At 40.6% G+C, this 59,432-nt stretch overlaps 2 protein-coding genes across 13 annotated transcripts; one reads left to right on the forward strand and one right to left on the reverse strand.

Annotated features, from left to right (window-relative positions):
* Positions 1–1,931: 1,931 nt before the first annotated feature.
* On the reverse strand, positions 1,932–35,603 carry LOC148852117 (Pyridoxal phosphate (PLP)-dependent transferases superfamily protein). 9 transcript variants are annotated; one of them, XM_088943931.1, is made up of 4 exons: positions 34,755–34,773; positions 29,118–29,345; positions 21,002–21,115; positions 1,932–3,263 (listed from the first exon to the last, which is right to left on the reverse strand). In XM_088943931.1, exons 2-4 carry the CDS (start codon positions 29,301–29,303, stop codon positions 2,112–2,114), a joined length of 1,452 nt encoding a protein of 483 aa, XP_088800057.1. In that variant the 5' UTR covers positions 29,304–29,345; positions 34,755–34,773; the 3' UTR covers positions 1,932–2,111. The 9 variants fall into 9 exon arrangements, with proteins under 9 accessions (XP_088800057.1, XP_088800056.1, XP_088800060.1 ...); XM_088943930.1 differs by lacking the exon at positions 34,755–34,773 and adding an exon at positions 29,456–29,590; XM_088943934.1 differs by lacking the exon at positions 21,002–21,115 and having other exon boundaries at positions 34,755–35,603.
* A 5,236-nt stretch (positions 35,604–40,839) lies between these two features.
* LOC148852118 (cytochrome P450 71A1-like) lies at positions 40,840–44,650 on the forward strand. 4 transcript variants are annotated; one of them, XM_088943423.1, is made up of 4 exons: positions 40,840–41,052; positions 41,162–41,250; positions 41,338–41,999; positions 43,773–44,650. In XM_088943423.1, exons 3-4 carry the CDS (start codon positions 41,358–41,360, stop codon positions 44,400–44,402), a joined length of 1,272 nt encoding a protein of 423 aa, XP_088799549.1. In that variant the 5' UTR covers positions 40,840–41,052; positions 41,162–41,250; positions 41,338–41,357; the 3' UTR covers positions 44,403–44,650. The 4 variants fall into 4 exon arrangements, with proteins under 4 accessions (XP_088799549.1, XP_088799548.1, XP_088799547.1 ...); XM_088943422.1 differs by having other exon boundaries at positions 40,846–41,052; positions 41,162–41,999; XM_088943421.1 differs by lacking the exon at positions 40,840–41,052 and having other exon boundaries at positions 41,059–41,250.
* The last annotated feature ends 14,782 nt before the right edge of the window (positions 44,651–59,432 follow it).

The following is a 59,432-nucleotide window of genomic DNA, read 5'->3' on the forward strand; positions in this document are numbered from 1 at the left end:
CTGAGGGGGGGAGGGGACCAAAACGGACAAAGAGTCATCTTGCATCTAGCAATGGAAACAATCTCTTTCCAGTTTCTTAGCAAGTCATCCATAGGAAAATCTGAAAACAACTCCAAAGATTTTAGCCAATGGACAACCCTTAAAAGGATTTGATCTAACAATTCTTCCAATGTTTTTTCCTTGTCGGAAAAAATGCGCGAATTTCTTTTTTCCCACAATGACTAGCATACTGTTGCCCTAATACACCTCCACATAGTCTTCCCTCGCTTCTTAGGCCAACTGAAAAAAGAAAAAAACAAACCTTGGACAATCTCCGAAGGATACTAAGAACACCCAAAACGGGAGAAAACCCACTCCCAAACAGTTTTAGCAACCTTACAAGAGACCATGAGGTGGTAGCCAGATTCCCCATCAGCTTTACAAATAGCACATCTATTAGAAAGTAGACAATAGTTGGGTCTCTTTCTCTGAAGTAAGTCTAAAGTGTTGATTCTTTTCAAGAAAATTTTCCAACAAAAAAAAAACAACCCGAGGAGGAATAGGCCTGCTCCAAATTTCCTGAACTGGAAAGAACAACCCAAAGGTGATAGGAGGCTGAGTTAAGGTTTCAAAGAATGAAGCACAAGAAAAGGTACCAGATCTAGAAGGGGTCCAAAATCTGGTGTCTTCCTTAGCAGGGTTTAGGAAGACAATCTCAAGGGAGGCTAGCAAAGTTACCAAGCTATCCATATCCGTATCCCTAATTGCCCTACGCAGGCCAAGGTTCCATCCAAAGCTAGAAGTGGAGGCTGAAGGGACCAAGAAAGAAGATATGGGTTCATTTTTCAAGTCTGATAGAGCATACAAGAAAGGAAATTGGTCTTTTGGAGGAGAATCCCTGACCCAAAGTTGTTTCCAGAATTTTATTCGGTTACCAGAGTTTAGACCATACCTGATCCAAGGGGAGAAAACTGGAAGCAAATTGTGAATGAATTCCGAGGACAAGCAGCTGAAACCCTTGCCAAGATTCCAAGATCCCAGCCATTGTCTTCCAGCCCATAAATGATAGCCACAATCTTAGTCCACAATTTATCCATTTCCAATGAAAACCTCCACAACCACTTCCCTAGTAGAGCCATATTCATTTTCTTGAAATTACCAATCCCAAGACCTAGTTTTTTACACCTAATGACCACCTCCCAATTTACCCTATGATCTCTCTTCTCCTCTCCAATCTCCCATAGAAAGTTCCTTATTAATTTTTCCAAAAGATTGAAAACCTTTGAGGGGATCTTAAACACTGACAGATAGTAGACAGGTAGGTTAGCTAAGGTAGACCTAATGAGAATGACTCTCCCACCTAAAGAAAGATAATTTCTCTTCAAGGCCGTCAGTCTCTTCTCAAACCTCTCCACTACCGGATCCCAAAAGCTAACACTCTTAGAATTATCTCTTAAAGGGAAGCCCAAGTATGTCAGAGGCCAGTCCGAAATAAAGAGAAGCCCTCTGTTGGGAATTCAAAATGAGTCTCCAACTTAAAATCCTCATCATTTAATGGAAAAAATAGCACACAACACTTTAACACCTTTGCAAAATATTCCTATATTTATAGGGCAAGTTTTATATGAAAAGAAATTAAAGTTTGAATGAAAGTCCAAACCATAAGAATAAGATGATTCAAATGGCAGATACTGAATATGGGGACCATACATTAAGAGAAAAACAATTCATCATCTAAGCTAAAAGGCAAATCTATGTCAAGCCATGGTGATTCATCAAGCAAGATTTCAGGGCTCATCTTCTCTTCACCGAGCATGTGCTTACGGTTCACCATGTTTAGGTGCCCATTTGCACCACCTGCAACAACTCAGATTCCAAGTTTCCAACATGCATGGTCAAAAAAAAAAAAACAATAAATAAATAAAATCATGTTTGCACGGAATTATGCGAAATTTGTCATCAACCCCACCTAACAAGTCTATATCATTCAAGATAGCTTATTAGAAATAGATGCCTCCAACCTGTTAATGATAACAAGGTTTCTTCAACCCAATAATCTAATAATGGAACATACTTACATTCCTTTGGTTTCAACGTAGCTGAACCTAAATAACTAAAATAGATTCACATGATCATCTTGCTCTCAGCTTCTCTTTCATTCTTTCAACTGCACCCTTCAGAGTGTCCTCATCTTTGCAGAATGTGAACCTTACCAGATTCTTTCCTTCTTCTGGGTTAAGATAGAAGACGCTAGTTGGGATTGCTACCACGCCCACCTCCTTAATCAGATACTCACAGAAAGCAATATCATTTTCCAATCCAAATGGAGTATGATCTACCACCACAAAGTAGGTACCACTTGATGGAAATACCTTAAAACCAACAGCCTTGAGTCCTTCCACCAAAATTGCCTTCTTTGCCATATAATCCCTTTTTAGTTCCTCATAGTATGAATCAGGAGCACGGAGAGCTGCAGCAGCTGCATACTGCATCGGAGTTGAGGTGGCAAAGGTGAGGAAAGAGTGGGCCTGCCTCACTCCCCATGTCAGATGTGGTGGAGCTATTGCCCATCCAATCTTCCACCCTGTTAATGAGAAAGTTTTTCCCAAAGAATTCATAGTGACAGTCCTCTCATACATGCCAGGAAGTGAAGCCATAGAAATATGATCAGCTTCAAATGCCAACTTGTCATAAACTTCATCAGTAAAGACTAACACATCATTCTCAATGCAGAGAGATGCAATCACATTGAGCTCCTCTCTAGTGAGCATCTTTCCTGTTGGATTATGGGGAGTATTTATCAGTATTGCACGAGTGTCCTTTGAGATAGCAGCCTTCAGCTCGTTAATTGGAACTGAGAAGTCTGGAGGTTGAAGAGTGATTGCTTTTATTTTAGCTCCAGCCATTGAGAGGGTGGCTTCATAAGAATCATAAAATGGAGCAAAGAGGATAACTTCATCACCAGGATTTATCAAACCTAACATGGTGGCAGCAATTGCTTCAGTACACCCAGAGGTAACAGTAACTTCCTTTTCTGGATCTACCACTAGTCCAGTGTCTTTCTGGAACCTGGCTGCTACAGCAGAGTTGAGGTCAGGAACACCATATCCTCGGGCATATTGGTTTTCTCCCTCTCTAATAGCCTGAATGGCTGCCTCTTTCACAAATTCAGGGCCATCAAAATTGGGGAAGCCTTGGCCAAGATTTATAGCTCCATGTTTGATGGCAAGCATGCTCATTTGTGTGAAGATTGTGGTCTTGAATTTCTCAAGGCGTTCTGCAACCTGAGAAAGAAAGCTAGATGAATCGACAAATATTTCCCTTTTAAACCATGAAAAGATCGCAGAAATTGATGCATTGTTTACGATTGGTTTAACCATATATCCTGCAGTATGAAATACCAGAAATGATTAAATGGCATCATATTTGAATATAGGGAAAAAGTTGAACTACTAAAGCCTCTAGCATTGTTTCCTTATATCATTCCTCATGATAATCGCAGGATTGTCTTCGTTTTTTTTGTTAATAACTTGGAAATAAAAGCTTCCAGTAAAATTTTCAGCGATTCAATCATCATCGTCATCATCCAAGCCTTACCCCAACTATATAGGGGCTTGGGCTAAGGCTTGGACGACAATGATAATGATGATGATTGAATCGGTAAAAACATGAAACATTGAGGTATGCCAGTATTAAAAGCTTTTGCTTTGAACAAACTCTCAGATTAATAATATAGTCATGGACTATAAAAGTGATCTCAAACCAACACAATAGCTTAAAAAGTTGAGTGTAACCAACTTCAACTGAATAACAAATGAAAAAGAGAATAGGAAAGAACAAACTGTACAAGGTTGGAGAATTAAACAAATTAAACAACAACAACTAAGAGTATGACTAAAATGACAACTTGTAGAGCAAGTAACGTTTTCATATGGCAGGGCAAGGTATTTCTTAGCCAAGTCTGTTTATTTTATCAATTTAGTTATTAGCTTACTGAAACCCTAAACCAATAAGTCTGTTATCAGGCCCATACAAAGTTACTGCCAAGGTGTTATCGGTAAGGTTGAAAGAGGTTCTTCATGTAGTTGTGGGTCCTACTCAGATGGCTTTTGTCCTGGGGGACAGATTTTGGACAGGATACTGATTGCTACTGAATGTGTAGATGTGAGGAATAAGAAGTGGGGAAGGTGGAGTAATATGCAAAATTGATTTGGAAAAGGCATATGATCATGTAGAATGGGGTTTCTTGGAAGAAGTGCCAAGTAGGATGGGTTTTGGAGAGAAGTTGGATGTTCATGTGCATTTCCTCTGTCTCCTTTTCAGTTTTGGTAAATGGGGTGTCAACAAAATTCTTTGAGGCATCGAGGGGCTTGAGACAAGGGAATCCCCTATCTCCTTTGTTTTTTGCCCTAGTAGTGGAGGTTTTAAGCAAGCTGGTGAATAGAGGAGTGGATATGGGTTTATTGGATGGTTTCAAGATTGGAACTGAGAGATTGACCATTTCTCATCTTCAATATGCTGATGGCACATTGATCTTCATGGATGCATCTGTAGTACAAGGTTACAACTTGAAAGGAATCCTCAAAAGTATTCAATTGCTCTTAGGTTTAAAAATCAACCTTAGCAAAGTGTGAAGATTGGGGTGGGAGAGATTCAATAGTCCTGTTTGGAGGAATGTGCTGGGGCCTTGGGTTGCCTCATAGGGAACTTCCCTTTCTCATATTCTTGGGCTCCCCAATGGGGCTAGGGCAGCTGCTCCATATACTTGGCAACCTATTATTGATCGTATTGAATAAAGATTGGCAGGTTGGAAAGATAATTATCTTTCCTTTGGGGGGAGAATCACACTTATAAAGAGTGTCCTCTCCAACTTGCCTATATACTATTTGTCTCTGCTTAAGGCTCCAGCTCTGGTTTTGGAAGAAATTGAAAGGTCACAAAGAGACTTTCTTTGGAATTTAAAGGTGGAGAAAAAGAAATAGTTTTGTGAGATGGGATTTGGTTTGTAGGGTCAAGAAGGATGGGGGACTAGGAGTGAGAAGAGTGGGAATATTTAACAAGGCCTTGTTGGGGAAATGGTTTTGGAGGTTTGGTAAAGAGAGGGAAGCTATCTGGAGAGGGGTGGTAGTCTGCAAATATCGAGTGGTGAACTTTCAGTGGGATGTGAGATATGTAAGATCCTCCTATGGGATGAATGTTTTGGAAAGGGATTAGAATTTAACTCCTTGATTCAACCGTTTCTTGATTGGAGAGTGGGGAGTGGTTCAAGTGTGAGATTTTGGGAAGATAATTGAATTGGAGCTGGAAAGTTGTGTGAGCTATGTCCTAGGCTTTACAGTCTAAGTAGGAAGGGTGAGACTATTTCTCAATATTACGAACTACGCAATGGTTCAGCGATGTGGTGTCGAAAGTTTAGAAGACCTTTGCTGCACTGGGAGATAGAGGAATGTCGGGGGCCGTTGGCAAAGCTTCAAGAGGTGGAAGTGAACCTGTTACTTCCAGATGCTAGATGGTGGAAATAATGTAAGAATGGAAGATTTACTGTCAAGTCTCTTTATAATGCTTTGTCCAGAAATCAAGTAGACTGATACAGTTAAAGGGGCTTGGGGGAAGCCTGTTCCCCCAAGAGTGGAGGCTTTTGCTTGACTGGTTTCGATGGGGAGCATCCTAACTCAAGACAATCTGAAGAAAAAGAGCCATTATTTTCCTAGTAGATGTCCATTATGCTTAACAGATGAGGAGTCTGTTCTTTACCTGCTGGTGCGCTGCAGCTATGTTAGAAGTATTTGGGCCTACTTTTTCAAGCTCTTCAACATGACTGGGTGGGATCCTAGAGATTATAATGAGATCTTTGGCTGTTGGCTGAGGATGCATGGGAGCATCAAGGTAAAAATTATATAGAGCTGTGTTCCTTTCGCTGTATGCTGGGAGGTTTGGAAGGAAAGAAATAAGAGAATATCCGAGGATAGAATGAGAAGCAACAGAGAGGTGGGGGCTATCATCAGTTCAAGGATTGTTGGTTGGGTTTTAGTTTTGCCAGAATTCAAAGGCTTAAGCATAGAAAATTTTGAAGCTCATTTTCGGAACACTTTGAATGTTTAAGTCTATCTTTGTTCTACAATGTAGTTCTTCTTTGGGTCTTTCTTGTAAGTGATGGGGTGATTCCTTGTCACCAAAACATTGTATCTTTCTGTTTTATGAATAAAATTTTTTCTTTATTGATCTTCAAAAAAAATAATAGGCTAAAATGTCCTAACAGAAATACGGAATTTCCATTTTTGATTGGCTGTTGATGAAGTTGCTCCCAATTTTCCTGTTTCTTCCAAGAGATCAAGAACATACTTCCTCTAGGAAATAAAAATGCCATGCTTGGACCTTGCCACTAAATCCCAAGGAAATACCTCAACTCACCCAGATCCTTTACTTCAAATTCTTGATTAAGTAGTTACTTAAGAGAATTAATTTCATCAATATCACTTCCTATCACAACAATGTCATCAACATACACAACTAGGAGAGTCAAAGCAGATCATTTCTTCTTAATGAAAAGAGTGTGATCAAGTTGGGCTTGAACATATCCAAATCTTTCCAAAGCAAGTCTGAATCTATCAAACCATGCCCTTGTAGATTGTTTTAGACCATACACAACTTTCTTCAACTTACAAACTTTCTTATTGATCTCTGCATCATAAAAACCAAGAGGCAACTCCATATACACCTCCTACAAGTCACCATTTAGAAATGCATTCTTAACATCCATCTGAAACAATGACCATGAGAAGTTAGCAGCAAGAGACAGCAAAACCCTGATGGTGTTCATTTTTCCAACTAGCGCAAAGATTTCCAAGTAATCAATACCATAATATCTTTCAACCATATCATCAGCATTACACTTCACTGTGAATATCCACCTACACCCAATAAGTTTCTCCCCTTTTGATTGATCTACAAGTTCTCAAGTATCATTTTTCACAAGGGCATCCATCTCAACCTTCATTGCTTCCTTCCACTCAAGGACAACTAGGGCTTCTTGCACTGTTCTAAGAATAGGAATGGCAACAATGGAGGCTAAAAAAGACATATGATGATGAAAGGTGGTCATAAGAAAGGAAATGGGAGATACAATGCATAGTGGATGAGGTAATACCGACACTTCCCCTTGTGTATTGCAATTGGGAGATCAAAGTCATCTAAGGATGGCTGAGGCTCAGTAGTGGAAGTAGGTATGTCACCACTAGTAGGAGTGGGTAAGGAGGAGACAATACCTGAATTTGGTGTCGTAGAAGAGACAGGAACTGGCCTGAACTGATCATTACTAGAACCAACTTGCCTCCACCAACTTTTGTGAAATACCCTTAATTCTTTATACTTTTGACAACTCCCCTCCACTTGCAGGAATAAGCAAAGGAACATCTTGAGCAAAAGTGCCTTGTGAAGGAATAGGATATCCATCACATGGACGCCCAAAGATTGCGGAACAAGGGGCGAATTTCAAAAATTTTTCTCTCCCTTCAACTGGGAATCACATTCCTTATTTAGAAAGTCATATTTTCAATGATCATTCTTGAACCCCAAACTGAACCAGATCTGAACCAAAAGGAGTAGGAGGGGATTTACCTGATACAGAGAAACAATATCTCTCAATGGAGGTATTTACGCCCAAAGAAGGATCCAAAATCTGCTCCAACTGAAGATGGCGCGGTGCAGGGTGGAGCAGAATCAGCAGTGTTCTTCCAAAAGAACTTGACCCTTCGCAAGAATCAATAGGATGGCTTGTGAATACAGCTCGAATCAATCTTTTCCCAAAAAATTGAGATCAAGATCAAATCTTGATTACTCCTGTAGAAAGCAGGAGATCGAACTACTGGAGGCGGCAAGAAAGGATTTGCGGGGTGCAGAATTCTCTCTTCTTGTGATCTCAGCTCTAAAGACAAGAATGTGTTGGTTGCATGTCAAAAGGCCGCCGCCCCCTCCTCCTTTAATAGTCTTAAAGGGATCATCTCCTAATCCCATTAGGAGTAGGTGATCCAAATCATATTTGAATTAGAAGTCCCTTTAAGTGATAAGGGATAACCCTTATCTTATCTGCAAATCAGATCAGCCATCTCCTAATCTAATTAGGAGGCTTCCAGATCTAAATCTTATTTAGATCTTGGACTCTCTAAGTGGATAGGGTCTGGGCCCAATCCTATCAGCTGATCCATCTCAGAAATCGCCCCTTTAAGTGACTAATCAAATTAACCCAGTTCAAAATGAGCCTAAGGCCCATTTAAGGTTATGTACTCATTTATCCTTCCAAACTGCTGCCCAGTTGGACTTCTTTGTATGGTGTGGGACCCAAACATTGATCTACACATCAGCCACATGGGTTTAGCCCAGTCTTTGTTATAAGGCCTGGCCAAATACACTGTTATGGACAATGCACCCCCTGAAACCCATCAGATGGGCTCTATAGGCCCAACACTTACCCTAAGTAGTCCCTGGGCCAACCCACCTTGTAACACCCAAGGACTGTGGGCAGATGCAAGATTAAACCATCAGGTATTATCCTCAATGGTCTTACACTTAACCTCTCAGCCCATAATGATCTTACACTGCCCGACAAGAGAGGACCTCTCCTCTCCCTCGGCTGCAAAGAACGGTGTTACACTCTCTGCTTCCATGGATCCCGGGAATTAAAACATTTTGCAAATCATTTCGAAACCATAATATATATACTTTTATATCTCATATAAAATATATTTTGCAAAACAAATCTCAACGATTGAAATCGGCTGCCGGCAGTCTTGGTTTCCAACAGTGAGAGTGCATCCCCAATCATTACCTTTGTCCGACAAAGGGGCTGATCCTGTCACTATGATCACCCACTCAGATGAATTCTCAGACTGTCCCAACATACCCAGGTTTTGACCCCCGCTAAGGATCTCACTGAATGGTATATCAAAGACAGCCCAATCCAACACCTAATGCAATATCATAATCGAGTCTAGGTGTCGGGTGTAACTTTCCATTTTTTCCCATCAATCTCCAAGGTCCAGGGCAATAATAGAAATCTGGTCCAGTTCAAAGATTCAATTAATCCTACACTGTATGTGCCTAGGGTCTCACCCTGGCAGCTGAGACAGGCCACCCCAACCGATTTGGTGGTACCACAGTGTCAGCCATGTCAGGATAGGTCTACCTAGACCGACCCACTGGCTGTGAACATTCTAAACTAACACGAGTCTCATTAAGTGTCCAGTTTAAGGGTATTACACAGAAACATACCAAGGGAACATGAATCAAATATGCACTTTTATTCATTTACAATAAACTCATAAAGTACATCATCTTGATTGAAACTAAGGGCATACAAAACTGTCTAACACCTTGCTCACCACTCTCCCCCTGAGGTGGAACTCTAGGGTAATAGGGGACATCTTTAGAGAATGTGACATCCATAGATACAAACCTAGTTCTTGAGACAAGGTTATAACAACAATACCCCTTTTGATTTTGTTCATACCCAAGGAAGATACATTTGGCAGCTTTAGGGTCAAATTTTGAATGGGTAGGCCCAAGGATTTGGAAAAAACAGGTGCAACCAAAAGTTTTGGGAAGAACGGAAAATTGCTCCTTATCAAGATACAAGTTAAAAGGAGCTTTCATGTCCAAGACTCGTGAAGGAATCTTGTTAATGAGATAAACAGCAATAAGAATGGCATCCCCATAGAAATGTATAAGAACATTAGAATTCAACATGATGCTTCTTGTAATTTCAATGATGTGCCTATTTTTCCTCTTAGCTACCCCATTCTACTGAGGTGTATGTGGACAAGTGCTCTGATGAATAACTCAATGTTCAAGGAGATAAGAAGTTAATGGTTTTGCAAAATATTCTTTGGCATTATCAGATATGAGATTTTTTATTTTAATTCCAAAATGAGTCAGGATCATTTGATGAAAAACACGAGTCAAAGTGGGAACCTCACCTCGAGTGCGCATGAGGTAAACCCATAAAACTGAGAGTAGTCATCAACGAACAATAGAAAGTGATGTAGCACGATCTGACTACTCCCTGCTAGAGGATGATCTAGCTTCCAGTCGGGCAACGAGCTAGGTGAATCTACAAGATAGCGAATCAGAGAATCCGGGGTGGCTAACCCGGTGAGGTCGCTCCGATGCTTAAGTCAGTAAACTGTGATGCGAGCTGAAAAGCTTTGAGAGCTAGAGAGTAGAAAATCACACGTACCTTGTGTCATTGGGGTTGGTGCCTTTATATAATTGAGCCCTCGTGTGTTTTGTGGATCGGTTCCGGGATCTTCATCCTAATGGGACCCGTTTCCGCTTTAATTGGGGAGTAACGTTATTAATTAATAGAGATTATCAATTCTGCCCGATCCAGGTGGGGAGAAGATTAGGCCTGTCGTTACGTGGCATGATCCCGTGGGGTTCAGAGTCTACTGGAGAAACTTCCAGGATCGTTACGTGGTGGTCCGGGTCGGTAGCCCCGAGCTGATACTTCAATCTTTTAGTTCCGAACGGGATTGAATGCCAAAGTGCCTCGATGCCGAGGTGACCCTTTGTCGAGGTGATTGAATACCCGAGCTCAACTGTTGCAAACTAGCCTTGCCGGGCTGAGTTGTCATCTCTTAGTCAAGTCGTGTCCACGTGACCCCTTCTCGCTAGGTCACGCCAAATCACCCTTCATTAATTGCCCCCCACTCCTCGTGCCAGAGGTCCCAACCCAATGCGAGGAGTTCATGGACGATCTAGGTGGATTTGGCGCAGGGTCCGACAATCTGAAGAGCGAACCGCTGATCGAGCCTGTTCAACCGTCTGGTTCAACCACGAAATGATCCAAATCGTGTCCCGGGTACGCGCGAACGTCACACTGTTTATAAACTCCACGAACGTCAAAGAGCGCGCTCAACCAATTTCATCATCGGGTGTCATGCAACCGGTTTTCATGAAAGTCGTAGGATCGAGCAGGTCTCAGTCGTTGATCGCCACGCGGTGAGCTATAAATAGGGGGTCGAGGGGCCCCTCTTCTTCACCAAAAATCTTGTCATTGAGCTCTCCCGAGGTCGCATCGGAGTCCTTCAACTCGCCACTTCTTCCCTTGTGTTTCGTGACCGTTTTCATCTTTTTTGGTGAGTTCGTCTTTTCTTCCTTAGTTTGTTCTCCTTTCCTGTTCTTGTTTCAATATGTCTAGTGCTAGCATAGATAGGCTTCTTAGCGACTCTAGTGGGCTTAAGGGTGCCGAGGTGCAGTCCTCGGCTCCCGCTAGCGAGGTCAACTCCTCTCTAGGTAGTTCCCCCCTTCGCCCCTTAGGAGAAACCTCTTTACCCTAAGTCGGGCCATCTCAGCCTGAGGAGCCTGTAGCTCGGGAGGGACCAACCTCCAGAGAGGGGTCCCATCTTCTTGGGGTCAAGATCCAAATGACTTCGGGCCTTCCACTATGACCTCAAATAGGCTACTGTCCTTAGTAGCTCATTAGCATCTTCCCGACAACCTAGTTTTCAGTATTCCTTTGGGTCGATACCCTTGGGTTCATGGTCACCATGAGCTCGCAGTTTTTGAAGGGCAACTCATAGCTGGGCTGCGCTTCCCACTCCACCCATTCATTATAGAAATAATTAAGTTCTTTGACATCATCATCGACCAATTACACCCAAACTCCATCTGAACTATAGTAGGTACAATCTCCTATTCTACGAGCACAACCGACCTCTGTCTTTAGACGTTTTTAGCTCGTCTGCTCAATCAAAAAGAACTCTGCTTGCCTGCGCGGGGGCGTCCGACAGAGTTACTACATCTCTCCTCACCCCGGGTTCAAAATCCTGTTCGGCAACACAAACAAAATACCGGCCTGGAAGAGGAGATACTTTCTTGTCCAAAACCCTAAGGGGTGGCCCTTCCCGACTCATTGGCGGGTGGCTATTAAAGACCCCGAGGTGAGGCTAGATGCGGAGACCAAGGCGGTCGTTAAATCCTAGAGGGACCTCGGCCTGGAGATGAGAGATTTCTTGGCCGAGGAGAAGCTTGTGCGAGCTGGGCTGAGCCCTCCTAGTAGGCCTCCACCTCGATGCTCATATTCTTTTTAACTTTGAATTTTCTTTAGTTCGCAACTAACCTTTTCTTTTTCTCTTGCAGTAGACATGCCGGAGGTCGATGTGGAGAACCTTTTGAAGAGCTTCCAGAGAGGAAAAAGTGGAAGGCCTCGAAGAAGTCTCACCAGGAGGCCGGTCCCTCTACCCCCGTCCCGCCCGAGGTCGCTATGCTAGAGCCGATCTCTATCAAGCTTCCGGAGGAGGTCCATCCCCAGCCTCCTATCGTGGACCTGAACGAAGACGAGGACAAAGGAGCTTCGCCTAGCGAACCGGAGAGCACTTCCACGCTCGAGCCTTAGCTCTCGAAGGAGAGCATAATGACCCCTCGGCTCGGGCTCCTCAAGAGTAAGGACGTCGTATTTTCTACCGAAGTCGTGAAGTGGGCTGACATGCCCACAAGCCAGCTCGGAGGCCGGGCTGCTAGCTACTGCATGGTGGTGAGTATTTTACCTTTATACTTCATTTCCTTGTTCGCTTTTCAAGGGTACTTACCTCTGCTTTCTTTTTGCCAGGTGAACACCATTCACCAGTCCGAGGTCCGCCTGAAGCAAGCTCGAGAGGCCGAGGAGAACGCTCAGAAACTTTACCGCAAGTTGGACTTAGCTTGGGGTGATGTTCTTCGGGCTAAGAAGGGAGCTCGGAGTCAACAGGAGTTGATCCTGGCACTGACTGAGAAGGAGAAGCTCCAACGTGAGAACGAGAACCTCGATGCGATGATCAAAGAGCGCACCGAGATCTTCGAGACCACCATTAAGGAGGTGGGAGATGAGGAGAGAGAGTGCCATCGAAAGCTTCAAGGAGTCTCCGGAGTTCCACAATCTCCAGGTCGAGTACGGATCGAGCTCTTATCGGTCTGGCTTCAAGCTATGCAAATGGTTGATGCAGCAGAAGCTTCCCGAACTGGACCTTGGAGTTGTTTCCATGTCTGACCTCACTCCCGAGATGGCGAAGGCGGCCAACGAAGAACCCGGCTCCTCTGAAGAGGAAAGCGACGATGAAGTCCCTGAGGCGGGCCTGTCAAGTCAAGAGGACGCGGAGGAGGATCGCATGGAGACTGACCTGCCCAGTAGTTCGGATGCATGATTCTTGCCTCTCTTTTCTTGGGCCTTTATGATGTACACCCCAAGCCTCCGAACTCGGTTCATAGTGAAAGTTTCTCTTTTTTCTTCTTTTTTTTGTACTCAAAACTTTACATCAATGAAATACAAGTATTTTGGCTATCTCTGTGCGAAAAATTTTCTTAGTGTAAATAACTCCCGAACTGGCGAACTAAACCAAATAGGAGTAAAAGTTTTTTTTTTAAGTGTTGGTTACCCCGAACTGTCGAGCTAACGAGCTGGACTACGAGTAGGGATAACCGGAGTAGATTTTTTTCTAAGTGTTGGTTACCCCGAACTGTCGAGCTAACGAGTTGGATTCCGAGTAGGGGTAACTTCACATCATTGTACGCCGAGGTGGGCGGACACTGTAGGATATATACCCGACCTGTCTGCACACGGGCTACTCGCTTAGGTGTCGGTTATCCCTTAGTGCCGAGCCATCGGGTCTAGCTCCAAATGGGATCAACCTGTTGTTATATGCCGAGATGGGCTAGACATAGTAGGGTTTGTACCCGAACTGTCTATGCCTTGGGCAAGAGAACTGATTTGCCTATGTCGAAGAGGCGACTAGGACTTGTCTGCCTATGCCGAAGAGGCAACTAGGACTTGTCCGCCCATGCCGAAGAGGCGACTGAGACTTATCCGCCCATGCCAAAGAGGCGACTGGGACTTACCGTAATGCCAAGGTCTTATGTCAGCTCAGCATCATTGCCCTTGGGCTTCTGGAAGTGACCCGCAGTCCTCTCTCCAGTTCGGTGATCACAAGTAATATCTTCTTAGGTTGCCGATGTTCCATGCTCGAGGCACTTGCTTCCCTTCCAGAGTCTCAAGCTCGTACGTACCTTCTCCGAATACCTGTCTTACTCAGTACGGACCTTCCCAATTTGGTCAGAGATTACCGACACCGGGCTCAGGTACCATAACCTTCCAAAGAACCAGGTCGCTGATGCGAAAGTATCGCTTTTGGACACAGACGTTATAGTACCGAGCCACTCTCTGTTGGTAAGCTGCAGTCCGGATGTATGCCAGGTCTCGTACTTCTTCCACCAGGTCTAGGTTGGTACGGAGTTCGTCATCATTCGTCTCTTTGTCATAGACCTCCAAGTGTAGTGTAGGCACCTCGATTTCTGCTGGGATCACCGCTTATGTGCCGTAAGTGAGCTTAAAAGGAGTCTCACCTGTGGCAATCTTGATGGTAGTCCGGTAGGCCCAGAGTACACTGGGCAATTCGTCTACCCACAATCCTCCTTTGGCTCGAGCTAAGAGAGCTTTCAGACCGCGAAGTATGGCTCTGTTGGTGACTTCCGCTTGCCCGTTCGCCTGGGGGTGTGCCACCAAAGTGAAATTTTGCTGAATTCCCATTTCGGCACACCAATTTTGAAACTTGAAATCCTCGAATTGCTTCCCGTTATCAAAGACGAGTACCCGAGGTAGCCCGAAGCGACATGGTATGTTCTTCCAAAAGAAATTTTGTATATTGCGGGTTGTGATTGTTGTTAGAGGCTCAGCTTCTACCCACTTCGTAAAATAGTCTACCGCTACGACCAGAAACTTCCTCTATCCCGTCGCTGGCGGGAATGGGCCAAGTATGTCAATTCTCCACTGTGCAAAGGCCCATGGGCTAGTGAGGTATTTCAGATCGGCAGCAGGTCGGTGGTGGATGTTGGCGTGCCTCTGACACTTGTCGCACTTCTTGACGAGCTCGAGTGCGTCTGCCTTCATCATGGGTCAGTATTAGCCATGCCGTAACGCCTTCTGTGCGAGCGCCATGCCCCCCGAGTGTCTGCCACACAAGCCTTCATGGATGTCGCAGAGTACATACTCGGCCTCTGAGGATCGCAAGCAACGCAAGTAGGGGAGAGTGAAGGACCTTCTGTACAACTGTCCGTCTATAATGACGTAATTAGCCGACTAGCGCTCTACCCTTCGGGCCACATTGCATTCTACAGGGAGGGTCCTGTGAAGCAGGTAACTCACGAGTGGGTCAATCCAGTTCGGTTCTGCTTATGCTATAGGAGCGACTTCTCCTGCCCCTTCGATAATGCTAGGCCGAGGTAAGTCCTCTATATACACAGTCCGCATGGTGTTGCTGCTTGTGCTGGCTAATTGGGAGAAGGCATCGGCCTTAGCGTTCTCGGACCTCGGGATCTGTCTGTTGAAGTAGGAAATGAAGTCACGCAAGATCTCCCTAACCTTGGCCAAGTAAGCAACCATGGTGGGGTCGCGAGCTTCATACTCACCGCTGACTTCGTTGACTACGAGCTGAGAGTCGCTACATATGATGAGGTGCTTTGCCTTCATTTCCCTTGCTAAGGTGAGCCCGGCGACCAATGCTTCATACTCTGCTTCGTTGTTTGATGCCACGAACCCAAACCAAAGTGCATATTCCAGCTTCACCCCGCTTGGGCCGTACAGAATTATTCCTACACCGCTTCCTTGTTGGTTGGACGAGCCGTCAACGTGGAGAACCCAGGGTTCCTCGTCCCAGGTTGGACCTGCTCTGACCGGTTCCAGTGCCACACTGGTCGATGCTTCCATCGTGTATTCAAGCTCAGTCAACTCGGGAGTTGCGGTACTAAATGTACATTCTGCTACAAAATCGGCCAAGGCTTGGGCTTTGATTGCCGTCTGAGGTTCATACCGGATGTCATACTCACTTAGTTCAATAGCCCACTTCGTCAATCTGCCAGACACCTCAAGCTTGAGCAGGATCTGCCTCAGAGGCTTGTTGGTGAGGACGACGATGGTGTGAGCTTGAAAGTATGGACAAATCTTGCGAGCTGCTATGATTAGCGCGTACGCTAGTTTCTCGATCTCCGGGTACCTGGTTTCTGCGTCCTACAAAACTTTGCTAACATAGTAGATGGGTCGTTGGACCCAATCTACCTCTTTGATTAGTATCGAGCTTACCACCTCTTCACTCGCGAAGAGGTACGACTTTAATACATCCCCTTCCTCGGGTCAGGTCAGAACCGGGGTGCTAGCTAAGTATTTTTTTAGCTCGTCGAAGGTGAGCTGACACTCTACAATCCACTCGAAGTCTTTATTCTTTTTTATGGCTTTAAAAAAGGGTAGGCAGTGATCTGTCGACTTGGACATAAAACGGCTCAGAGCGGCTATCTGGCCATTCAGCCTCTGAACCTCTTTTAGTTTGCGGGGTGGCCTCATATCTAAGATGGCCTTTATTTTTTTCGGGTTGGCTTCGATGCCACATCGGTTGACTATATAGCCCAAAAATTTACTCGAGGTGACTCCAAAGACACTTGTTGGAATTTAATTTCATATTATATTTTCGTAAAATTTGAAAAACACTTTGCAAATCATCTAGCAAAAATTTTGAATATTGGGTCTTCACGACCATGTCATCAACATAGCATTCGACTTTATTGCCGATTAACGGCTCAAAAAATTTGTTTACAAGTCTTTGAAAGGTTGCCCCGACATTTTTTAGTCTGAAGGGCATGACCTTGTAGCAATACAACTCGAGCTCAGTTATAAAGGTAGTCTTTTCTTCATCGGTGGGGTCCATCCTAATCTGGTTGTAACCGGAATAGGCGTCTAGGAAGCTCAGCAACTCATGCCCTGAGGTCGCGTCTACTAGGCGATCGATCTTGGGCAGCGGGAAGCAGTCTTTTGGGCAGGCTCTATTCAGGTCGGTGTAATCGATGCACATGCACCACTTGCCGTTGGCCTTTTTTACTAGAACTGGGTTAGCTACCCAGCTCGGGTAATGGACTTCCCCGATGAAGTCTGCCGCTAAGAGCTTCCCGACCTCTTCATCGACTATCCTCCAGCACTCTGGGGCGAGGTTGCACTTTTTCTGTCTAACTGGCCCAACTAAGGGATCGATATTTAACTTATGAGTTAGAATCTTAGAGTCTATTCCAGGCATCTCTGTTGTGAACCAAGCAAATATATCTAAATTTTGTAGTAAGAAGCTTACCAGCTGAGAGCGAAGTGGCTTCTCGATCGAAGCGCCAATATGAAGAGTCTTGGCTGGGTCATCGGTTGAGACCAGGATGTGGACCGTCTCCTCTGTTGGTGCAGCTCGCTCGTCGGCATACTCCGTTGGTCGCTCGAGCTCGATGTCAGCCGCTAGCTTTGCTTTCCCCTTGAGGGCGGCTACATAGCACTTGCGAGATTCGAGCCGGTCACCTCGCACAACCCCTACTCCATAATCCATTAGGAACTTCATTGCCAGGTAGTAGGTGGATACTACCGCACGTAGGGCGTGCGTAATGGGTCGACCTACTATGGCATTGTAAGGAGGAGTCGCGACCACCAGAAACGTGTGCTCGAACCTCACGATATTCGGCCACGTGTCGGCCTCTACGGGTATTGAGACTCGCCCGAGAGGTCTGACCTTGCTAAAGCCTACTAGGGGAGTGTCTGTCAGCTTTAAGTCACTTTTCTAGAGCTGCAGCTTGTCGAAGGTGTCCTTGAATAGTATGTCTGCCAAGCTACCCAAGTCCACCAGCATGCGCTTGACTTCGAAGTCATTGAGCCTCAATTTTATCACCAGAGTGCCGTTGTGAGGATATTGGATCCCACGCGCATCGTCCTCTATGATGTAAATTGGTTCTTCAAATAGAGGTCGTTTTGGCGGGTTCTCTTCGTTTTCTAGTTCACGGACTGAGGTTCGTTCGACTGCCGAAGTACACCCCACGATGATGGACCCGCCAGTAATCATATTGATTACCCCGCAGATCGGTCTCTCCTCAGGCAACTGCCGTGGCGGCTGCTCGTTCTACATGCCGCTGGTCTCGGGGGCATTCCTTCTCTGGTCCCCCTACCGGTCTGCTTGCCGATTTGCCTGGCTTCTTTCTTCTCGCTGTACAAAGTTTTTCAAGTACCCGCGACAGATGAGCTCCTCAATCTCATCGCAGAGGTTCCTACAGTTCTTCGTACTATGCCTGTGGTCTCTGTGGAAGTGACAGTAGACGTTCCGGTTTCTTGTTGCAGGATCTCCCCTCAACCTAGGAGGCAACTTGACAAAAGAGGAGTCCTTGATGGCCATTAGTATTTCTCCTCACTTAGCGTTGAGAGGTGTGTAGTTCGTCCTTTCAACAAGTGGGGTCCTGGAGCACCGACCTAACTCGCGAGATCGCGAAGGAGATTAGCTTCCAGATTTGTTTCCTCCCCTGCTCGGGGACTTGCTCTTTCTTCTTTTGTGCCCGTCACTACCTGTGTTGTCACTGTCTCTTTTTCTTTTTTCTGTCGGGTTGTCAGTCTTCTGGTTCATTTCTTCTTCGGTTCCAATGAACTGGTCAGCTAGCTTGAGGAATTATGTGATGTCTTTAGGTTTATTGGCCACCACATGCCATTTGAACTCTCTGTGAGTTATGCCTTTCTTGGCTACTGTGAGTCTTACCGCCAGGTCCAAGTCGGGGATCTGCAGGCAGGTGTCGTTGAAGCGCTTGATGTAGCTTCTAATCGACTCTCCTTCTCCCTGAACTACATTGAGGAGGCTCTCCTGCGACCGCGGGCACTTCTTGATGGTGATGAAGTGCGAGGTAAACAACTCTGTGAACTGCGCCCAGCTCTTGATCGATCCCGGCGCGAGGTTCTGATACCAGGTCCGAACTACCCCCTTGAAAGTGGTGGAGAAAGCCACGCACATGCAAGACTCGTCATACTTGTCCAGGGGAGGCATCTTGAAATCTTTGGGCATCGGGGTCGCCAAGAGTTCGGGAGACAAGGGAGACGACCCGGAAAGTAGGGGAGGAGCGGCCTTTGTAGATACCAAGCTCGCCTCCTCCTTACCTTTAGCATGTCCTTCTTGTTGGTTTGGTCTCGCTGGCTGGTTGTTCTAAGTTGAAGTACGGCGTGCCTTGCGACGCCTCCGTTGTTGCTTCTTTATCGGCTCGACATTGGTGCTGCTAATCTCGATATGCTCCGGTACTGTTCTGTCGCGAGGCAGCTCCTAGTTCCTCGTGGGATTCTGGGGCTAGCTATCATGGACGGAGAGGCCTTGCCTTGATTTCGCACCCAGAACCCCGAACCGATTATCTGCGAGCGACCCATCTTGCTGCGAACGCCGAGGAAGATTGGCCCTGTTAGGCTGAGTATCCCCAGACCTGTTTCCGAGGTTCCCTTTGAAGCAAATGGAATAACCTGACCGTCTCCCCTCCCGCAGGGTGAGACCTGAATCCTGGGAGGAACTGGGACTTGGGAAGTCTCTTCGCCTCGGTGGGGAGATCGAATGTTCAGGTTCACGCGAGGTCTGTTCTAATTCTGTTGGGTCCCTAGGTGTCGAGGTGGAATCGGTTGTTGGCTCTACGACAATGGAGGGAACTACTACTAGTAGAATAGGTACTGTTGGTACTGCTGAAATTGCTGAACCTGCTGCATTTGGACCTAGATGGCCTGCACACACTGCACCAGGTCATCAAACTGGGACTATTCTACCAGTACCTATTCTACCAGTAGGGTGAGACCAGAATCCTGGGAGGAACTAGGACTTGGGAAGTCTCTTCGCCTCGGTGGGGAGATCGAATGTTCTGGTTCACGCGAGGTCTGTTCTGATTCTGTTGGGCCCCTAGGTGTCGAGGTGGAATCGACTGTTGGCTCTACGACAGTGGGGGGAACTACTACTGGTAGAATAGGTACTGTTGGTACTGCTAAAATTGCTGAACCTGCTGCATTTGGACCTAGATGGCCCGCACACACTGCACCAGGTCGTCAAACTGGGACTATCCAGCTCCGGGAGGAACCACAAAAGCCTCGACAAAGGTTATGCCTACCACTGGGGGAAGTGGGGCATTCACCTGTGTGGTGCTTGGTGGCATGGTCAGCGTTGGAACCCCAGCCGCAATAAGCGGGATGGTGAATTGGCCGATGCACACTGAAGAGAGTTGGGGTTGTCCCCCGACGACGTTCATCTCGCTGCTTTCTCCGGCGTGACTAGAAGATGCCATTGATTCAGAGGAAAGTTGATTGTAAAGAAGGCTTTTCGATCGAGTTCCCACAGACGACACCAATTGATGTAGCGCGATCTGACTACTCCCTACTGGAGGATGATCTGGCTTCCAGTCGGGCAGCGAGCTAGGTGAATCTGCAAGACAGCGAATCAGAGAACCTGGGGTGGCTAACCCAACGAGGTCGCTCCAATGCTTAAGTCAGTAAACTGTGATGCGAGCTGAGAAGCTTTGAGAGCTAGAGAGTAGAGAAATCACACGTACCTTGTGTCATTGGGGTTGGTGCCTTTATATAGCTGAGCCCTCGCGGGTTTTGCGGATCGGTTTCAGGATCTTTGTCCTGATGGGATTTGTTTCCACTTTAACTAGGGAGTAACATTATCAATTAATAGAGATTATCAATTCCGCCCGATCCGGGCGAGGAGAAGGTTAGGTCTGCCGTTACGCAGCATGATCCCGTGGGGTTTGGAGTCTACTGGAGAAACCTCCAGGATCGTTATGTGGTGGTCCAAGTCGGTAGCCCCGAGCTGATACTTCAGTCTTTTAGTTCCGAACTGGATTGAATGTCGAGGTGCCTTGATGCCGAGGTGATTGAATACCCGAGCTCAACTGTTGCGAACTAGGCTTGTCGGGCTGAGCTGTCATCTCTTAGTCAGGTCATGTCCACGTGTCCCCTTCTTGCTAGGTCGCGCCAAATCACCCTTCATCAAAAAGTATTTGTACCCTCCCATAGAAAGGAAAAGAACTTCTTTTATTACTTTGTGAATAGGTTTATCTACAATGCTTTGCCAACTCAGCTCTCACACTTCAAAATGAACACTTGGATTGACTCAAACAAAGTACGAAAAAGACTCTTTAAAGACCTAAAAGAAAGATGACTCAATCGATTATGCCAACGCATAATCTTACTCACAGATTGTGACACAATAGACTTTCCAACTTCTTTACTCTTCCCAGGTGGATGTTCAAGCAAGTAGATCCCATTTGTCTCACGGCTAGTCTTAATCACCTTCTTCATTGCCAGACCCTGGAAAACACAATGATCAGGGAAAAATGTCACTAAATAGTTTTGGTGTTTAGTGATACTACTGAATGAAAGTAAATTAGTACTTGGTTTAGGAACATGCAGAACTGAGGATAAGGAAATAGCATCAGAGACTTTGATGTCTCCCTTGCTCAAAATATGGACAAGAGAGCCATCAACAATAGACACTTTGTCTCTGCTAGAGAACAAGCAATAAGTGTTAAATAAGGAAGACAAACTGATCATATGATCAGATGCTCTTGAATCTACAATCCAAAAATGGCTAGTGTTATCTGGGTTGAGGCATGATAAATAGTGGCCCTTGTACCTGATTGAGCAAAAGCAAAAGTGGGAGGAGGAGTTGAATGAAACTATCCAAGGATGCCAACTTCACTCTCCAGCTGAGATAAAGCAGCCCTATTTGTAGCCAAGGCATCAAGAGAACTGGATCTAGTGTTGGGTGTGGATGAAGCTCATGTGGTTACAGTTGCGTTTGCATTTCCTTTCTTATTCCCAAGTCTTTCTGGAATTAGTCGAGGATGAAGTTTCCAACAAGTGCCCTTAGTATGTTTTGGCTTCTTACAATAGTCACAAAACACATCCCTCTTTCCTTCCTTCTTTACTTCCTTTTCCTTATCACCTCCAATCTTCAGTTTTATAGCTGCTAAAGTTGATTCCATAGATGGAATTTGTAACATAACTTTTCTCCTACTTTCCTCACTATGTACTAGAGAGTAGGCTTGAGATAAAGAAACACTATATCTAGTGGGAAGTTGCTGTCTTATAATGTCATAATTAGAGTTTAGCCCAGCCAGGAGTTCAAACACTCTATTTTTCTCAACTAATTTCCTGTATGTGGCAGCATCTTTCTGGCTCTCCCACTCAATAGTCTCAAATTATCAATCTCATGCCACAACGATATCAAGGTGGAGAAATAAACTGACACAAGTTTCTCCCCCTGTTTAAGATTATTCACCTCAATTTTCGGTTCATAGGCTCTAGCAACATTAAGGGGTTGAGAATAGGTTTCTTTCATATTGTCCCAAATCTCCTTAGTTGTCTTTGCCCAAAGATAGTTTCTACTAATATGAGGCTGCATGGAATTACATAACCAAGTAATAGCCAGATAATTTTCTTGGACCCATTTAGCAAGAGAAGGGTCCTCCTGAGCTAGTTTCTTTGTGTCTCCCATCACATACCCCAACTTTCCCCTTCCTCCAATGGCCACCATGGCTGATTGGGCCTATTCCAAATAGTTTGTCCCATTAAGCTTGACTGTAGTGATCTGAAATGAACTGCTGCCAGTAGAATTTCCAGCTCCTACAAGTCCTCCATATGGTTTGTTCTCATTTCCAGTCATTTCCATGCTATAATGAACAATAGATATTCACCGAATGGAAGGTAAAGCACTGTCCAACTCCCTTTTCAACAAAAAAATTATTTCAAGTCCAACAACACCCAGAATAAAAAATTTAAAAAAAAAAATCAGAGTCTTTTTTACGAACACAAGGTGGGGTGGCTGAAGTGAACAAAACTGTCAACAACTTAGCCCAGAAGCACAGTCCGCAAAGAAACCCAAAAAAAAAGCAGTCCAAGAGAAAAGAAGTCAGACAACCAATCCTCCCAGAGGATTCCAAAAAACTTCAGACATCTATCAACCCAAAAGGAATGAAAAACAACCCACAAAGTACTGAGCGCCACTCCCAATCTTAGTTTTAAGCCCTAAATCAAAAGCCGACCTATTTTCTATGATTCTTCTAGATCGCCGGGCAGCTCTCCAAGTTTTCTGAACCTTGGGCACCTTCTTCAATCACCAATGACCTCCAAGAACTAGGCGAATTAAGCTGAAACTTCCAGCCCTAGAAATGCTCTCATGTAGTCAGCTGGACTACACCTACATGAGAGCCCTAATCAGTCTTAGGCCTGCTCTAGTACAAAGTTGTTTGAAACCAATGAGGTTCAGACCCATTTAGCAGTCAGAAATGAAGAAGAAAACAGAGATGAAGAGAAGAGAAGAGAAGAGAAGGGAAGAAGAGAGGAGAAAGAAAGAATAGAAGAAAAGGGTTCAGACTGTTTTAGTTTGCCACCCCAAGTGCTATTCATATTAGGCTTATAATAAAAGAAGTACAATGACAGGAATACCCTTGTCACTAGAAACAACAGAAAAGAACATTCTAACAGCAATACAATCAAAGGAAGCATATGAAGAGGTGGGACCACAAGCTCGTCAATCATTTTCTCTACATTTACCAAACTTCATTTTTTTCCTTTGAAAAGTTCTCAATTTTTTGTCAGCGACCATAGTCTGGGTATCCTTTTCAAATGGTAAAAGGAAACAGAAAGAGGAAAGCCCAAGCATGCTGTATTACTGGAATGGAAAGAGACCAATACAAAGCAGTCATAAGCCATAATTTTTATTTTTTTATAGTAAATAGAAAATTTTCATTAAGTGAAAAAGAAGAATAAAAAAAGACATGGCACCACCTTCAAATGCATTTAGAGTAATAGAATATTACAAGTCACACCCCCCCCTCAGGTGGACCCATGTGCTCCCCATTCCAAATTTGTCCATGTTACCCCTTCCCTTTCTAATACCTTCATTGGCAACCTTGGGATCCATCTGAACCAGCAATTTGTAATTTGTATTTGATGCCAAAGATCTTACTTCCCCAACTAAAATGCATTTAGAGCAATAGACTATTGCAAGTCCCCCTCCCCCTCTCATTCCAATTTTGTCCCTGTTACCCCTTCCCTTTCTAGGAACTTCATTGGCCAATCTTGGGATCCATCTGAACCAACAATTTCGTATTTGATGCCCAAGATCTTGCTTTGCCAACTAAAATGCATTTAGACCAATAGACTATTACAAGTCCCCACCCCTGAAAGCCATGTGCTCCCCATTCCAAATTTGTCCCTGTACCCCTTCCTTTTATAATAACTTCATTGGCCAACCTTCTGATCCATCTGAACCAGCAATTCATATTTGATGCCAAAGATTTTGCTTCCCCAACTAAATGTCTGAAGGTTCAAGAACCATCCAGGTTTGTTAAAACCCAGCCAATGATCACTTGATAGTCTTACCTATTTAGTACTCAGAATAAGGCAATGGTTTCTGCTCTTAGAGATGTTCCTTAACCTATCAGGCCTGAAAAACTCAATTTTATGCTCTTTGTGTAGTCTCTCACCAGACCTCCCACTCCTGACTTTTTTCTTTGACAAAGACCCAATACGCCTGATTTTTCTTTGATAAACTCAAATACTCTAGCTGCACGACCATTCAACACCAGTTAGTCTCTAAATACTGCATCCATAATTACCCCTTCGAACTAGTCAGCACCCAATCATTTAGGTAAAAGGGAAGAGAGGTCTGAAGTACAAGGAAGATGAAGACTACCATGTTTGGTGTATTACAAGATTCATTTACAGGGACAAGGAAGACAAGAAAAAAAGTTATTTAAATGGTCAGAAACTTCACAGACATGAAGGAGAGAGAGAGAGAGAGAGAGAGAGAAGTCGTAGAGTAAAGCTCCAGAAGATCTTTAGAACCCTTTAATCTAAAAGAGAAGTGGAGGAAGATGAGGAAGGAGAAAAAGAGGTGAGTGATGTTGAAAAACCTGAAAACATCAAGAGCTCTGTAAATCAACCAAAGGAAGGAAGGAAACTGAGTTTCACGATAGTTCCAGAGGTTGAAATCAAAGTTGAGGCTTTATCTGGGAAAAGTGGTCTTAAACCGAATGGGGTTGGAAAAGTAAATAGCAAACCCAGGCAGGAGATGGGTGAAGCTATAAACTTCAAAGGTGGAAAGGAGATATGTTTTTTTTGAGACCAGAATTCTCAGGAGACAGGTTTGAAAGAGAAGGAAAAGGAGAGTGGATTTGGGGAGGAGAGGGAGACTCCTGGTGTTGTTGATAAAGGGATACTGAATGATAAGTCAAATTTGAATTCTGACAAATCCATAGAAGAAGAGATGGCTGCACAAAGCCGAAGTGGGGAAAAGGAGTGGACGGGGGTTCAGTTGAGAGGATTGAAAGATTCAGAAGTGGCAAAAAGTTTATAGAGAATGAAGGGTGGGAAATAAAAAGAAATTTCAGATGGAAGTACATCGGGTACTTCATACTCAAGAGTAGTTAGTAGAAAAAGGAAATATCAAACTAGACCTTTGCAAGAAAATAACATTTCTGAAAAGAACAAAGAAAGAGATGATGAAGATAAGGGCATAAGTGATTTAAGTGATGGTGAGATTTGGGTGGATGAGACTCATGTTATTGAAAGAGAAATTGATTTAGAAAAGAGTGGTGAATACGGAGATGAAAGTGAGCAAGTCATTGGGATTAGGGGAGGAATTTGCTAGGAAAACCTTTAAGGAATTGGAAGAGAAATATAAGATGCTTGTGATTAAGAGTGATGTAGGAGTTGTTAATAAAATGGAGAATAAGGAGGAAAAAGATCAAAGTAGACAGAGATCTTGTGGAGTTGCAGAAACTGCTGACAATGGGACTGGTAAGCTGGTTTAAGATCAGCTTTTCCAGAAAAATGCAGTCCTAAAACCAGAAAGGATCATTGCTAGGTCAATTGATTTGCAGTTGCCTGAGAAGATTTCTAATGCTGTTAGGTGCTTTAGAAGTTAAAAGACCCATTGACCTGTTCAGATGTTGAAAGTGTTTGCAAGACTAAAGTTGATTTATTTAGTGTTGGACCTAGCAAGAAGGTGAACTCAAGAGCTTGAAGCAGTTGTGTAATCGAGCAAATTGTGAAAGTAGTTCGGGTGGAATCTTAGTGTTTTTTAATGTTAAATTGTTGGATTTTTCCCCAGTTGGTGTTGGTGGAGGTGTAGGGTCTCGTCTTTTAGCTTGGCAGTAGTGTCTGTGTTGTGTCTTGCTGAAATCTTTTTTGTGTGCTGTCTGGTTATCTCTTGTGTTTTGGGTTGGGGTGGTAGATGTCATTGGAGGTTTGTGTAGGGTGTGATCGTGTGAAAGTGTTTTAGGGGTCCAATTTGAGTTGGGGACTCGTTAAGGGCTGAAATCATAGCTGTTATGGAAGGGACTCAAAAGGCTAAAGAGCTGAATATCAGAAAGTTGTTAATTGAAGGTGATTTGAAGCTTGTAATTAGCTGGCTCTGAAAAGAGGAGGATGGATGGTGATGCTACATATATGAGAAATCATAGCTGTTATGGAAGGGATTCAAAAGGCTAAAGAGCTGAATATCAGAAAGCTGTTAATTGAAGGTGATTTGAAGCTTGTAATTAGCTGGCTCTGAAAAGAGGAGGATGGATGGTGATGCTACATATATGAGAAGAGGAAAGCTTTTAAATTGCTACAAGGGGTAGAGGTAACTTGTAATTGGGTCAGAAGAGACGCAAATGCCTTTTCTGATACACTTACTAAACAAGGGGTGGGAAGGAATAGCTTATTTTGGGCTGTTTTGTAATTTTATTTTCTGTTGGGGAGGGCTAAGAGTGTTTATCCCTCCCCTTTCTTATTGTACTAAAGTTCTTCCTTTTTAATGAATTTTCTTCTGTTATTGATTAAAAAAAAAAAAAGTGTTTTAGGGGTTTATCTTTCTCTCTTTTCTATAGGTGATGTCTTGTCACCTCCTTCTGTTCTTCTTCCTTTGCTTCTTGATAAATTCTTTTAAAACTAAGCATAGTACTTTACTACAAAGATATTTTAAAACTTTAGACATTTGCATTTATATCTAATTATTTTAAATAATGTAGTATATATATAGTTTTAATATACATGTTATTGCTTCACGTATATGTGATTGAACATGGTTGGTTAATGGTATATAAAACAAAAAAAAAGAGGCATAGAGATCAAAAGAGGAGGAGTTCTTACAAGTTTTCTTCCAATTAGTGGTCTGCTGGTACAGAGTTGCCACTAGTAAAGGTTATCAGATAGTCAAAAGTTCCACTCTTCCTTTGAAAAAAAAAGATACTGAAGGCCCTAACTCCCTGTTCAACCAAACCTTTTTACACTAATGCTTAATGTCATTCTTTTGTGGCTTATTTGCAATTTAATATTAACTTATTTATGGGATAGTATCAATATCTAAAATCTAGAAAATAATTTTTTTTTCTGGTCTACTACTAGAGAGGCCACAACAAATAATCATCACTTTACTACATTGAGGTGTTAACATCTTGCTCCTTATTGTAAAAGATTCTAGCATTTATTTTACACCAAACGCTCCAAAGGATTGCAACTCTTGTATAGATAAGGTTCATTTGAGAAGCAAAAAGGTCTAACATCTCTAAAGGTGTATCCAATATTCCAATTAGTAACAAATAAAGGTAAAAAAAAAACGGTTCTATACCTTTGACTAAGGGCATGAGAGGAAGACATACTTGATGTTCTCAACTCTAGGAAACGGTTACAGACATGGGGTTATATGCTCCAGGTCCTCCATCTTTGTTGGAGCACCTCAATAGTGTTTACAATATACAAAAAGGCTTTTGAACAATACACTTTGAAGTGATCTTTGGTTGAAAGGGACCATCATAATGGACTTTAGCCAGGAAAGAATTGGGAGGAGCGGGGAATCAAATCATCAAGAGCCTAGCAAAAAGAAACAGAAGAGGAGCCCAATTAGTCAACAGTCAATATCCTCTAATCCCAGACCCTCTTGAAGAAGGAAAACGCCATTAAGAGACTTAAGTCTACCCACTCCCTAGTCCCTAGTACTAATGATCCTTGGATCCACGAATAAATTACAAATCCCAAGAGGAGAACAGATGATAAGAAAAAATAGAAGACTGTCTCTATGGCCTTCCATTAGCAACACAAAATACCATCCTAGCAAATCCAGAATCCAGTTCATTCTTATGAAAGCCATATTTGCTCCTAATAACAAAATACAAGAAGACTGAATTTGTGATTTGATCAGAAATATCCATAACACTTAATCCACTTATTAAGTAAATTGATGTTTTTATTTCTTACTCTCCAACTTGACCCCCCCCCCCATCTTCCAGGTCCAATTGGAGAAGCCGGAAAGGGATTCAATCGTGACAAATTTTCTATCAATTTATGGGATATAGTTTGTTATCTTACTTTATCTTTCTAGACTGGGTGTGGAAGGTGACTCACAAGTTGTGATTGGATGAATGAATTTGGGTGGGATGGGGTGAGGAGGAGGCACCTCAGAATATAGGCATTACAATCAGATAAGCAAAATTTCTGGCCCAATCCATGAATACCTCATTGATATGATTTCAGTATATTCTCGCTTGGTTTCAGAGCCCACAGGAAATACCATGCATAAATAAGCATAAGAAAAACATATAAGAAATCGTAGTCCATAAAAAAAGGTCTTCATGCCAGTCCTTAAAAAACGGGTTTATTCATAACACATGATTTAGTCTATACAAATTCTTTAACTATCAAAAAAATTCTATACGAATTCTTTTCTTTTTTTCTTCGAAACTAGTCAATCTGTTTTAAACAAGGAGTTAGCAACAATTTTTTTTTAATTACATTGGAATTGATGTTATATGTAAGCTATAAGTACACTTAAATCCAACTAAAAGAACTAAGCAAGGAGTGTCAACTATTTCTAACAAACCACTGCATAATGGTGATTCGAATCGGAACAGAATAAGCAGAACTGCAGAAGAAAAGAAAAAGGAATTCCAATGAGAGAGGTACTACGGAATTGTAAATGAAAGAGAAAAAAAAAATAAAAAAGAAGCAGTGAACGATGGAAATGTGCAAATGGGGCAAGGATAGAAAATGAATACCAATCCAAATAAAATCCTTGGAAACAAATCAAAGATGACTAAAAACTATACATGAATGCCAACAGGGGTAGATTTCAAGGCTTAAAGAAACAAACTTGCAGAAGACCCACATATCCAATCAGAAAAGAACAAAAAGTCAATCAAAACTACGCATAGATAAAATCAAGTAAAAACAGATAGCCCATCTCCAAAAACAAGAAGATCCGTCAACCCAATCGCTGAGCTTTGAGCAGAAATGAAAACACCGCCAGGGTGTGGAGACATACCTGCACGGGTATTTGGGTCTTCCGGGATTGTGCGTCTGAGTTTATAACACCCTCCTTCTCCGTCGATACAGTAGAAATGGTGGCCATGAGAGTAGGGCAGCTGTTTCTTCCACTCTTGGTACTGCTCTTTACGCTTTTGGCAATGGAGAACAATGTTGCTGGTAGGAAGCCTACAGGCCTTCGCATTTCATGATATCTCCAATTGGCAGAAGGAATCGTACCTTGTAGCTGCATTACAATAGAATTCTCAAAAGTTTAGACAAGCCCTTAATTAAGCACAAACCACGCAAGAATCAGCTATCGAGATTCGAAGTCGAGAGGGAGAGAGAGTGAGAGACCGGTTGATTTCGAAGTTATAGGGAGAATTGGGAGATCGTCTTCAGGGCAAATCTGTGCCCATACTTTAATTTGGGGCTTTATAGTTCAGTGAACCCCGCACGTGGATTGATGCCAAATTTACGGGCTGGATGCGGTTTATAGGGAGGCGTTATGAGGAATTCGCATCTCCGCCCCACAACGCCCCACACCACATTTCCGCCGTGTTCCCACCGTGTATTGGGAACATCTCCCGTGTAAACTCCATCTTCTCCGATTCTCGAGTTTGGCTCCACTTAGGGCAAAATCCCATTCGGGCAGATTTTACTGTCTTACGTTAAGAATATCTCATGTGCTTTGTTTTATTGAAAGATATTCTCAATGCAAAATTACAAGGGATAAATGGACAGTAATTCACCTCACAAATCTGAATTACAACCCCCTCGTAGTCCTGTTCGCACTTCGCCCCACCACCTCCTGTCCCACACAACGTGCAATTGCCACATGTCCAATCACATACGGTGGTGCGTTCTCGCATGCGAGGTCCTGCCCCTCAACCTCAAATCGAAGTCTTTGACCCCATTCTAGCTCGAGCTCAGATCCAATACCATCTTTGGTACTAGCGAGCATTATGCATCTCGTATGGTAGAGCAACAATTAGCTTGGATGGTAGAGCGGCAGTTATCTCGTTATGTAATCATAGGCAAGCAACTGTGTTGCAGGTCATTCACCCTCCCTTGCCTGCGCTACTTGCACCCAACTAAGGCAAACTACGTGCTACACGAGACCCACGAGGATCTCTACGAATGACACTTGGAGGTAGGGCGCTCGCCTAAAAGGTATTATAACAAGGCTATTACTGGCCCACGATGAAGACAGACGTAGTAGAATTAGTTTGGAAGTGTGACAGGTGCTAGCAGCATGCCAACATACCACACCAACCCATTGTCAACCTAAGATACCTTACCAGCCTGTGGCCATTTGCATAGTGGGGGATAGATATCCTCGATTCTTTTCAACCTGTGACTGGGTAGAGGAGGTTCTTGATCATCGCGGTTGACTACTTTACAAAGTTGGTGGAAGCTAAGCCACTGGTATCCATCACAACTCAAAACGTGTAGAACTTTTTCTAGTAGAACATCATTTATAGATTCAAACTCCATAAGGTACTGATTTTGGACAATGGGAAACAGTTCAAAGACATCAAGTTCTAGAACTGGTGTAACAAGATGGGAATCTAACAAAACTTCACATCAGTGGCCCATCCCCAAGCAAATGATGAGGCCGAAGTGATTAACAGGGCGATACTCCACGGACTCAAAGCTCAGCTCTCTCAATCTAAGGGTTTGTAGGTGGACGAGCTACCCAGTGTTCTTTGGGATTATCGAACTACTATCAAGATAACAATCGAGGAGACTCCTTTCAACCTAACATATAGGATGGAGGTTGTCATTCCAACTAAGATTGAGGTGCCAACCTTGCAGTCTGAGATGTATGATGAGGAGGCTAACGAGGATGGGCTTCGGACTAACCTTGACCTGGTGGAAGAAGTCCGTGACTTAGCCTATATTCGAACTACAACATACCAGCAACGAGTAGCTCGGTATTATAAAGCTCGAGTTAAGAGATGCCAATTTTGAGTTGGTGACCTAGTACTTAGGAAGATTATGGTACCGGATCCCAGCATGGGAAAAATAGGTTCGAACTAAAAAGTTCCCTACAGAGTTCTCAAAGTGGTTGTTGAGGGTATGTTCGAGCTCGAAATGTTAGAGGGGCGGCGGGTACCCCGTGCGTGGAATGTCGACAACTTAAGGAGATATTATCTATGAAAAGTTTGGAAGTTTCAAGCTATGCTCGCAAAGATTACAAATTTCACTAAGTATAAGAATGAGACCGCTCACCTTGGTGACCTGGTCTAGCCGATCTACGCTATGAGCACTTTGGCTAAGTTATATATAAGGGGAAGAAGCTGCTTTTAGCTCTAAGGCCCCTAATGTCAAACTCGGAAAATGATAGTAGCTCGACAGCTTGACAATATTTCGATTTAGCCAAGAGAATAGATAGTTCGACAACTCAAGTTTATAGCTTGATAGCGTTTTGACTTAGCTGAAATTGCAAGTCTAGTCGTGTTTTCATACTTAATCTATTTTCTAGTAGTAAATAAAGGGCATGAAAGAAGGCACAAAGTGTATAGGAAAGATCGATTCATTTAGAAACAAATGGGGTAGAACATATAGTAAAAAAGTGAGAGCACACAAGCTCCAAAATAAAAAAATTCAAGATCACATGGGCTCTAAAAAGAAACAATTAAGAGTACGTGAGCTCTAAAGAAGCATTCAAGAGCATGTAGGCTCCAGGTACATCTTATCTTTGAAGAACATGACCAAAAACTCCCCATCAACAGATACTCCTCCTCGTCACCCAACTCATTGTCAACCTTGTCCGGAGTTAGAGGCTCTTGGTTGACCTACACGGTCAACTCGTTTGATACCGACCTAATAGACAAGTTACTGAAATCAAAGTTGAATGCAGGGACTTGAGGTAGCAGCGACATAGCTTGAATCCCCTCTTCATAGAAGGAAGGGCATTTTCAACCTTTTCCTGCTTATACTTTGGCGATGTTCAGAAACACTCGATAGTTGCTACCTCAGCATGGCGAATATCTTCAGTATATTTAGTTCGCCGCTCTTCCAGCTGATGGTCCTTATCTGCACTTCATCGGTCAGGGCGGCGATGGTTCCTTTGGCCTATTCCAACTCTCACTGCATGTCGATACTAAGATCGATGAAGCAATGGTGGTCCTCCTTTGCACTGCAGTGAGCCGCTTCAGTGCTCAGGAGAGCTCCTTCCTGCTAGGCCTATAGGTTCTCTATGTTTGCTTGCATTTCACACTTCTCCTACTGGGACAAGGCAACCTGATTTAGCAAGACCTGACCTATTTTCTCCGCTTGTAAGAAAGGAAAAATAAACAAGGCCCAAAAGGAAAGAAAGGCAAATATCAAAATAGAGATCGTACATGAAGGATGCACTGAGTCATCCTTGTGCCAACGTCAGAAGGATCCAACCCGCTATAGAACTATAAATCCTCAGGGAGAAGAATTTCTCTCCCCATTCACATTGCAACTAGAGGATCAGTGAGGCGATCAATGATTGAAATGTCGATGTTGGGATGAAATGCGGAATGTTAGAGTGGTAGGGGCCGGTAGCACACTCTTTTGGGGCGACCTGAGGGGACAGGGTGGTTGGGTTTGTGGTGGCCTGAGCGGGCTCTACGGACATGGGGTCGCCACCCCTTTCAAGATCGACGACCTCGAGCATGCCCACGACAGGTCTCTCCTCGGCATCGGCCGACGAACCCTCCATTTACAAGCAAACTGAAGATTCAGCCGCCCTCATCTTCTTCTTCGAGGGCCTCTTGGCCACTACTCGGAGAGAAGCAGTGCTTGTCATCCCTGAGAAGGCATACAAAAGAAGAGTTACTCAAGCTAAAGGGTAACTTGCAATATAAAAACAAAGGATGATTCAATCGACCTACCTACGGGACTCAGGCCAACCTGAACGGGCATAGGCTCGGCTAAGAACTGATCTATTAGTAATCATTGACGTACAAGGCATTGGACTTCAACACTCAACTCTTCATCAAACTCAACTTTAGAGATACTTCTCGCCCTACGTTGCCAGATGGTACCCATAAGCCAATCAACCTCCCGAGAAAGGAAGAAATACATACCCTTCTAGTCCCTAATCTTTGTGGGAAAACACCCTAGAAGCTTACAACCTTGATGGAAAGACAAGTAAAAATAGTAGGGCACATTGGGAACCTTCTTTATACTGCATAGCCTTGAGAAGACATCTATGTCAAGTGGAAAATCAAGATGATAGCTAAAAGAAATTGTCCCCACGAGGATCTGAATGGCATTTGGATGGAGCTGCCCTAAAGAAATACCGTAGAGGAAGAGCACCTATACAATAAATGGGTGTAGAGGAAATCGGAGGCCAACGATTAATGCCTCCTTGAAGACACAAACTTCGGCTCGGTTGTGGCTCCATGGGAACTGGCTCGGGTCAGGCTGAATACAATTGAGCTCATTTGGGATATGAAATGCATATACCAAGCCAAAAATTTCTTCCATACTTAGCTCGCTAGGACTGAATTGGGAACTGGTCTCTAGCTCCTATTGAGAAGTTGAGGCTCTAGTGTGGGAACCTCGTCGATCTTGTGCCAAGGTCCCTTCCTCGGTTTGAGTAGAAAAAGAGGACCCCCTTCTGACTCACTTGAGGACATGACTAAAAGAGGGAAAAAAAACTCACCAAATTAAAAAAATATAAATCTACCTCGCCCAACCAAATCTCGCTCATCGAACTGACAACAATCTCCTAACAGAACTCTCCTCTAATCAATTGCCCCACTCTCTCATTAGAAATCTCAAAACAATGCGAATGGAACCCCAATAGGGACCCCCTATTTATATTCTTGGGTGCAGAAAATTGATAGATGAGGTGACACAACATTAGATCGACGGTCGAGAAGGTCACACCACTCGCTAGTGAATTCAAATTTTAAAATTTGCACGCTTAACTTGTGCACCCGATTTGAAATTCAAATTTTGTGGTGCATGTGAGCGTTGGAAAACGGCTCACTTACCACTTGGGCTAGGAATTGAGTCGCCTCCCATCATATTAAGAAATGGAGGTGATGGGACCTCCGAGAATGGCATTAAAATCATTTTTATTAAATAGTGACTCCAAAGCCCAAGACAAGGGATTAGGCACCCCTCTCCCAGGTCCAATAAGTGGGGACCACATGAAAATCTAAACAAACACAAATACAAAGTACACAATTAATTAAACAAAACAATAATAAACATAAGATGCAAGATTAAACAACAATAACCAACCCTATCATAAAATCAACAAGAAAGAAAGCAACATTATATCATGAACTTAAGAAGCAAGATTTAACTACCATTTGATTCCGGTCTCAATTACAAAAGAATCAACATGAGATAATCACAACATTATGAACTAAAAAAATTAATTCCTAAACTAGCAAGACCATTAAGATAATACGATAATTGCATGCTGGAAAATAAAGAGATTCCTATTCTAAAGCATACGATGGATCTAAAAGAATATGACAATCTAAATGCTACGGAAAATAACAATATATAAAAAAAAAGCATATCTTGGCTGGTACTGGGAATTACAAGGAATGAATCAACCCGGTCATTCTCCTCCCAGCGGCTGCTAAAAATTTATCGATCATACCACAAAACGAAGAAAAAAAGAAACGACCGGAAACAGAGCAAGAATGGTATTTACCTAAATGGGGATTTTGGCCTAAAACTGACTACAACAAACAGGGAACAAGAAGGCAGATCTACTACGATTATGGCTTCTTCACCGACCATAGAATCAAATTTCACTAGGAATCAAACGCTGCAATAGGGGAGATTCAGATGAGTTTGGTGTGTTCGCAGGTGATGATCGGAGATTACTGAGGTCGAACAACTTTTTCCAGTGTGGGTGGACTAGTGGAGACTTCTGAGATTTCTTGGACTAGAAATAGAGCTCGTGGAACAGGGGAGATGTCAATCTATCGCAGAATCTGGTAGAAGATGGAAATGCCACCGATGACCAGCTGCTACTGCTATACAGATTTTAATTCACACAAGGAAGAGAACAGAGAGAGGCCGGTGGTGTGTCGCCGCCGCTTCCGGTTTGTATAAGGATGAGATCTGCTTGCAGGGGCAGTGAAGAAACTGGAAAAAGTGAAAATAGAGGGAAGAGAAGAATAAAAAGAAGGAAGAGAGATCGGCGGTGAGAGGTAGGAGAGGAGAGGAAATGGCTGCTAGTTGCAGCGTTGGAAATCGCACAGAGAAAGGGAAGAAGAAGAAGAAGAAGGAGGAGGAGGATAGATGGGGAGAAGAGAGAGGGACCGGAGGTTTGGGGGGAGATCATCGCCGCTTCCTGCTCACTGGTTTTGTTCGAACAGGGGAGAGAAGAGGGAACCGGATGAAAATGGAAGAAGAAGAAGGAAGAGGAGGAGGAGAAGGAGAAGGAGAAGAAGAAAAATAGGAGAGGGCAAGAGAGAGGGATCAATGGAGAGAGATTTCCGTCGCTCCGCTGCTGTGTGTCGAAGGGTCGGGGAGAGTGAACAGTGGATTTTCCTTAATTAGAAAGATAGGTTAAAATTTAATTAGGGCTAAGGGCAGTTTTGTAAATTAAGGGAAATCCAGGGGTGTTTTGGTACTTTTGAAAAAGTTGGGTCAAATTGGGTCTAAAAGGGTTAGGCCAGGTTTTTGGTTCAATAGTGGGGATTTTTTGGTCAAAAAATGGAGGGTTGAGTTGGGTATGATGGTTGAGAAGGGTTTTAATGCGTGAGGGTTAGTGAAATTGGTTGAAGTAGAATCTTTTTGGATGAAGAGACAAACATAGGTAGTTTTGAATGAAATTTCATGGGACATGGTTTTTGGACATCCTAGGTTGATTGGTGGGGTCATATTGGCCTGACTGAGCCTGAATTGGGCAGATCTGGAAAGGATTTGTTAATTTTGGGGCTCGAAATGAAATCTTTATATAATGAAGGGGAAAATAAAGGCAGTTTTGGGAGAAATTTCTCAGGGTAGGGTTTCTGGGTAGTCTGAGATGATTGGTAAAATCAGATTGAGTCAACTGGGCCTGGATCGGGTTGATTTGTAATTCAGTCAATTTGGAACATTGAAATAGAATCTTGGTATGATTAAGGGTAAATGGAGGTATTTTGGGCTGTGATTTCATATGTAGGGGTTTTGGGGTATTTTGGGGTGATTGGAAAATTTTGATTGGTTTAGATATATTCGGATCAAGAGGATATGGGTTGTGGATGCGGGGATTGTCGAAATGGAATCTTCATTTGGTGAGGAGGTAAACGGGGAATCTTGAGTTCAAATTTCATGGCTAGGTGTTTTGGGATGTCTTGGGTCTGCTGGTTGTGTCTGATCTAATGGTCGATGTGTAAATAAGGGTCAATCGGGGCCATCAGATAGGTATCGGGTAGGTTTAGCAATTGATTTAAGGGCTATCGGGATGAAATTTGGGTTTTCTAGGTTTCTGGGTGTTTTGGAGAGGTAAGAAGGGTCTGATCGGGTGTTTGGGATGAATTGGTGGCTCAGGCGATGAACCAAGTAAAAATCGGGTGCTAACAGCACGTTAGCCCACCCTCAAGTCGAGTTGGGTGAACAAGCTGGGCGATCTATGAATCGACTGAGCGAATCATTGCAGGTCGAAGATTGACTACAAGCTACTCCTTTCACCAAACTGACACCAACTCGGGAGTGGGGGGCAATTGATGAAGTGCGATTTGTTCATCTAGTGACATGATGACATGTGGCACCTAAAAACAATCACACGACATCTCAGCACCATGTAAGTAAGCCTCAAAAGTGCCTTAGACACCTCGTGCCCACCTTGACAACCTTGGTAGACTAAACTACGAATAGGTCGGGCAAGACATTAGGTCGGCATGAGAGGCAACCTACTTCCTTTGACTTGACTTGAGTTCAGCTAGCAACCTGCCTGATGTGTTGAGCGATCTCCTCCACGAGTAGGTTATCATCTCTGACTTACTCAGGATCATAATACCACACTGAAAGAGCTAGTTATCACCTTGCCCACATTGGACATGACTGGATAGACATTACCCGCTTACGTGAAGTCCATCTTTGGGTGTGAAAACACCTCCAAACAAACAAGCCAGAGATCTCGGACACGCTTCGTGGGCCTCATGGTAGCTAGTCTATATAAAGACAATCCCCATTCACTGGAGAGGTACCTTCGGTTTAGCTCTCAAAGTGTTCTATCTTTTTTTGCTTTTTTGCAAACAATTATCAGTTCGCTAACTTAAGCGTTGGAGTTCCCACCCCGGGTCTAGCAACCTGGACAGTGGACACTCTAATCAACTTTTCTTGTAGCTCAGCAAGGCAACCTACCTAATCTGGCATCCGAGCTGTCCTCCAGTAGGGAGCTACCAGATCACACACCATCAATAATAATAATAATAATAATAATAATAATAATAATAAGAAAGAATCTATATGTATACTATATAATGTCAATATTTGTCTTATTTATTTGTAGGTCATGAAAATTTAATCATAATGATATATGTTAATAATTTAATATCTTATCTATCCTTGGCATTTTAATTTTACAATTTAGTATCTTTACCTTTTTATACTAATTCATAGTAATTAAAACTAGTGGAGGGCCCTTGCTTCGTAGGGGCTAGAATTGCAACATTGCTATTTGCTATATTAAAAATGACAATGGTTTTTTAATAAGAAACTTGTAATTATAAGTACCCAAGTCTTGAAATTCATATAAAGACTTAAAAGAGATCATCATGTGCTTATTTGTTAAATATTGTTTCAGCAAAGCATCTCATATAAAGGAATACAATCATACATTGATAGTTCTAAGTTTTACTTCATAATTGTCCTTTATTTCACATTGAGAACTCCCAGTTGACCCAGACAGTAGGACCATTTGGCCTGAGAACTGTCTAGGCAACCAGTTCCGTTTTGCCCCAAACCTGGTCCCTGGTAAAAAGTCGTTGAATTAGTCAACGACTCGTTGACCCGGGTGGTCGACTCGTTCAACGGTTTTGGCCATTTTTTATTTTTTAATTTTTGTTGTTAGAATGGGCCATCCATTCGAATCGGATGGTCGAACTGTCAACCTGGAAACTGGTGGCCAGAATAGTTCTATTTTCGAGTCATTTTTTCTAGATGTCAATAATTAGACGAAATAACTTTGTAGTCATAGTCATGGGAAGGCTGGACATTGCAAGGGATTCCAAAACCTTGAAAGATAAATGGTGGTAAATCCACCAAACTGGAAAAACCAAGGAAAAAAAATAAGAAAATCGAGTCTAAAGTTCTGCTTTAAGACGAAGCAAAACATACATGCAATAAAAGAAAGAGACAAAGCATATCGTCTTATAAGAAAAAAAAATTACACAAGAAAACCCAAAGAAAAAACAAAAGGGAAGAAATAAAATTGTGGTAAACCCTAGATCCTTTTGGAGGATCTTGAAGAAGAATACCAAACACAAAAAATAAAAAAAAAATAAAAGCAAAAAATGAAAAAAAAAAGGAACATATTGCACACACTCAAATAAAACCAACAGTATAAGAACCTTTGAATAGTGAAAATCCAAAAGCACAAAAAATCATGATTTTCAAACCGCCATTGACCCAGATGGATGGACATTTTGGCCTGGGAACCGTCTAGGCAACCAGTCCCGTTTTACCCCAATCCTGGTCCTTGGCCAAAAACCGTTGAATCGATCAACAACCCATTGACTTGGGCGGTTGAACTGTCAACCCATTGACCTGTTCAATGGTTTTTGACCATTTTTTTTTTATTTTTTTTAATTGGGAACCGTTTTACCCCAATGTCGGTCCCTGGCAAAAAACTATTGAATTGGTCAACGACTCATTGACTTGAGCAGTCGAACCATCAACCCATTCAGTGGTTTTTGGCCATTTATTTTATTTTATTTTTTTAATTTTTGTTGTCATAATGGGCCGTCCATCCGTTCAAACCAGATGGTCGAACTATCGACTAAAAAACCGATGGTTAGAATGGTTCCGTTTTTGGGTCGTATGAGTCACACACACTCGAATGACACAATACATACGGTATTGCTTAATAGACCTCACACACTCAACTTTTCCTTGTAATTTTTGTTGTTAGAACGGGTCGTTTGGTCAAACTGTCGACCCAAAAACTGATGGCCAGAATGATTTTGTAATTTTTTGCTTGTAATTTTTGTTGTTAGAATGATCCATTCGTTTGAACCAGACAGTTGAACCGTCAACCCGAATTCGGTGGAATATATATATATATAAATGGCCACCATTTGGCGAAAGGGGAGACCACCCCTATCCCTTTAATAGATATATACTAGTGGAGGGGCCCTACTTCGCAGGGGAATGGAATTGTCGACCTGTTGACTTGTTGACCCGGTCCCTAGCCAAAAACCGTTGAATCGGTCAATGATCCACTGACTCGAGTGGTCAAACCATCACCCCGTTGACCCGTTCAATGGTTTTTGGCTTTTTTTTTTTATTTTTTTAATTGGGAACCATCCAGGTAACCTTTTATCCTAATCTCAGTCCCTGGAAAAAAATTGTTGAATCGGTCAACGATCCATTGACCCGGTCAATCGAATCATTGACATGTTCAATGGTTTTTGATCATGTATTTATTTATTTATTTATTTATTTTTGTTGTCAGAAAGGGCCATCCGTTCGAAGTGAACAGTCGAACCGTTGACCCAAAAACCAGTGACCAGAATGGTTTCATTTTCAGGTCGTATGAGGCACATGCTCGAATGACATAACGTGTATGTTACTGCTTAATGGACCTCACACACTCATTTTTTGCTTGTAATTTTTGTTGTCAAAATGGGTCATCCATTTTTTTTTATTTTTTTAATTGAGAACCGTCCAGACAACCAATTCCGTTTTACCCTAATCCCGGTCCCTAGCCAAAAATCGTTGAATCGGCCAACGATCCATTGACTCGTTCGATGGTTTTTGGCCATTTTTTTATTTTTAAGTTTTGTTGTTAGAATGGGCCATCCATTTGAACCAGATGGTTGAACCATCAACCTGAAAACCAGTTTCTGAACGATTCTATTTTTGGGTCGTATGAGTCACATGCTCGAATGACATAACATCATGATTTTAAGACCAACCCGGAGACTGAACCGATCAGGGGTCCAATTACCGAATCAAATGGTCTGATTGTTCAAACTGAATAATTCGATATCTAGTTATTAACAATATTTATAATAACTATTATGTATTTATATAATTAAATAATTATATATATCTAACAATATTTATATAATTAGATAATTATACATATATCTAATTATATATCTAATTATATATAACAATATTTATATCTAATAATATTTAAGAAATGGGTTGTAGTTGCTCTCACGTGAAAATCTACTCGTGCTTTCCGGTATGAAGAGAACACCCCAATTCTATATATATATATATATATTATAAGATGCCAAAATTTGGGTTTGTATGTAGTGTAGAAATAAAGTGAGCATTGTGACTTGACCAATTATAACAATAAATAATAGGATCACATGCATAAGAGCCGTGAGGGAATTTTCTTGGGAGCATTCAATAAGGGCCGTTTGGGAGGGCTGAACTGAAGATTCAGCTAAACTGGCTCGACTGCTCTAAAAGTGCGCCATTCATTCATTCAAAGAGGCTGCAAGTGGATAGCCCTTACAAATAACATCTGATCTGTACACTCTAAATTTTTATCAAACATAGCTTATAGTCTGTTCATGTTGAACTCACCTTGGAAAGCCCAGGAGGTGTGCCTTTCAACCCTCTCAAACGGGCACTAATTAGGTGGCTAAAATTGTTGGTTTGCTGCATAAGCAAGCAAAAATTTCCTGCGACGGTTGCATGCATCCTCCAATAAAATGTGGCGGCTTGCGACCGACCAAGCACCAGTTGATGTGATGTTTTATTTTTTCTTTGGAGGTGTTTGTTTCTCTCCCACCATAAAAGCTGCATATACTCACTGCACTGCTCACTATCAAGTAACTATATGCTCAGGCAGATCCCTACAGTCTCAGTTCAAACGATGTTGATATTTCTTTGTTTTCTTCTAGTATTTACTTCCTTCCTCCTTTTGCTTTTACTTAGCAGGAACAATAAAGATGGCGCAAGTTCAAGAAAAGGTCTTCTTCCACCAGGCCCTCCAAGGTTTCCTGTAATCGGAAACTTGCATCAGCTTGGTAAATTTTCCCTTCATAGAGCCCTCCATGAATTCTCTAGGAGGTATGGTCCTCTCATGTCTCTGCAACTTGGTTGCGTGTCTACAGTGGTGGTTTCTTCGGCAAGAATGGCTAGGGAGGTCTTGAAAACTCATGATCTTCAGTTTGCTGATAGGCCTTTCTTCGTTAGCGTGCAAAAGTTAACTTACAATGGATTGGATTTGACATTTTCACCCTATGGTGAATATTGGAGGGAGTTAAGGAAGATATGCATCATTGGGTTCTTCAGCATCAAGAGAGTTCAATCCTTTCAGTCCATAAGAGAGGGTGAAGTTTCCATATTGATCAAGTCGATTTCCCAACTGGCTGATTCTTCTAAGCTGGTCAATCTTAGCAAAATGATGTTTTCTACCACAAGCAACATAATTTGTGGAATTGCTTTTGGCAAGAATTTTCATGAGGAAGGGTGTGAAAGAAGTACTTTTTACGGGCTTCTTGATGAATATCAAGTCTCCATGGGTAGCTTTGCCTTTGCTAACTACTTTCCATCTCTGGGGTGGATTTTGGATACTCTCACTGGATTCAATTCTAGGCGTGAAAGAATCTTTCAAGGCTTTGATTCTTTCTTCAGGCAAGTTATCGAGGAGCACCTGGATCCCAAGAGGTTGAAGCATGACGGAAGGGACATCACCGACCTCTTGCTTCAAATGCATAAAGATCATACAAGTGAAATTGATCTTACACTGGATCACATTAAGGCAGTGATGACGGTAATCTGCAGATAGCTTCACAATTCTTACTAAATGTCTTTTCCCACTTGATTTCATCATCATCATCATCATTTAGGCATTAACTGTTCCAATTAGATGGGATCAGCTACATGACTCTTGTTTGGCCATTCCATTCAGTTCAATGCATTAAATTTTGGGTGCTTAAATTGTTTTTTATTACCTCCACCCAAGTCCCTTTTGGTCTGCCCCTAACTCTTTTACTCTTTTACCCCCTTAAGCTTGTTCCTCCACTTGATTTGTTACTAATTAATCCAGGAGAATTGTTTTTTTGGTCCTTGTTTAGAAGACACATCATCCCAAGTATTGCAGTTTTGTGGATTAGAATAAATACCTATTTAGGGACCTTACCTTACTGCTTAAGATTTTATGTTGAATGGTTCTTTGGGATATTATAATAACATAACCTATTTGACCAAGTGGTCTAGTGTTTATAGTCATCGCCCCAGTGTATAGTTAATTAAATTTAAATGGAATTATGGGTGGGCCTGTGCTTGTCCACACTTCAAGCTCAATGGGTTTTCATATAAGGGGTGTTTTAAAAAATAAGAACCTGTTCAGTGACTTCACATAATAGGTTAAGCTTTTAGGATCAACAATTCTTTGAGGTGGTATCAGAGCCAATTTAATCAATTGGTCTAGTGTTTGATCCTAGCCACCCCATGATTAATTAAAGGGTTTCTTGTGGATAAGGGCAGCTTTTTTCCCTCAATATCAATAAAAAATAATATTTTTATATAAACTAAAATAAGGTAAATTTTTTGAAAAAATATCAAGAAAGGGCACTACAGTTTGTCTTCTTCCTCTGCTCTCATGCAAATGATCATAACATTCCAGTGCTCTACCCCTTTGAACCCATTGTAGCCCTCCAAGAACCTTTATGAACGGCACGAACGGCACAGATACTCCTGACATGGCCCTCTGCATTAGCTCATTCATCTCCGGCTTGTCTCCGTAGTACAAGTATGCCTACTCACCGTTCGCCTTCATGAACGGCTCCTCTTTTGGATCCACCACCGCCTCGTGCAGGATGGGCCATGCTGTTTTGGGTTTCCGTTGTCTATTGCTGTTTCGGGTTTCCATTGTCTCTCAACGGGCATAGTTGTCGCTGGCAACATTAACCTCCTACGAAACAGAGGCAGAGGAGGAAGATGAGTAGTGCCCTTTCTTGATAATTTTCTAAAAAAATTATCCTATTTTAATTATTATATAAAAATATTGTTTCTTTTTTATATTAAAGGCAAAAAGTTGCCTTTATATGATAGAACCCCTTAATTAATTTTCAGCACGACGTATGAATTGGCCTGTGCTTGTCCACACTCCAAGCAAGCATAAAGGCAAAAAGTTGCCTTTATGAAGGAGCACGTTAGACTATAAAAACCTATTCAAGGTCCTCATCTAATAGCTTAAGGTTTTAGGTTCAATGGTTCTTTGAGAAACAGAATTCTGTTTTGGGGAGCCAAAACATGCATAAAACCAGTACCCAATATTATAGTTGCAGTTTAAGATTTTAGAGACTTTGAAAAACAGTGAAACCAGCTTTCTCAAACATGTCTCCCAAACTAGTTTCAAACCTTGTATAGATTTCCCTACCTTTCCCTTCTTTTCCCTACTTTTTCCTTCAAACCAAACACAACCTAAGTAGCCCAAATTGTACCCTGATATTCTCATCTCCTTTTCCCTAACAGCAAAACACCTTAACTTAGGCCAGTCTAGACCAATTAATGCTATAAATGTGTTTTCTACTTTCTGTAGGATATTCTGCTTGCTGGAACGGATACAACTACTGCAACCTTGGTCTGGGCAATGACATTTCTAGCCAAACATCCAAGAGTGATGGAGAAAGCACAGGAAGAAGTTAGGAATCTTATAAGAAACAAGCAAAATATAAGTGAATGCGATCTTCACCAACTCCATTATCTGAAGTGTGTAGTGAAAGAGACATTGAGATTGCAACCTGCAGCTCCGTTATTGGTTCCACGAGAATCTAGAAAACAATGTAACTTGGACGGATACAAAATTCATCCAAAAACTCAGATCCTAGTCAATGCGTGGACTATTGGAAGAGATCCTGAATTTTGGGAGAACCCAGAAGAGTTCAGACCAGAGAGGTTCATCAATAGCTCCATTGATTTTAAAGGACAATGTTTTGAGTATATACCATTTGGGTCTGGTCGAAGGATTTGCCCAGGGATAAATTTTGGAATGGTAATTGTGGAGCTTGTGCTAGCAAATCTTTTGTACTCATTTGATTGGGAACTTCCTCCTGGGATTAAGACGGCAGACATTGACATGGAGGAGTTATCCGGTCTTACAGTGCACAAGAAAAATGCGCTTTGCCTTTTGGCAAGTAACTACACAGAGCATTGTACCAGTTTGTTGTGATTGTTGTTGTTATTGGTACATACTGAAAACAGTCATCGTTTTGTTGTTCTTTGTTGTTGTAGTTGTCTTTCTTTTTAAGTTGTTAGCTTGTAAAAAGAAAGAGTAGTAAATCTTGAGTTTGTTTCAATGTAAAAGGTTTCAAAAGCTTCTAAGTCATATTAGGAAGATCTTTGTGACAGCCTAAATGGCCAATGGACATACTGACCTTTTGGTATTTGTCTTTAAAGATGAAAACTATTTGGGAAGCATCTTGGTCTATTCAGTTTTGAAAAGTGGATATAAAGGCTATTTATCATGTGGAAGCTTCCTGAAATTCTGTTTATAGTCATTTTTATGCACTTCTTTTGGTCTTCTTTACTTTCTACTACCAAATGAAGAAAATACAAAAAATCAGTCTCCACATTTATTTTTGGGTAAATTGCTGAAACCTCCCCTAAAGCTTCTGGTTGTTGTTGAAATCTCTCATGAACTTTCTGATGTAGTTGCAAGTAGACCTCTTTGTTAAAATCTTCTAAAAAAGAGGAATGAAAATGTCCAAAGCACCCATGCAGTTACTTTTGACCAAAATGCTTATCATCCAAAATACAATCTTTCTCTTCATTCTAATTGCTAGCCCAAACCTTTCCAATATCGTTTTTGAAACTGATTCAAGGTTTATAAAGTTTGTATTGCCTTCTCTGTAAAAACCAACCTCAATGGTAATTGCATGGATATTTTGAACATTTTTATGCCTTTTATTAGTGGATTCTAACAAAAGAGAGATCTACTTGCAACTCTGTCAAAAGCTTGAGAAGAAATAACTGCAATTATCAGATTTCAAGGGAGGTGTCAGAAATAGTCATTAGGGGAGGTTTCCGCAATATACCCTTTATTTTTTGATGTACAAATGAAATTAATGCAACTTGGGCTGGACTGTCTCAGTTAATCAACCCTAGCCCAACCCAATGTGTCAAACCTCACCCTTGACCTTAACCCTAGACCAACCCTTAACCTTATTCACATCCTCTGTATCTTAATGAAATTAAAATAGAAGTCAATTCCAATATTCCATTACCAAAAGATGTGAAGTTACAGCAACCAAACCATTAACACCAGGCTTGAGCCTGGACCACAGCCAAAAATCCTCCAAATCACAATGTATTATTGGCTCTTCTGTTTAAGGGCCTACTTCATATCCTGTATGGGCTAGTTTTCAATAAATGTTTTTGTTTTCATTTGTTTTTGGATTTATCACATCAAAACAAAAACAAAAATATGTTCTTGAACTCTGTTTTTGTTTCAAAAGAAAAACAAGTTGGTTCTGTTTCAAATGATAAAAATTATATGATTCATGGAACATAATGTTGAATAATCAGATGAAAACATGTTTTTGAAACCACATTGAAGAACATTTTGTCTTCAATTTTGAAAACAAAAAATACACAACCAAGAACATTTTTTTGTTTTTGAATTTTAAGAAACAATATATTTTCAAACAATATGATTTTGATTTGTTTTCAGAACCCACAACAAGAAAAAACAATTCACGTTGTAGAATACCTCCTCAATGTGCTCACCTAACTTTGAGTGAGTCCAGTTTTATTAATTGCCAGCTAACTTAGGGACATTATCAGATACGTACTGGACTCTGTTTGTGATAAACACATAATTAAGGTGTAATTCAATTCGAATTTCAGTTTTAGTCTTCATGACGTTGGGACCATGAAGCCAAAGTTCATTCCTCTAGATTCACTTCCAATATCTCTCCAGTCTCTAGACCAACGATCTTGGCTTCATATTGGGTGACAACAATCCCACCGTACCACTGTATCATTCGCTCTCTTCTATTGATTGTGCTGCATTGTCTCTTGAAAATAAACACACCACGGTTTTTTTATATTGGGTGGTTTGGTAAATTCAAATTATAGGATAGGTTTAAATAAATCTGTGGGGTGTTCAGTGATTTTTTTTTATTTCTATATGTATAATTTTTATTTTTTATATTTATAAAATTTTATAGGAAATTCGATTCTTAGTTGAGCTCGAATTGAATCCAGCTTGAACGTAGGAGTTTTTATACTTGAATCAAATTCGAGTTCAAGGTCCTTATTGGAATCCGCCCCCACCACTGTGATCTCAAAGCCACCCTCCCTGTTGCAAATGCAGCCAGCCCATAAGACTATAGATAAATGCCTATTTTCCATGTTCTAAACGGTGATGACCCACAATTGTCTGAACCATAGCAACGAGGTTCGAGTGTGACGACATATCCTTGACATGAAACTTAGAATACCAATGACTCATAAGAAAAAAATAGTGTTGTTGGTTCCCATCATCAAATGCAAACCTTGACATGAAACTTAGAATACCAATGAGATTCACCTAACCAAAACCAGAAAACATGAACCATCAATACCAGCAAACAAAGACTTGGCTGGTCACCAAAACAGGCAAACACAAACTGTAAACCCAAAGTTGGGAGAAAATAGATAGTTTTGACTTACAAAAACCCACCTTTACGGAGAAATAGAAACCAGTACCTACAAAAACACAGGCAAATAGAGACCAACTCGTTAGGGTTAGAGAGAAAGAGAGACGAAGGGAGATGTTACCTGCATTTTTAGTGTTGAACTATTGACAAGTTTTGGTGGCATTAAAAACGGATGATGCTAAGAAGTTCACAAACCCTTTCCTCTCAACAACCCCTCATGAGGTGGTGATTCGCCGCACCTCCACCTCTGGCAAACAATGTCAAAATGAGAAAACACTAAGGAAAAGATGCAGATCAAGAAAAGGAAAAAGTGTTAGCATTGGGTTGTCGCATCATGAAAAGGAGCAAGTCACTCTTGTTACATGAGATAGAGAGATGTTGAATGAGATAGGGAGATAGAAGGGAGTTTTCAGAAGAAGTGAGAGTGATGTTTCAGAAGAAGTGAGAGGAGGATGATAAAGAGACAGCGAGGAGAGTGAGGGAAGAGAGGAAGATGGAAGAGAGGCAGAGAAGAAAGAGGATAGTAGGAATAGGAAGTGGTGAGAGAGAGAGAGAGAGAGAGCAGGAAGATAGACAAGGAGAAAGCAAGAGAGAGGAGTAGTGAGACATATGTCACACGTGTAATGAAAGTAGTGAGATGCAGGAAGCTAGGAGAGAGAAGAAGTGTGTCAAAGCAAGAGAGAGAGAGAAGAGTAGTGAGATGCATGTCACACATGTAATGAAAATAGTGAGACACACACACTTGAGTTTTTCCCTCGTGCGATCACTGATCTATTCACATGAGTAGATTCCATTTAGCGCGGAGAGCACACCCTTTTGATTTAATATAGATATATAAGATAAGATTACTTATTACTTATGAGATGAAAAAACTACTAATTTATGCATGGACGTTTTCTTTTTCTTTTTTTTTTTCAAAAAAAGGAATGCAATGGAAATTGAATCACGACTGGACTATAACATGCACATAAAATGCTTAGCTAAGTAAATGATCGTCAAACTCAACCAGAAAAAAAAAAAGAAAAAAAAAGGTAGATTATTTAGTTAAGAGGACCTAACAATTGAATATTCATGTGTGCCTACTTAAGACGAGCTTCATCTTCGTAGGGCTATGAAGTCAATCCTACATGGCTACTCAATAAAAAAGAAAATTAATAAATAAATTCTGACCCAACATAACTACTTAATAAGGAAAGAAGATTAAAAATTAATCCTACTTAATTACTTAGGAAGTAAACAAATATTGAGAAATGGAAGAGAAAAGACCTAACGGATGTAAAGAAAATCTAAGTGTTAAGAAAGAAAATCTAAGTGTTAACAAATAAGGAAAGAAGATTATTTTTTCAAGAGGGTCTTTAAACAAATGGTGGATGGCTTCGGCCAAATTTGGACATGGGGAAAAATAGAGAGAGTAGGGAATGGGAGTGATGGAGGGGGGGGTATTTATAGATTTTTGAGATGGTGATGGAGGGCTGAGATAGAGAGCCAAGTGAGATTAATGGCTGAGGTTTAAGGGGCTTTTGGAGGGAGATTGATTGAGAGAATGGGCTGTTAAGATAGCTTTGTGAGAGATCCTCTTAATCAATCAAGACAATAAGTGGAAGATTTCAACAATTTATCTAAATTGAACATTCCAAATTTAGGTGATTGGTTTGATTGATTTGATGCTTTTAGCTAGTCAAATCTTGGATTTAAGATGGTTCTAGAGGCTAAGAATGGTTTGGTCGTGGGATGCCCTAGGTTCGAAATTATTGGGGAAAGGATCCAAATGGAGGGCCTATATTGAATTTAGACTTGCGTATCAAGAAGGAAAGGTTAACAATGTCGGAATTGGATGATCTTGATACCGTTGGATTTAGAATTTCGAATTTTATCTATCTACAAGGTTGGATTTCAGATTTCATATGGTATATGGTTCAAGATGAAAAGAGGTCTTGGTTGGAATTGGTTATGGCTTTGGGTCTTGAGATGAAGGGGTAAATGGTGTCGGATTTGGGTGATCTTATTATCGTTGGATTTGGATTTTTGGGCTCTACGTACCTATGGTTTGGGATTTTTGATTTGATATGAAATGAGGTTCATGATTGAAATGACTCCGATCAAACAATTGAAATGGTTTCGGCTTCGTGTCTTAAAATAAAGGGGTAAAGGATGTCAGATTTGGATGATCTTGGTGTCGTTGGGTTTGGAGTTTTGGGATCTACATGCATATGACTTTAGATTTCTGATTTGACCTGAAATGAAGTTCGTGATCAAAATGACTTCGATCAGATGATTGAAATCGTTTCTAGCTTTGGGTCTTAGGATGATGGGGTAAACGGTGTCAGACTTGGGTGATCTTGGTGTCATTGGATTTGAATTTTTGGGATCTACATACCTATGATTTTGGATTTATTATTTGACATGAAATGAGCTTTGTAATCAAAATGATTTCAATCGGATGATCGAAATCGGTTTTAGATTTAAGTAGGATGAAAGGGGTAAATGGTGTTGGGTTTGAGTGATCTTGGTATGATTGGGTTTGGATTTTTGGGCTTTATATACATATGGTCTTGGATCCTTAAGGCCCTAATTTTTATAAAATTCCAAAAATACCCCTAGGTTGGTTGAGAAGTTAGCTGAAGCATGCTTGAAGTTTGAAGTTCTATAAAAAGACTGAAGGGAACAAAAATGGGGTGTCTATAGATTGTCTCTCTTTGTTGGAGGATGATAATCCGAATAATAAAACTTGAAGAGACAACCTACTTTTGCGTAGAAATGCTATGGAATGGCTATCCTATTCAAAAGAATGCTGCTTGAAAAACTTTTTACGACAAAAGTGTTGATGATTAAAAGAAGGTGTTTGTTTTTTATTGAAAATGATTCCCCTAGAACCTCTTCCTATGGTATGTTTAACACTCGTTTAGTTGTTAACAGAAGGATTATCGTACACAGGCTAATCCCTGGATCTTCCTGAATGGGTTTTTGAAATGAGATCTCCCACCCACAATGCTTATATGGCTGTCTGGGACAATGGTCATCCCTACAATAAAAGAATTGCAGAATCTCTCATCGGCTAATTCCTTGAGATTTTTCAGAATGCATGGATGATGAAAAAGGAAAGATGACCTTTGTCAATGAGAAAATCTTTTTTGTAGAAAATTGTTGAGTGTGAGAAAGTCATTCCATTATATTTCCTTATTAAGCACAACTAAAAGGCATCTAGTAGGTTCTTACACCTAAGACATGCGTGTTTTAACATGGGCAAGTCAATATGCATGACTCTTTGAGCATTTGGCTTTGAAGTCCAAAATATACTTTGGTGTTGGGAGTTGGGTCAACCACTTAATATGAGGATTGGGGGCATATAGGATTTAGAGCTCATGTAATCGATGCAAAACAATGATTATAATGATGTTGGTGATGATGTAAGATGAAATAGTGTAATTACAATGAGAAGATGCTTGAATTGCAATGTAAAAGTTGAGACAATTGATGATTACGTACCTGGTGCTTACCTGTGTTGAAGCTTAATGGTTGGTGTTGACGTTGTTGATTATCCCTTGATGGGGTGATAGAGGGGAAGGAAAGGGTACTAAAGAAGAATGGTTGTGTGTTTCTTTTTTCAATTATTATTTTTTGAAAGTTGTAGGTATGACATGTTGAAAACATTTCATTTGGAATATGAAGGAAAACTAGTTTTGGTAATTTTATGACCTCAGATTTGTCTAGGTGGATGAATTTTTTTCTTTCTTTTGCGATGGATGTCTTAGACTTATCATCATTGGCCATCACCATAGCACTTATTTGAAAACTTTTCGAAAACAAAATATTTTTTGGAGTTTTGAAAATTCTTTTGAAAACCACTGGTTGAACCAAGAAACACATGGCTTGTGTTACTAACTTTTATCTAGTTTGGTCCATTAGAGGTGTATGAAAATGGTTCAATTGACTTCAAGAGTGGAAGGTGGCATTGTGGAATTTTCTTCTAATGGTCCATTTAGGCATTTCCCTTGAGATTCAGTAGAGAAGGCGGATGATCGATCTTTGGTGGTACTTTACTATTATGCCAATTAGGGGTGGATTCGAGCAAAATAGTACCAGGCTCGAGCTCGACTTGAGACTGTTCTACAAGGCTCAGTTCAAGCTAGAACCTTGAGCTCGAGCTCGATTTTGAGAAAAAATATTTTATAAAAATAAAAATTATATATAAAAATTTTATTTTATATTTAAAAATTTAGAATTATAATAGTTAATAATTATAATATTTTTATTATATATATTTGAGCTAGCTCGCGAGCCTCACGAGCCGAGCTTTTCACGAGCTGAGCTCGAGCAGCTCATGAAAAGCTCGGCTCGTTGCCACCCCTACTACTAATGTTGTGAGATGCCAAGTGCTTCTAGGAACTCTCTTTCTTTCTTTTTTCTTGTTTTTTTGTTTTGTTTTGCCCTAACTTTTGTCCGAATTGCCCTTTCGAGTTTTCAACTAAACGGGCTAAGAGAATGCACTTCCTTTAAATTAGTTGCCTTGAATTCTAGTTGTAGGAGATACACAACCTCATGAAGTCCAGAGAGGGCTTCTTATTAGGACAAAATGTGGCTTGTGACTTTGATGGGTGATAAAAAAGTAGGCATATATGGTGGGCTTTTGAAGGGTTATGGGGTAGCAAGGTTCAAAGGTTAAGTTTTTTTTTTTTTTTTTGTGTGTGTTATTTAACTAATGACTCTTAATTTTTTTTTAAAAGCTAGGAAGGGTTTCTTAGAGCAGTCCCACCTATCTCCTTCAACTTAGGGTTTTTGTTGTCTTTGGGGTCTAGGGAGGATTTTTTCCTTAGGACAAAACGTGTCTTAGGACTCAAGGTGATGAAGAATGGAGTGATAAAAGGTTCAAATAGAATGTGGTACTTAGGGGCCTATTGAGGGGTTATAAGTGCATTATATCACCTCATTTGAGTGATTAGATAGTTGAGGGCAACAATGAACTACATCTTTGTCTTGACTTTTTGCTTGAATTTTTATTTCCTTCTTTGAATTGTTTTGCTTTTCTTTTTGTTTTCTTTTTTATGAAGAACTTTTGGCAAAATCATGTTTCCCCTGGTTTTCGGTGGAGGTGGGTGAGTATTCCTTAAAAGGCTCCTAAAGAAGATGAATGGGTGTAAAATGGAAAATATTTTTGGATTTTGTTGTTTTTATCTTTTTTGTTTTCAGTTTATTTGAGTTTAAGGAAAGAAAAGACATAATTCAAAGTGGTTGGCAGGGGATCAAAGTGTGATCATGGGTGGTTTAGGGTATGTTTTCAACCAAAGATTGCCTCCCTTTTTATGAACCCCTTAAGGCTTTCATTGCCCCTTGTCTAAGGAATAGGTGATAAACTCTAGGATTCCTTATGTTATTCTACCTTTTTTAGATCAAGTTGCCTAAAGAGTGATTAAAGTAAGGGCTTTAGTTTGTTTTATCTTGAAGAAGGAAAGGCTAAGACTCTATCATGGATTTCAAGGGATGGGAGTGTAGAACTAGGTGGCTTGGGATAATAATCGACCAAGGACGACCTCTCCTATTGTGAAACACAATAAACAACTTTGCCCCTAGTTTCAAATTTAATGGTGGGGAGGACATTAATCTTTCTTTTTTTTTTTTTTCATTTTTTCTCCTTTTTTTACATTAATTTTTGCCTGAACTGTCCTTTTGGGTTTTCAACTCAGCGGGCTATGCATAATATTTTTTGATCTTATTAGCATTGGTAAGCCTTGGAAGTTCATTTCCATCAAATTCAACAAGTCAAACAATATAACCAAGCAATACTTCTTTGATGACATAGGGGCCCTCCCAATTGGGCTTGAACTTGCCCCTAGCATCAGGACAATTTGCCATGATTGCTTTGAACACTAAATCTCCCGGTTGAAACTCCCTTAGTCAAACTTTTTTTTTGCAAAACCTCTGGCAATCCTTTCTTGATAAGATTTAATGTGACACAAGACTTGCAGTCTCTTCTCATCAATATTCAACTATTCATCTATTTTAATTTCCAACCAATCTTCTTCAAATAGGGCATCTTTCACTAGGCATTGCATGATGAAGTGAAATTAGTTCTAGCTAATTACTAATAAGACAATATCAAAGATCTTTTAAGTCTGCTCGTTCATTAATTGGCGTCATTGGCTATTTATTACCATTCAAATGGTCAAATTTGGGTATTTTGGTAATTTTTTCACTATCTAGCAAATGTGGTTTGTAAAGCAGGTACCCAACTGTAACTATTAAAGAGTATAAGGGAGGTTTTAGCAATTAGCCTATATAATTACAACTCTAGTTTATTGCCCACTTTTGAGAGTAGAATCGGCTGTCTATAGGCTGTGAGAAACTCTTTTTGAGGCAGTGTTATAGATTTTTTTTTTGAGGTATTTGACATCTATGCTAGAATCAAGGTTCTAAATATCGATACAGGCCAATAAGGGGCGTATTGATATGTATCAATGCTTTTTTTATGTTTTATTTATTTTTCTTTTCAAAACTGGTTCAAAAGGGTTGATTTAAATCCCAACTACCCTTTGAACCATGGCTTGACTTGATACACCCCTATAGGGATAGATTGGGAAGGCCCTAATACGTGTTGGGTTTCCCTCTTATGTGGAGGATGGCCCAAGAAGCCCATGTGGTATTTTTGAGCCCATGGATGAGGGTATTTTTGTCCAAATGAAAATAGTCAAAGAAAATAATCTTTTAGTGGTATTGATTGTTGGAACATTAAAGAGAAAAAAGGAAGAGAATCCCGTATAAAAACAGAAAGAGAGAAAATGAGCAGACTTTTCAAATTCCAGTCTGTACAGTTTTCATCTTGTGCTTCGATCGAAGGTTGCTTGTGGTCCGATTGAGCTAAAATTTCGCAGGCATGATCGCGACTTAAGGTTCTTCAATCTGAACGGTGGACATCTGGTTTGGCTCACTGGTTTGTGAGATCTAAGTCCGTGAACAATACATCTATTTTGGGTGAGATTTCTCCATTATCTCAAGATATTTGTTAGTTTCCAAGGAATGTATTTTCTTGATCATTTGCTGATTGTATGCCTCTAGTTTTATCTAGAGAGAACACTTGTACAGTCACTTTCTTGATAGTGAAAGTTTTTGGTGACCGTGGTTTTTTTATCTTTCTACACCGGGAAGGTTTTTCCACGTAAATTTGATTGTGTTCTTGTGTGCTTGTTTTTTGTTTTAAACTCTACTAAATTGTTTCCTAATAGATTCACACAAAGAGGGAGAAAAACATTATTTCCGCTGTTTTTGAAACTTAGTTAGCTTTTGCTTGATTTCGTAATTCTCCCAACAATACGATACATATCGATTAATACAAACCGATACATGACAAAAATTTAAGAACGATTAAGAAACCAGCTATATATATATATATGCCTGCCAATTGAACCACCCGTCAATTGGTTGTGGTACAAAATAATTGAAAACCTATTTTGTGGACTTCACCTAACAGCTTATACTTTTTAGTTTGAACAAATTCTTTACAAAATATTAATTAGAGCATGTTTAATGAAGGTATGCATCGTCCCCGCTAATAACAACTTATGCTTTTAATTTCAAGGGTTCCTCGACTTTTGGTTGGAATGGAAGGATCATTCCCTTTGACTTTGAGTACAACAGCTCAACCCAACTTCAGTAATACACATTATTATAAAGAAAAAGCCAACATTTTAAAAAATAACCCCAAAATGGAAACGTTCTGACCATTGGTTAATGGGTTGATGGTCTGATAATTCGGTTCAAATGGATGATCAGTTTTGATAAAAAAATTAAAAAATAAAAAATAATTAAAAATAAAAAATGGTTAAAAATTATTGAACAGGTCAATAGATCGATGTTTCAACCACCCAGGTCAATGGATTATTGACTTTTTTAACAGCTTTTGGCCAAAAACTGAATTTGGGGTAACTAGTTGCCTGAATGGTTCTCGGGCCATATAGTCCGACTGTCTGAGCCAATGGCAATTCAAAAACCTTGGAAAAAGAAATAAGGTCATTTCCAGTTCAGCCAGTCAATTGTTGTAGGGGGGGGCATAAAAGCATTACATGGAGCCAGCGTGAAAATGAGCTACACAAAACGGGTTACCTCAAAATTAAAAAACAAAAAAGAAAAAATCTACACAAAATGGGGATAGCCCTCCCACCAACGGGTTATATACTACGGTCTGAAATTTCTTCCAAACTCCCGTCTCAGCTCAAGGTTTAGATGATTACGGACACAACAGCGCTAAAAGAAAAAATGATGAGAATTGACAGTAATAATCTGATGATGGCTAGTTATCGGCTAGTAGAGGTGTCAACGGTATTCAAAAATTTGATTTTAAATTTGAGATTTAACATAATCGAATCAAATTTGGATAATTCAAATATCTAATTAGTCGAATTCAGATATTTTATTCGTACCGAATAATTAATCAAATTCAAATTCGGATATGATCTGATTCAATTCAATAAATATTCGAATTCGACCAATTGTTTAATTCTTATATATAATATATAACATTTTTAAATATTTTATATAATTTATATATACAATAATTAAATTATATAAATAATTTATATAAATAAAATATTTATTAATTATCTAAAATAATTAATTGATCAAATTACAATTAAATCGAATATTTGGATATTTTATCGAATTTAAATTCAAATATTACTTTATCCAATTCCGGTCCACTTACACCCCAATCGGTCAACCGATTTCAGACCCTCGCCTGGGTCATCCCCTGTTTCTCTGGCGATTTTCATCTTGCAAATCTTACCTGCTAATCTCATCCAGTGCTTTCCAAACTGTCACTGCCATCAGAAACTTAATGCAGTTCGACCATCAACAAATACTACTAAAAATATAACATACAAAGTAACATCAGAAGACAATACATAATAAAAACAAAAGGCCTAAAAATTCAACATCTTATTGAACAGGATGTAAACACTTATATAATCTGATTTACTTTTGAGGCAGTCCTAGCGTTTCCTTAGTTGGTTCTATAAATAGATGCAAAGTGGAGTAAGTTAAAGCCATCAGTCCTTTGTCTCGGAGAGTAAGTGATTTTGGGAGGAGAGGAGGACTTGTGGTATAAGTAAGTAGAATATCATTCTATCCTTTCACTTTTATTTTTTTTCTTAGCCAGGTTATTTCATTTAAGCCCGTTTCATTTTCAGTATTGGAAATTTTATGCAATTGCTAGTAGTTATTAATTACGGTATAGTCGCAGGGCCGCCCTTGGGGGAGGATGATCTCATTGTTGGATCAGCCACATTTATAGATTGCTTGCACTAAAATTCAATAACATATATATGATCTAGTTATCTAACTTACGAATATGGACCTGAGACTAACCCTTGTTGGCCTTTATAATCGTCAATATATTTAGTAATTTTTCCCAATGAAGTTATGCTCTTTCCAGAATCCTAGAATCTGGTCTTATTTTTAGTCACTCTACCGCTGTATTGCTCTTTCTTTGATTTCTTTCTTATTCATTTTATTATGTATATGAAGGGCCGTTTGATAACATGATATCTGAATTGAAAAGCTTATTATTTTGCCTTCAAGTGAATAAGATTTTAAGGAAATTGTGAGTTCCTTAATGGATGAATTATGAAAATTTTATTATTTTATTCATTAAGCAAGAAAGCAATGAGTCGTGCCGTCTAGCCATTTCGGTAGTTATATGACTAGGGAAAGGGGTATTTCCCAAGAAAAAACTTGAGTTGTTGGGGGCCAACAGCCTATGCTATTGAGAGAATTTCTGGAAATGCCACGTTACTATGAGAATGGATAAATTAATAATTACATCTTAATTTATTTGGACTAAAAACCAAAGTATGGGCATGAATAGGTGAACTGCCTAGAACGTGCCCAGCATAGAAACTGTCTCAACAGCCTATGACCAATCGAGGGCTGGCTTGTTGGTGTGTTAGCTGGGTTGTCTCAGCATTGGTGTGGAATCAAATCCCGCATCCAGTATTGCTGATTAACCAAAAAAAGGGGAAAAAGTTAACCTGTTTCCCAAAAATTATTGCTGATTAACCAAAAAAAGGGGAAAAAGTTAACCTGTTTCCCAAAAAGTTAACATTGTGTCTACCTGATCCAAACTGTCATTTGGTAATGAGAACTAACCCATCTTTGGAACACAAGAATGGCTAATCTTAAAGAACATCTTTGTCGTACTTGGAATAACCAAGAAAGGATCTAGGCCCATCTACGAAGATCGAAAATAGGCTCAACTGGATTTCACCTCCGATTGGTTCTCCAATATAATTGATGGAAGGAGTTAAGGTGTCCACCTGATAATAGAGTTTAGTAGGCTCAGTTGATAGGGTGACGATTCATAAGGATTAAAACATCCATATGATACTCTTGATACGGGTTGTATTATACCCATGTCCATGGCCATGGAAACAAGATGCACCATAACTAGGTACATATCCCATGAATCGTATATATCGTGTTGATACACCTCTATTTGGGTTGTATTGCACAATATTAGTGCATAAGGTCCAATAAGCATATTGTGCCTAGTTTAATGAGACTAAATATAAATTGATCACTTTTTGATTGTTTTTGAACTTTAATAAAAATTAAAAATTATATTTTATAAAATGAAATAAATAATTTAATATTTAATTTTCTCCAAAAATTTAATAAGAACCAAAATTTATAAAAGGATATATTTTATCTATATTAAATGATTCATATATTTAAATCTATATATAAATTATATGTTAAAAATGAAAAATAAAATTGATATACATATAAATTATAAGTTAGAAACACATGGACACTTGATCTTATTTCCAATTTTCCATCGTATTTAAATGGAAGTACTTTTTTTGGTTTCCATCATGATTGTTTCAAAACTTCAACCTAACCTAACAAAGAACAAGTTGAGAGCTAGGGAGGGAGGGAGAAGCAATTAATGACGCCTTGACGATTAGTGAGGGGTAATTTTGTAACTTCATTGATTTCCATCTGGGTCAATACCGAAAGGGAGATTTTGTTGAATTCTTTAAAAATTTAGGGGAGGATTTTGTTAAAAATTACGGAGGCAGCTTTTATGATTGTCAGAAACTTCAGGGGAGACTTTTATAATTGTCATAAACTTCAGGGGAGGCTATTGTATTTTACACTAAATAAAATCGAAAAACTGAACTGGTCAACAACTAAAGTGATCAGTCAATTAACTGATTAATTTCGATTCTATTTCAGTTTACATTTCTCCAAAAAGCGGTAGTACTGATTAGATTTGGAAAATATGCACATGATTTGATTTGTAACCTCTCACTGTGAGCACCCCTAGTTCCGCCTCTAGTTGGATGTTAGGTTTTTTAGTTTAGTCCATCATGGCTGGTATGACCATTACTCATGATGAGTCATTAAAATCTAGAAGTTCAAGCGATAGATCTTTCACCCCTTGATTTTTATAAGCTTCATTGTCAATTGAATTTATCTTCTGTTATAGTCCATTGAAATTGATCCTTAAGTTTATATATACTAGTAATTAAGCACATGCATTGCACGTGAGAAAATTTTCTTCATATTAATTACTTGAATTTTAGATATGTCATAATTAAGATAAAAATTGAAATTTAACAAAAGTAACAATATGATTAAAAATAAACTTAAATATTTATTATTCAATTCTGACATCATGGGTTTCTTTGAAAAGATGGATCACTGACCCACCATCTAGATAAGAAAATAGTTTTGCTTTTAGATTAGTTTTAAATTAGGGAAAATTATACTCCAAGCTAGCTGTACATTTAAAATTAGACTACAAGTTGGTCTATAAACAAACAAAACTCTGACAACCGACTCTATATTTCAAATTATGAAAATCCTTGCCATATCATCAGAGGCTTATGTGGTCGTTGCCAACATGGGACTCTTAATCCATGTTGGACACAACAAAAAGCTTATACTAAAATTTTCCTTTAAAGTTGGGTGATTGGAAAAATAAAAGAAAAGGGTTTTTAGTTTCTCTTTCTCTCTCTCTCTCTCTCTCTCTCTCTCTCTCTCTCTCCCTCACACTCTCACTCATAGTCGTCTTTATCTACTCAACGACTATGTGATTTTAAAATAAATAAAATTGGTTTTTATTTTTGTATTTATGTTTTCTATATCAATTTCTCTCATTCTCTCTCTCTACCTATTATTCTCTCTCAATCTTTTTCATTCTCTTTCTTGGTCGATCTCTCATTATCCCTTAATTTCTATCGTTTTCCCTTAGTTTCTTTCCTACCCCCTCTCTCATTTTTTTTTTAATTTTCTTACACACTTATACGGTATTAATTAGATTGTATAAAAGAACATGAGACCAACTTGGTATGGTTCAAAAATTATTACACCAATTTGATAAAAATTCACAAGAAGCTTTTGACTATGAAATTTACACCAACTAAAGAACGATAGAGATTGAGTGAGAAGGAGATATTGACCAAAAGGGAGAGTGAGGGAGAAGAATGAGAAAGATTGAGGGAGAACAATAGAGAGAGAGAGAGGGAAGGAGGGAGAGAGAGGTTTTGATTTGGCTACAGACTAAATTT

The sequence above is a fragment of the Nelumbo lutea genome, chromosome 5, assembly GCF_056320005.1.
Source record: "Nelumbo lutea isolate HS-2025 chromosome 5, American lotus-T2T, whole genome shotgun sequence".
NCBI lineage: Eukaryota > Viridiplantae > Streptophyta > Magnoliopsida > Proteales > Nelumbonaceae > Nelumbo > Nelumbo lutea.

Excerpts from the sequence above, each read along its gene's own strand:
- LOC148852118 (XM_088943420.1), top strand. The coding sequence starts at position 41,061 with ATGCTCAGGCAGATCCCTACAGTCTCAGTTCAAACGATGTTGATATTT. Across the intron at positions 42,000-43,772 it reads ACATTAAGGCAGTGATGACG|GATATTCTGCTTGCTGGAAC; the intron begins GTAATCTGCAGA and ends TACTTTCTGTAG.
- LOC148852117 (XM_088943929.1), bottom strand. The coding sequence starts at position 29,351 with ATGCAGCTACAAGGTACGATTCCTTCTGCCAATTGGAGATATCATGAA. Across the intron at positions 21,116-29,117 it reads AGACCCAAATACCCGTGCAG|GGTCTGGCAATGAAGAAGGT; the intron begins GTATGTCTCCAC and ends TGTGTTTTCCAG. Across the intron at positions 3,264-21,001 it reads AGTCTATTGTGTCACAATCT|GTTGCAGAACGCCTTGAGAA; the intron begins GTGAGTAAGATT and ends TTTCTTTCTCAG.